Consider the following 72089-nt stretch of genomic DNA (forward strand, 5'->3'; position numbering starts at 1 on the left):
CGTGAAAACTGATGAGCCTGATCCGGTTTCGTCACGCTTTGCTGAACTGGAAAAGCAAATAAAAGAAATTGCCGGAATCCTCAAAAGGACTTCGGCTCCCAAGTACCAAAATGGACAATCACTTAAGTGCTGGAAATGTGGCGGCGAGGGTCACTTACGAAGAAACTGTGAAGCTCGCCAAGAAACCAGAGGGAAGAGCACCTTTCCCTCCGAGGTCCAGGAAAACTAAGCCATGGCAATCTCGCGGGGCGGAGGTCGCCAAATTGGAATGAGCCCCATCTTAAAGTTTTCCAGATTTCATCGACGAGTGGCGGCAGTAATGGACTGTTTGTTTACGCATACGTGAACGGGTTTCCCTGCGAACTGATTATTGACACTGGAGCCAATGTTACAATCATTAGAACAGATGTGGCTCGTCAATTTGGACTCAACATTCTATGGACGCCGCCCTGCGTTACCCTCCAAACTGTGACAGGTGACAAGATCGAGATTGAAGGTAAAGTAAACTTAGAAATTGTGTTTGGAAATGCCACTTACCATCATACGGCATTCGTTGCTGCTATCACAGACCCCTTCATTCTCGGATTGGACTTTTTAAAGAAGTATGACTTCAACCTCGACTTCAAGACAAAGGAGCTGCACTCGATGAGAGAAGACATAGCCGCTTTCCCCGCAGAAAGTGATGTAAAATCCGCTCATCAAATAATAGCCCAAACAGATTTATCGATTCCCTCAAGGTCAGAATCATTAATACCTGGCTCCATTGAAGAAAGCAATAGTTTTCGATTTGGACTCATTGAATACCCCAACTTAAGCAATAGCACAAAAGGAGTGCTGGTAGCATCTACGCTGGTGGACCTTTCTAAAGATGTAATTCCTGAGGCGAGTCGTCAACGTGAGTGAAAGGCCAAGGGATATCCGGAAAGGTGAAGTGCTGGCAACTTGTACTCCAGTAAACTGCATCATTAGAAGAATCAATTCCCACGAGACTGTGTCTTCTGAGTCCTTGACATCGAAGTTAATTGGGAGTGCACCCTTATCGAAAGATCAAAGAACTGCTGCGGAACAATTGGTGGATGACTTCAAGCATCTGTTTTCATCTACATCGGAGGATGTTGGCCGTACGAATTTAACGCAGCATAGGATCTACACTGGAGAACACCCCCCTATTAAATAGCATCCAAGACGACTACCGTTCGCCAAGAAGGAAGAGGTTGAGACCCTCCTGAAAGAGATGAAGGAGAATGATGTAATCGAACCCTCATCCAGTCCTTGGGCCTCTCCCATCGTCTTGGTCCGAAAGAAAGATGGCTCCACCAGATTTTGTGTGGATTACCGACGGCTGAATGAAATCACCAAGAAAGACAGCTACCCTCTTCCACGGATAGACGAAACCTTGGACACTCTTTCCGGACACAAGTGGTTTTCGACCCTGGACTTGAAGAGCGGCTACTGGCAGGTTGAAATACACCCTGATGACCGAGAGAAGACAGCGTTTACAACTGGACAAGGATTGTGGCAGTTTAAAGTGATGCCATTCGGCCTCTGCAATGCACCAGCTACGTTCGAGCGTCTTATGGAGACAGTGTTAAGAGGACTTTCCTACGAATCCTGTCTGGTCTATTTAGACGATATCATCATCGTGGGACGCGGTTTCGAAGAACATCTGGCAAATCTTAGGAAGGTGCTGCAAAAGCTTAAGGAAGCCAATCTGAAGTTAAGCCCGTCCAAATGTAATTTGTTCCGCCGGGAAGTGAACTACCTTGGTCACATCATCTCTTCTGAAGGTGTACAAACCGATCCAGAAAAGGTATCTGCGGTCAAGAGTTGGAGCCGTCCCGAAAACATCCATCAGCTGCGAAGTTTCCTGGGGCTCTGCACGTACTACAGGAAGTTTGTGAAGGGTTTTTCCAACATTGCACGACCTTTGCATAAGCTGACGGAGAGCAAGCAAAAGTTTGAATGGTCCAAAGAATGCGAAGATGCATTTCTACGACTGAAGGAGGCTTTAACATCAACGCCTATCCTCGCCTATCCTCAGCCTGAAAAATCATTCATCCTAGACACTGATGCGAGCCACGAGGGCATCGGAGCTGTTTTATCCCAAGAAATTGACGGAAATGAACATGTCATCGCTTACTGGAGCAAATGCTTATCAAAGTCGGAGCGAAATTACTGCGTCACCAGAAAGGAGTTACTGGCCATAGTGAAAGCTGTAGAACACTTCCATCATTACCTCTACGGCCGAAAATTTCTGCTTCGGACAGATCATGCCTCATTAACTTGGCTTTTGAACTTCAAAAATCCGGAAGGTCAGATAGCCAGATGGATACAGCGGCTCCAGGAATATGACATGGAGATCAAGCATCGAAAAGGGTTATCTCACGGTAATGCTGACGCTTTATCAAGGAGACCCTGTCCTGAGAACTGCCACTATTGTTCCCGAATCGAGAAACAGTATGGAACGACTAGCCCTACCGCCTATCAGGTGACAGTGACTCCAATATCATCAGAACCTGATCCATGGAGTGACGACCAAGTTCGAAAAGATCAACTTGAAGACCCCGACATAAAACCAATTTTGGAGTTCATGGAAAGTGACATTCGGCGACCTAGCTGGCAGGACGTTTCCATCTTCAGTCCTGCAACAAAAAGATACTGGGCTTTATGAAACTCGCTCCATTTACGGAACGGCGTGCTACACCGAAAATGGGAATCTGACGACGGCAAAACATCTAGGTGGCAGTTACTACTTTCCCGATCAAGGATTTCAGATGTTCTGAAAGAAATACATAGTAGTGCGACTGGAGGACATTTTGGTGTCTTGAAAACCCTCAATAAAGTTCGGGAGCGCTTCTTCTGGAGTAAGGCGAAGGATGACGTGGAGAAGTGGTGCCATTCTTGTGACGCCTGTGCTGCTCGTAAAGGACCGAAGAAGAGAAGCAGAGGGAAGCTACATCTGTACAACGTTGAAGCTCCTTTCGAACGAATTGGGATCGACATCCTGGGTCCTCTACCAAAAACTGCTGATGGGAACAAATACATTCTTGTTTCCATCGACTACTTCACCAAATGGCCGGAAGCATATCCCATTCCAGATCAAGAGGCTACCACTGTAGCAGAGACTCTAGTCCAACATTGGATCTCGAGATATGGAACACCTTTGCAGATTCATTCCGATCAAGGGAGGAATTTCATCTCTGCTGTGTTTAAGGGCCTATGTCAAATTTTCGGAATTGAGAAAACTAGGACAACACCACTACACCCACAATCGGACGGCATGGTGGAGAGATTTAACCGCACAATCCTGAATAATCTCTCACTTATGGCCTCCAGAAATCAACAGGATTGGGACAAGAAGCTACCTTTGTTCCTGCTGGCCTACCGCAGTGCTGTCTACGAGACTACCGGATTTGCTCCATCCCAGATGCTCTTCGGACGAGAGCTAAGGCTACCTTGTGATCTCGTCTTCGGTCGTCCTCCGGATGCGACTGCATCGCCTGAGGAGTACATCCAGGATCTCCAGGCCCGGTTGGAAGACGTTCATAGCTTCGCACGAGAGCGAATCAACATCGCGGCGGAGAAGATGAAGACCCGATACGACACAAGGTCTACTGGACATGAATTCAACGAAGGCGACAAGGTTTGGTTATGGAATCCCATCCGACGGAAAGGTCTTTCACCCAAATTGCAGTCGCATTGGGATGGACCCTACAAAGTCCTCAACCGACTGAATGACGTCGTAGTGAGGATCCAAAAATCACCTAATGCAAAACCTATGGTTGTACATTATGATCGGTTAGCCCCATACTATGGCCATAGTTCATGAGTATTACGTACACAACCATGGTTGATAACATAAAAATTGTAGATAATTTTTGCTTTTAATGTTTAGTAATATTTCTTGTTATTATTGTGTTTTCTGTATCTGTTAGTTATTAATTAATGTGTATATTTGTAAACTTGTGATAGAAGTTTGGCACCCTTTCTGGGGATTGTACTGCCCGGGACGTGCAGTCCTTAGGAAGGGGGCAATGTTACAAATCCTGTAAATAGTAATTATTGTAGTAACGTAACCTGTAAATAGTTTCCCGTAATGAATATACAACCCCTTTTCATTCCGCTAAAGTATACGACCCCCTATTTCCTTTTCTTTTCATTGATAAAATTTGATAACGGTCTACACATTTCTGGAAGCAGAAAGAATGTTGTAGAAACTTCTTTTCGGTGTGTATATAAGCCGTTAGCGATGATAGAAAGGGAGTTTTCGATTGAGAATTTGTGCTGTGAGTGGATTAGCTCTGTTTATTGCGAGGCATTTCGCTGTGTTGTTTTCGTATTTGGAAGTAAATACGTGTGTAAACGTTGAGTTTACGGTGTTGAGTGATATTTGCTTAATTGCTGATGATTATTTTAGCAGTTGTTAACGATTTCTCCTGTACATAGTGTAAATAAATTTCCTGTGTTTTTATCAAGAACTGTGTCATCCTTTCGAGAAAGTGGAAGTCGCACCGAATCCGTTGCAATACTTATTTTTTGATCAATAATTTATTTTCAAAATTTAAAAATATTGCCTACTTTTTTTAAAAATTCAAAAAATTGAGGAAAATTTCAATTTTTTAAAATCTCTAAGGCTTTTTTATTTTTGCACTAATTTAAAAAACGTTTTTTGCTAACCGATCACTATAATCATCTCTGAAAATCTGTGCATTCATTTGCTTATGAGTTTATTAGAAAATTTTCTGTGATTAATTATGTAAAAAAATCAAAGTTTTTTTTTTTTTTTTAAATTTGGTTTTTAAAGGGTTTAACATGCTCTATACATTTGAGTAATTTATAAAATGCTTATTTAATGCATAGTTTTGTCAAATATGTTATCTCAATTGCAAAAAGTATTACTTTTAAGCTGTATCTTTAATAGAAAAAAATCTTTAGGGATTCTAATGACATGAAAACAGAAAAAAAAACCATCATCGAGAAAAAGTAACAAAGTTTTTCTCTTGCATAAGAACACATAGCGAGCATGGCCTAAAACTACGCGTAACTTTTTAAATATTTGAACTGAAGCAATGAAACTCTTCCGCTGTGTTCAGAATAGTTTTTAGTTTTGAAATAAGCGATAAATTTTTTTTTTGATCGTTTCATCATTTTTGAGGTACTGTAACCCCTTAAAAAGCCTGAATACATTAAAAGGCTCAGAAATTTGAGTTAACCTGAGAGCGATGTCTTAAGCATGTCTGTTACTGGTGCCGTTACCCTATGTCATGAAATATATTCAGAATTTAGATTTTAAAAGTTTTTTGAATAACTTACTTTTTTGCTTTCAAGAGGTTAGAATTTATTAATATATTTTTACTTCCTTTTATAAAAAAGGAAGTATTGTATTCGCGAAGAAGTTTCACTCGAAATTCGGCCTTAATTTCCATTTTGCTCACCCCCGAATGAATGATGAGTTTTTTTTCAACCCGATCACACGCGGATAAGTGCCTAAGAACGTATAAACATTCGAAATATCCGTTTTGACATTCCCCGAGTTAATTACAACGACTTTTTTCGTGACGTCCGTATGTACGTATGTATGTATGTGCGTATGTGGTATGTATGTCGCATAACTCAAGAACGGTATGTCCTAGAAAGTTGAAATTTGGTACGGAGACTTATAGTGGGGTCTAGTTGTGCACCTCCCCTTTTGGTTGCTTTCGGGTGTTTTTAAGAGGGTCTTTTGCCCTTTTTTGAAGGGAAATCATTGTTAATTTCGATGTAAACTCAAGTGGTGTTATAATTTGGCGGACACTTGGCGATATATCGTCAGTCTTTTGGTCGCCAAGTTTTGTCGCCAACTTGGCGACAAATTTGGCGATTTTTTTTTTTTTTTAATTTGGTTTTGATTTGGCCACTGTTGGTGATATTTAGAGAGTAAACTATTGAATCACATTAAAACTGCCAATAATGGGAAAATGACATTAAATTGGAGTAAAAGAAAGTCAGGTGATGCACACATCAGCTCGTTTTTTAAATAAAATTTGTGACTGTATTCTCGTGGTAACTGTGTGGTGAATAAATATCTTCACTGATTTATGTTGTAGTATGTTAAGGAAATCTAATACAATCTTTGAAGTAAGACTTGATGTCAATGTCTATAAGAAACAAAATAATTACTTAGCTTTGAGAAGTAAGAACCCTGTTAGGAACAGGTATATAAAATATATTCGGTGCGTGTTTTCTTGATATCGAGCTTTGCTTTACTTGAACTGCTGCCAAGACACCAAATTGGGCCTCCCTGGTTCCGATAATAAATTAATTTGAAATTCCACCTTAGTGTCCAGAGTACGTGAAGTTGAAATGCCGCGAAGACACTAAATCTTGGTGCATGCAATTATACTTGAATAGCGAGCTTTCAATATGAAACATGTATAAGAAAGTTTACGGATAGCCACAGCACACAAACTTTATGAGTGTTATGTTCATATTTGAAGATATTAATGTATTGGAAAGGGTTAAAAGGCGGGCTACAAGGCTAATAAATGGACTTTCTCACTTAGACTATGATTCCAGGCTTAGAAGGCTAAAAATGTGCAGCCTTGAGCAAAGAAGAGACCGAGGGGACATGATTCAGTTGTTTAAATTTATTAAAATGAAAGATGTTACGGGGCTGAAGTTTAGCACTGAAAACAGGACAAGGGGACATTGTTTTAAGCTATTTAAATCTCAGGCTAACATGGATGTTAGGAAAAATTATTATTTTAGCAGGGTAGTCGAACCTTGAAACAGCTTACCGGAAGAGGTGGTAATGAGCAAGGGAGTAGAAAGTTTTAAGAGGGCCATTGATCTTCACTGGGGATTGTAAATTGCCCAGTCTAGCTGGGCCCAGAGCCTGTTGCTGGTCGTCACTTTTATATTTGTATTTGTAATGGCAAAGTCAAAGATCAAATGTTAGCAAAACTCATTGAAACTGAGCCTATCTGAAGTATATTTCATTAATTATGTGAGTAGTAGGAAGGAGAATGAAAAGTTTTTGCCCCGAACTTCATCAACTCTACGATTATAAAATGGATTACGTGTATGCTTCTTTCTATTTTTTTTTTTTTTTTTTTAATCAAAAGAAAACTAGCTAGCAGTGCGATTCTAATCTTGATTTTTGAAGTCCCGCAATATCAAATAAGTATTACAAAAATGGAAAGCCAATAAACACTTGTACTTTTTTTCCTAAATTTTAAGGAGACTTTCAAAAGTATATGCTTTGATTTTGGTGTCCTTTAATTCTTTCTGTTCTAAATTTCTATGATATTCTGTGGTGGCTCTTATCGTCGGGAACTAAGCGATAAAAATAAGTTGAAACGTATGACAATTCTGCAGGAGCAATCAAAATCTGGAATTTTGCTATCTTCGTAAAAATTAAAAACGCAGATCGGTGAACTGTTCGTGACTAAGAAAAAGTAATTTAATTTAGTGTAACGGCACCAGTCACAGACATGCTTAAGACATCGCTCTCAGAATAACCCAATTTTCTGAGCCTTTGATATATTCAGACTTTTAAAACTACAGTAGACTCCCGATTATCCGTCTCGTGACTATCCGGACTCCGTACTATCCGACCTAGTAAAGAATGTTTAAAATCGGTCATTTGTAAAACTGATCATGGAAGTGCATAGAAAAAATAAAGAATACTAAAATGTTTTTCATTTTTTACCCCCTGCCTTCAACCTCCGTGCATTCTGATCCCCCAATAACTTTGGTAGCACATTAGTTAGAAGCTGTCTCGCGGTCTCTTTGCACACGACACTTATCTGTTAAATAAAACATTAAGTACTACTTCTGCTTTTGTTTTTTATATAAAATATGTAATTACATGTGTTTGAATTAAGTAGAGGGTGGAGTTGGAAGATGGAACTCCGTCCCCCATCCGGAGTTTTTGTTATTCGGACTGCCAATCCACCACATTAATCCGGATAAAAGGGAGTCTACTGTATTTTTCTCTCATGCAACTACAGCTCATCTAACGTTTGACTGCTTCTGGATCCTCTGACTTAGTATATTCTTTTTTTATATTTTCAATTTCAAAAAAAAAAATAAAAATAAAGTCTGACCCCCTAGTAACAGAAACCGAAAAATCAGATGGAGATCAGACACCGATCTGATGATACACAGTAACAGACTGGATGAAGAAAGAATGGGTAATATACAAAATTCCCTTTTTCTCTTCAAAATGTGCAAAAGTTCTTTATTTTAGAACTAAAGCCTTAATAAATTCAAATGAACACCAAATACCAGATGATCTCGTGGTGGCTGTTCATAAGCTTCCACTTCCGCCTTGTAAGTACCAAATGGTTCAAAACATTCACTCTGATAACACTAGATGGTTGAACCGTATTCATGGGCCCCATCAACATCAATTTTATACGCCTAAAGGGCTTATTGTTTAAATCCAAACATTTGAATGTCTGTAACTGGTGATCTTACCCAATGTCATGAATGCTTAGTAGATCTTATTGAGTACATCAAAAAAAAAAATAATAATAATAATAAAATAAAATAAATAATAATTTGAATTTTGACCCCTTGAATTCAAATTATGTTTTTCGCAATCACGAGTGTGTGTGTATGTAGGCGTGTGTTTATGTGTGTGGGGGAGGGCATGGGTATGTGTATGTGTGTGTAGGCATATGTGTTTGTGTCTGTATGCAGGTATGAGTGTGTGGTTAGTTGTGTGTATGAGTGTTTGTGTGTGGGGGGAATGTGTATGTGTGTGTAGGCATATGTGTTTGTGTCTGTGTGCAGGCATAAGTTTGTGGGTAGTTGTGTGTATATGTAGATGTCTGTATGTATGCGTGTGTGTGTGTCTATGTGTTTGAGTGTGTGTATGTGTTTGTGTATGTGTATGTATGTGTGTATGTGTTTGTGTGTGTGTGTGTACGTGGGTGTATGTATGCATGTAAGTGTAGGATATTGACGCAACCTCGAGACGGATCTCGCAAGAGGAGCAGCATCGTGAGGCGGCCGGTCGACGGTGGTGTTGCGGAGGGTGCTGGCGAAAAAATAAAATGATGGCACATCAAAACAGTCAAGTGAGAACAATAAGCAATCGTGATTGCTCAAAAACACACACACACGCACACAAACAATTCACAGCTCTGTGTATAGATCCAGATGATGCGGAAATTCTTATTAAACTTTTATCTATTCACTTTAAGCTTTTGCTTTTTAGATTTTGATAGCAGTGTATATTTCTGTAGTACCTTTTCACTATTTTGTATTAGTTAAGAAACATCCTATGTACTTTTCTCCACCTTACCCCAGCTTCGATGTGCCTTAGATTTTACCGCACGAAGGGTCTGCGTGGCTGGCCCCCGTATGGCAAATACTATTTACAGATTAATAGTCTAGTATCTAACTCTTAACAAATATATGTGCATATCAAGGGTGAATTGGTCCCGGAAAGCACCGGAATGCCCTTCCGGTATTGTCTTTCTGGTAGTAAAATAACTTTCTTTGAAATAAAATGTTTCAATCTAAATACTGCGTTGATTTTCCTTTTTACACTACGTATTATTTTTCTAATTATTATTGTTATTATTTCCCTTTTTATATAACATTCTTCCAACAATTTTCCCAGAATTCACTAGGTACATAGGCGTATTTAGGACTGAGTTCCCGGGGGGGGGGGGCAGGATTTTTTTTTTTTGAACAAGATTTTTAATTGCCCTCCCCCTCCGATGTTTTTGCCTGTTTTCTGTGATGTGTAAGGCCATTCTTTACTTTTTTATATGTCGTTTTCATTACTGTGTGTAATCATGCTGTCCTTTTTAAATTGACCTTAAAAGAGAGGGTCGCAGGAGGTCGCAGATATTATTAAAAGAGTGACGCAGTGCTCCATTTTAAGTGCGATATAGAATATCTCCAGTTTTAGGGGGGCCCGGGGGTTACTCCCCCGGAGGAAATTATCTAAAATGGATATAAAATTCTGCATTTTGAAGTCTTATAAGGGTTAATTGGAAATAATAGGCAAATATTTTTTTTTTTTAAGTATTACGCTTTAAAAGTGCTTTGTGATGCAAGTTAATACTTTAAAGAAATGGTGCACAGATTAAGAGAATAGGTATCAAGAGAGTAACATACTACCCATTTGAACAATTCTTAATTGATACACTTGATAAGAAATAAAATTGAAGCACTCTTTGCTTAGGAGTTTCAAATACTTGTCTAATGATTTTCAAGGTTTGGTTGGTTAGATTGGGGTTTTGGCTTAAGAGTCCTTGTAGGCTATACTGCGCCAATTCTTTTCAGGGATTTTAGAACCTATCAATAATTTGCACTTTCCAGTCTCTGAAATTGTGTAGTAGATTATACAGTTGTACAGTATTGTTCAAACTTTGTAAGAAACGGCTATTTTAAGTTTAAAAGAAAAAAAAAACTTTAATTTCCTATTCAAAAAAGAAAAAATCATGATTTTTTTTTGTTATAAGATTTTCAAAGATGAGTTGTTACTATATAAACTCCTCGCAAAATTGGGGGCATTGTCCCCTTTGTCCCCCCCTCCTATAAATCCATCCATGCTCTTCTGAACTATTCAAAAACGAAAAAAATAATGATTTTTTTTTTTAATTTTTGGAAAATGTGTTGTTGCTACATAAAGTCCGCCCAAAACTGGGGGGGGGGGGGGCATTGCCCCCCTCTGACCCCCCATAAATTCGCCCATGACTAGGTAAAACGAACAGCTAAAAATTCTTCCATCAAAGAAAAAATCATTCTTCAGCATCTTCGGCCGCTTTAGCTGTGCATATTCGTTGCTCAGAACTTCGTCTTTTTAGCCTTCTAAAGCTAGATTATATATATATATATATATATATATATATATATATATATATATTAGCTTGAGCTCGGGAATTTAAATCGAGATCAGCGCCATCGTCGATTCAGTGGTTTGAGCAGAATGTTTTCCTTAGGGGGAGAGGGTAAGGAGTTTACAACGTTCTTAACACAGCTGTACATTATAACACTACGACTGGCAATGTGGCCCAAAACCGAGGGTAACGAAGAGCTTAATCCCCCCAAACAAAAGTGTTTGGCTTTCCGGTACTGGAAAATTTACGAATTCACTCCTGGTGCATATATAATTAATTGCCATATTCTACCATAAAGCAAAATCTATACCAATACAGCTATTGGAACTAAAAGAGATTCTTCTTTACAAACGAATACCGTTACTGTTCATTTGCTACACTAAGTCGCAGAGAAAACTTACTTGTTGAACAACTTTATAGAGAAAACTAACTCGTCGAACAAATTCATAGAAAAAATTAACTCGTCGAACAACTTCATTAGAAAAACAAACTCGTTGAACAACTTCATGGAGAAAACTAACTAGTCGAACAACTTCGTAAGGAAAACTAAATCGTCGATCAACTTCATAGAGAATGCTAACTCATCGAACAACTTTATAGAGAAAAAAGTAACTCTTCGAACTTTGTTAGGAAATGGTTTTTGTAATACAGAAATCAAAACTAATACGTAACCATTTTTGAAAGTAAATATTTCTTTAATATATTTTTTATAATTTGTTTAATAGTGGTACCCGCACGGCTTTGCCCGTAATAGAAAAATTAAAAGGTCTTTTGGTTCGCCTGTATATTTACAAATAATGTATGGTGAATCTTCTCGCCAATTGGCTTGTACCCATGTTACGGTTCCACGTTATGATAATTTGTATCTCGCCAATGGGCTTGTGTCAATGTTACAATTCCACGTTATGATGATTTCGTAATTTACTCGTCCATCTTATGATAGTTTTGTTCTTAAAATTGGAATAGAAAAAGAACCACATCAATTTTTCAAAAAATTGCTTCGAGGTGCACATCCCCACGCTACAAACTAACTTTGTGCCAAATTTCATGAAAATCGGCCGAACGGTCTAGGCGTATGCGCGTCACAGACATCCTCCGGACGGACTTTCAGCTTTATTATTAGTAAAGATTATAAAGACTTGTAAAAAGTAAAGTTAAAAGACGAAAAAAAAAAGTATTGATGACTGGAAATTATTCTCATTTTGTTCGGTACGAAGCACTACCGCTCTACGAATAATGAAATCATTTCTTTATTCAACGAATTTTCCACAACACCTTGGCTTCTTCCTGTTTTCTGTTGATCACGCGTCAAGCTTCAAGGAACAGGAATCATGATTATCAGGCAGACATGCTAATTAGACACTGTATTTAACCAGCATGCTTTCCCCGTGTAAGATTCTTAAAGCGAACTCATGATTATGTCCGAAGTAATTTTACCCGCTAAAAAGCTGGGTAATCTATAAACCTCGAGTTCTTTCAAATTAATAGTCGCCAGCTGCGAAATGGAAAACATTTTTTTCTGTTTTGCCCACTTATTTTGAAAATTCCAGCCAAATCTGCTGGAGAATTGCTGTTGCTGCTCGCGACGTCATTTTAATGGTCGAATAAAATCCACCAGGTCATTGCGTTGAAATGTGCAAATTACGAAGAAGAATTCCTAAAGACTATGAAGAAACTGGATGCGCCATTTTTATTTGAAATACTCTTACTTCTTCTCGTTCTTTTATCTAATACAAGAAAAGAGTAATATATGTACATTGAACACATTTGAGACTGTTGAACTTTTTATACAAAATGTCATGCGTTTTTCAGTTATATGAAATTTTGTTCTAGCAAATTTTTTTAGCTTGAAGCTCGCAGATCACGACTTCGAGCAATATGATCTTGGACTACTCACAACTAGCAATGGTTATCATTTATACAAATGCCAGGCTCTAATGCTTCTGACTTTCCAATACTTCTGAACAATACAGTGCTGGCCGAATTATTAGACTATGACTGTTTTAAAAGCAAATTCTTTAATGATTATATATAGAATCATTAACGAACAGTGAAATAATTATCTAATATTTAGTATGCATTTCCTTATTCTTGATGAGCAATTTAAGTCTTTTTGGCATACTTTTTACAAGGTTTACACCATTTCTTAACACTTTTTAAAAAAGGAGGTAAAAATTGTTTATACTCACTACTGTATATACTCACATACACATACACACTAATTACATAAAACTATTTTTAAATATAACAGAACACACTAATAAAAAGTACTAGTGAACTGTTTAAGCTGATTGAGGTTATGTTCCTGGTAGGTAGATAAACAAAGAACATATACAAAGCAGACAGTGCTGCCACCTGAAAACATTAAATTATGCTAAAGTAACGTAATAATCAGTGTACAGTATGTACTGTATTTTAACAGTAAAATAAATAGTATTTTAGTACAAATAGTGTACAAAAAACAAAAAACAGCTTTTTAGTCTAATAATTTGGCCAGCACTGTACTATTAAAATTTTATGTGCCGAGCACGTGACTAATTGAACTGTTCACTGAGAATCCACAATTGCTTAGCCTATGTTACTAAAACTGAAATAGTTCTCTCAAATTTTAAAAGCATCTGTATCTTTGTGCTTACTCTCACAGCAGAGAAAAAAATGGAGACCTCATAACTTAAATGCACCCAGGTCTTAATTTCTAAGAAAAGAAGTGTGGAGTCCTGTGCTGCTGTGGACAGGTACCGGGCAGTAACTGCTTTTTTTGAGCAATCACAATTGCTTATTGCTTTCATTTGACTGTTTTGAAGTCCTATCATTTTATTTTCCCGCTAGCACCCTCTGCAGCATCACCGTCGACCGGCTCCTCACGATGCTGCTCCTATAGCGAAAACCGTCTCCGGGTTGCATCCATATGCTACACACACGCGCATACATTCACAACTACACGCACACACGCGCACATACAAATACATACACCTTCATACACACATACACACACTCATGACTGCACACAGACACAAACACACACTCAAACACATACATACACACACACGCATACATACAGACACCTACACATACACACACTCAAACACATACATACAGACACCCACACATACACACACTCAAACACATACATACAGACACCTACACATACACACACACATCTACACACAACTGCTCACACACTCATCACACTCATGCCTGCACACAGACACAAACACATATGCCTACACACACATACATATACCCCCCCCCCCCCCACACAAACACTCATACACACAATTACCCACACACTCATACCTGCACACAGACGCAAACACACATACACATACCCCCGCACATACTCTCGTGATTGCGAAAAATATAATTTGAATTCAAGAGGTCAAAATTCAAATTATTATTATCATTTTCTTCTTTTTTTTTTTTTTTTGCATTTTTGTCATCTATTTTACGTTGGCTTTATTGTGCAAGCTTGCTTATTTGGTTTCCGTTGGAAAAAAAAAAACCCGCATAAAAAGCGTTTCCAATTCCCTATTATTAGTATTGAATCCAAAATGCGTTCCTTCAACTACCTCGGAAGATCATTTCTACAGATACTGCCGTTTACCTTCCCATAGCAGTATGTAAAAATTTACTTGTAATTGAGAAGAAGTGTAGGAGCTGAGCTCTTATGAGCTCCCATGCAAATCAAGCTTTGCTCGTTTTCCTCGTACGTAACAACGAAATGTAAACCGACCATACAGTAGAGCCTCTATTAACCAGTTTCTGCTAACCGAGCCGATAATGAAGTCCATTTTTTTTAAATAGGTAAGCCTTGGCTGGGGAAGACAAAGTGTTTTACTTTTGTTTTTTAGGTGTTTTCTCTCTTTTTAAAAAAATAATGCAAATTTAATAAACTAATAAATTTTCAATTTGAAAATAAAAATATTTTATGGAAATTTGTTTTTTTAATGCATCTTTCAATATTTATCTTGACATTGTTTAAAAATTCAATTGACTTTTTAAAATTTACTACACAAGTTATTTTTCCAATTTTATTTCCTTAAACTGTAAAACATTATTTCTTTTATACATGTATGTTCATTTTCATCTTTCAAAAATATATTTTTTAAATTAATACATTTTAAAAACTTGCGATCATAACAAGATATTATTCAAAGTTTCTGTTAATCGAGATTTCCAACATCAGAAGCACTAGTGGCGGGGGGGGGGGACACCTGTTGGCCTGGGATCGAGCCTGAAGGGGGCCCAATATTTTTAAAATGAGGGGTGAAATATAGGGGCAATTAATATGGAGGGGAACCCGGAAAAGTCATTTGTGACGGGCCCCAATATTTCTGTGCATGCCTTTGACTAGTGGTCCCAATTATCTCGATAATTGAGGTTCTGCTGCAATTGTTCTTCCAAATAAAAATTTGTTGATCAACTTTGGGTCATTTGCACAAAGTGAATATCACTAGAACGTCGTCATCTGGCTCCAGTCACGACACTATCGGTCGATCCTCCTCGTACCAGTGCGTAACTAAACCGTCTGGTACGACCGGTGTGTGCGTAAAGTGGGGGGAGTTGAGCTGTAATGATTGCTGCTCTGCATACGTCGCTATTTTGGATCTGATGATCGGAATTCATCGTGTCATTTAGTGGAAAATGGGCAAGACGTCGCCATTAAAAATTCACCATTAGGGCGAGTTAAATGAGATCGGTAAAAGTAAATAACATAGGTGATGTGACGAATAGCGGAATAGTTTTGCGCGCTGGAGCTATTTCGTCTTTTAAAAAAGAGAAGGTTTTTCGTTCGATATGGCGTGTAGCTGAAGAATGCCGATAATTACAGTTTTCGTGAACGAGGAAAAGCATTTATTATTTACGGTCGTTCGCAGAATATTCTATAATTGTGGTTTTGAAGGGAAATGATGCATTTTTGCTCTCGTATTTTTCAAATAATTTCACATTCAAAAAAATAAATGAATAAATAAAACTAGAATATCGGTTCCGCAGAAAAATGTAAAACTAACGTGAAGCTAGCGCAGATGAATTTGAGAGGTTTTGCTCTATGATTGGATTCTTGATTATGCTTAAATATGCAAAAATGTATGGCAGTCGATGTTATTCAGGAGTAATGAATGATGTCACACATTTTCACCATACTTGACTCGCTCCCCTTGTCACAAAGTGTCACTCTTCACCTTTCCCCTCCTCTCCCCTTGTCACAGGCCAAGCTTTAAAAAAAAACATATTATCAAAAAAAGTGGGTAAAGTCACATTTTTTGTTCACCTCCCTCCCCCTTGTCAAAAACTGTCATAATGGGGTCGTTTCCAATATTTTAAAAGTATTTTTTTTTCTGAAAGAACATGCTTAAAAAACATAGTATATGACCATTTCTTAAATAATTTGTTTAAGTTTAATATTTTTAAAAAATTACTTAAATCATTGCGCTTTCATTGTTTACATTTCTAGCCGATGACATCACAAATGATGAAATGCCATTCTGTGTTGCCATTCACGGAGCAAAATATTTAATTCGCATCTTTACTCATTTGTATTGCCAACTATATGGTTGATAGCAAGCATAGAGCGCAATTGTAATTCGCTTCTTGATTATCATAGCGTGGAAACGCGGTACAAAATGCGCCAAAGAGCATCGTTTGTGACGTCATCAAGACCACGCCTTGTTTGCAAAATCGGACATTTTAAAAAATTAAATAAAAAATAACTGTTGGGAAAATGAAAGAATTTTCTGGGTCCATGTTATTTTTTTTTTTTTTTTTTTTGCTTATTCTATCAATTTCAGTGACTAGAAGTATTGCTTTTGACTAAAGAAAACAACCCCATTTCAAGCACCATCTTTCCCTCAAAGCGTAACATCATTTGTGGACATTCCCTTATGCCAGGGTTCTCAAAGTGGGTGCACAGCGCCCTGGGGAACCGAAAGGAAAGTCCAGGGGTGCCGCAAAGGGTCCATGGCATCAATATATACATATGTGCAATAGATATAGACTGGGACGCTGTGAGAAAATTATAGTTCTTCAAAAAGTGCCGTGAGAAGGAAAAGTTTGAGAACCCTTGTCCTACCCCTTTGTGCTGTAATAGAACTTAAAGGCCACATTCAACCACAATTTCATTCTCGTTAGAGCTTTAAAGTCAACCTTTAAGCTTAATAGGGTGTAAATTTTCAATATGAACGTAATGCTGATGATGAAGATAAAACGCAGTAACTGCAATTTTTTTTTTTTTTTGCATTTTTCATCTTTTGTACTTTAGCTTTATTGTACTAGCTTGCTTATTTGATTTCCGCTAAAAATAAAGCACGCACACACACACAAAAAAAAAATAATTAATTTGAATTTTGACCTCTTGAACTCAAATTATGTTTGTCGCAATCACGAGTGTGTGTGTATGTGTAAGTATGTAGGCGTGTGTGTTTGTGTGTGTGGGGGGGTATGTGTATGTATGTGTGCAGCATGTGCGTGTGTGTGGTTAGTTGTGTGTATATGTGTCTGTGTGGGGTATGTGTATGTGTGAGTAGTTGTGTGTATATGTGTTTGTGTGTGGGGGTATGTGTAGGTGTGTGTATGCGTTTGTGTGTCTGTATGTATGCGTGTGTGTATATGTTTGTGTGTGTAGGTATATGTGTGTGTAGGTGTATGTGTAAGTGTAGGCAAGTAAGTGACGTAACCTGGAGACGGTTTTCGGTAGAGGAGCAGCATCGTGAGGCGGTCGGTCGACAGTGGTGCTGCAGAGGGTGCTGGTGTTAAAATAAAATGATAGGACCTCAAAACTGTCAAGTGAGAACAGTAAGCAATCGTGATTGCTCAAAAAAAAAAAAAAAAAAACCTTCAAATTCCAACATTTTCCTGTTGTTTGTAATGGAATCCAAAACGCGTTTCTTGAAATATCTCAAAAATTCATTCCTGTGAATATCTCAAAAACTCGTTTGTTCAGATAATACGCTTTACCTTCTCCCGGCGGAATGAGACTGTTATGTCCTTCCAAGAAAAATTTGTAATTCTTTTGTCAATTGAACATACAGTGCTCGTTAAACATGAAAATGCGTGTATGGTAACGAGTAACAGTAGCGAGATTACAATCTAGGAAATCCTTGCCGATTTTTTGTTAAGTTTTTTTAATTTAATTTCCTTTTTCTTAGAAAGCAATTTCTCATAAAAAATCTCATAAAAACCCTCATTCCCTGAAATTTTTTTCCCACTTCAATAAAGCAAACGATGTTCAAGCCTAAATAAAACAACGTGCTTTAATTATGTAAAAAAAAAATATTTGAATCCCATAAATGATTCTAAAATAGCAGCCATTTCAAAATGAGGGTTTTTTTTTTCTTCTTTGGAAATAGCCAGTTTAGTACTGTACTTTGAGAAAATGCAACTGGAGTTTTTTTTTTTTTTTTTTTTTGAAAATTCCTTTTGGGATTTTTATACGTTCCTTAATTGTAACTACATTAAATTAAAAACCTTCGATGGTCATGTGACACGTCTCAATTAATCGAAAAAAAATGGATCCTTCGTCATCAACGTCGCCAACGTCTGTTTTAAAATCCAAAATAGCGAATTTTTGTTGTTGCTCTATACTTATCGACAGATGAGAATTTCCGAAAAACATCATTGCCTTTACTTAAAATAATAAGCGTTCTCGTTTTACCGAACCGTATCTCATTGACTTTCATTTAATCCATCAATCAAAACTACGTTCACGTACCTGGATCTCAGAGAACTGACTTTTGAATGCGCTATTGCATCAGATAGATGAGTCAGTCGTCTATGTTGGTGTGTGAAGGACTCAGGAACAATCTACGAGACAATAGGGGAACCACTAGGTTTTGTCGTCGTGTACTGGTGTGATTTTAACACAAACTGCTCAAATACTTTGCTTTTCTTTCATGAAAAATAAGTCGGTTTAAATAGTGGAAGGGTTGAAATACTACTAATGATTCAAGACAGGATGGAGTTAAGGGTTCATCCACTGGAATGAGGGTTAAACTTTCAACCATCAAAATATCACCAACCAGGCAATTGCTTCGTACTAATGTAGAAGCAGTTTTCACACGTCATACCTTGACGGGCGATTTTCTAGTAGAAATAATAATAAATAAAAAAAAAAAAATTAATTTGAATTTTGACCTCTTAAATTCAAATTATGTTTTTCGCAATCACGAGTGTGGTGCTGCAGAGGGTGTGTGGGGGGTATGTGCGTTTGTGTGTAGGGGGTATGTGTATGTGTGTAGGGGTATGTGTATGTGTGTGTAGGCATGTGTGTTTATGTCTGTGTGCAAGTATGAGTGTGTGGTTAGTTGCGCGTATGAGTGTTTGTGTGTGGCAATGTGTGTGTGTGCAGGCATATGTGTTTGTGTCTGTGTGCAGGCATGAGTGTGATGAGTGTGTGGGTAATTGTATTTAGGTGTGTGTGTATGTGTAGGTGTCTGTATGTATGTGTATAGGTCTGTATGTATGCGTGTGTGTATGTATGTGTTTGAGTGTGTGTATGTATGGTGTTTGAGTGTGTGTATGTATGTGTTTGAGTGTGTGTGTATGTGTTTGAGTGTGTGTGTATGTGTTTGTGTGTGTATGTGTTTGTGTATGTGTGTAGGTGTATGCATTTGTGTGTGCGTGTGTGTGTGTAGTTGTGTATGTATGCGCGGGTGTGTAACATATGGGTGCAACCTAAAGTGAGGATGCAACCTCTGTGTGCTGGCATAAGTGTGTGGGTAGTTGTGTATATGAATGTGTGGGGGGGGGGGTATGTGTATATGTGTAGGCATATGTGTTTGAGTCTGCGTGCAGGCATGAATGTGTGGGTAGTTGTGTGTATGTGTGTGTAAGTGTATGTGGGTGTGTGCGTTTGTGTGTGTGTGTGTGTGTGCGTGTGTGTGTAGTTGTGTATGTATGTATGCGCGTGTGTGTAGGACATGGATGCCACCTGGAGACGGCTTTCGCTAGAGGAGCAGCATCGTGAGGAGCCGGTCGACGGTGATGCTGCAGAGGGTGCTGGCGGGAAAATAAAATGATAGCACATCAAAACAGTCGAGTGAGAACAATAAGCAATCGTGATTGCTCAAAAAAAAAAAATGTATTTTTTAGAAAAACTTTTTCCTTTGAGTACAAGATATTTTAAACAAAAATACACTCAGTTATCGAATTAAAATCGGATTCAAAAAGTAATAAGAACACTATATAAATTTGAATGATAAAAATTAGAGTTATATTGAGAGTTTGTTCATTAAACAGCTACATTTAGGTAATCCAAGCATAGTTTTAGTCAGTGGCGTAGCTAGACCCGACTTTCGGGGGGGGGGGGGTTACTTCTTTCATATATATATATATATATATATATGTATATAATATATATAAATATACATATATATATATGTATATATGTATAATCGCTTGGAATTTTTTCCTTTTCTTCTTTTTTTTTTCTTTCACTTCTCTCTTCTTTTTCTCTTTTTTTTTGAGACTAACTTTTCGGGGGGGGGGGGGGGTTTGTCCCCAAACCCCCCCCCCCTTAGCTACGCCCCTGGTTTTAGTGGCATTTTAGTGAACATTACACGGAGGTAATAAACCTGAATTTAGAAAGCTATACTGTTGTGTTCACGTATCCAGGTACTTGTCAAAAGAATGTAACTCCCTTTATGCTATTTATTGCAAAATCTGTTTCGATCGAGCTCTAAAACTTTTGACAGTGTTTCCCTACTGTTCAAGAAAGTTTCGTGCAGATAACTTTGTATATTCTATACTAATGGAATTATTTTGTTTCCTCTTTTATTTTTGTTTCGTACTGATTTATATTAAATTGCATAAGTCGTTCTGTTTTACAGGGTATCCGAATAGTCTTTGACACATTTTAAAAATTCATAGAAAAGCAACGAATTGTCATATGAATATGCGGTTCGTGCTACAATACTTTACAGGTTCAAGATTTTTTTTTATGACATCGTAAAAGAAAAAAAAAGAAAAAGAAATAGTAAGTAATCGCTGTATCGTCACTGTAAGAAAAACAAACGTCATGTGATCAATTTAATCATTTGTTAAACAGAAAGCAATACAGTAAACTCCCGATTATCGGCGGTCGGATTAATCGTAATTCGGATTATCCGCAGGTCTTTTCAGATTTTTAAGTTTATCTATTTAACGGTTATTAAATGTTTTTTAAAATTATGATTGTGTTATTGTTCGTTCTTAGCTTTTACATATGTATTTTTTTTACATTTAATGTCAGTAGTAGATGGAATGTAGCAAAGTTTTTAGCTATAACTTAAATGAATGTTAAAGTGTTGCTCATATTTTTTAGCTACAGTCAAGGACTTTTCAGACACTCTCTGAACCTGTATATTCCATGTGAGTCTATTTGTAGAAAGTTACCAGCAAAAATGAGAGAAAAATACATCGTTCCGCTTTAAATAAGTCGAGTTTATTAGATACAAAAGAATAATGTGTCTTTTTGGCTACATCAACATAGGTCCGCCGAGAGGCAAGGCGGACACATTGTCAGTTTGGTTGCTGGACCCCTTTCTCCTATAAAACTTATAAAACAAATACTACTACGATTCCTAGCTGGGCCTTTACACTGTAAAAAAATCCAAAACGTCACTGATTATTTCAGTAAAACGTTTCGGGATTTAACAGTTTTTTTTTTTTTCATTTCCCCTTAAAATCAAGTATATCTTTTCAAAAAAAGTTTCCTGAATTGCTACAAGTTTCCTGAATGCGGAATTTTCACTGCTGTGAAAAATGTTTTTAGCTACCAGTTTAAAGATTGACTTAGCGTGTTTAATAAGTATATCGGCTTTAGTTCGATTACGGCCCGTTCAGATTGACTAAGCCGCCAATAAGAGCGAATATGTTACTAGATAGCTGAATTCTTTGCAAGGAAAGAATTGCAGGCAAAAGAGATGCTTGGTTATTACTTGCAATTCTGCCTTAGCTTTAGTCATGGTTGCACTGAGACTTCTGAAGTTTTCTAAGTAAATCAGGAAGCTTTTAATCAATTACATAAAACCTATCTAATTTCCCTTGAAGGTTCCAGAGTAACTTTAACTGGGAAGATTTCCAAATTCTTCAGAAAGATTCAAGAATAATTTCAGGAAGATTACTGACTTTTAGCGGAAAGCGTTCCTGGTTTTTGTAAGATATGGTACTGGTAGAAAATTGGGCACACCTTTAATGGCCATTATTTTCCAGGAGCGGTTTTGAATCGTTTTTATAATGTAGCCGCCGAATAGGCTGACATGGTCTCTCATCGGTCCTGTCTCATCAATTCTAAAGATGTTCTAAGTTTAAAATTCAATGGCAAAATGAACACAAGAGATATATGTTTGGCATTGAATGGGTAGATTTTTATTGTTTACAATAAGCCTATTCAATAAATTACACAGTATAAATAAGCAAGAACTTTACAATAAAGTAGAAAGAGTAACAAACGAAATGGTGCTATGATTTAACAAAGACAGGTGTAATTCCGATTTCTACATATGTCACAAAATGCTCGAAATTAAAAGGAACTCGATGAAATAAACAAAGATTTTTTTACATGAATTGTATGCTCTTAAAATAATAACCTTAAGTAATATTTTGAATGGAAAGTCCTTCATTTTAATATAACATGTTTATAATTTTATTACATTTCTTTTCAAATTCAAAAAAAGTTTGAACCAATCTTGAATTCTTCATTACTTAATAGTGAGTTATTAGTAAAATTAAAATTTCAAGAACAAAACCACCAATAACAACGGAAAAACAAAATATAAAAGCTGTAAAATAAGGAATTAAAAATTTAGTAATTAGGAACATTCTAAATTCTTTGTCTTGTGCATTAAAGATTTTTTTTTATTCAATTGTTTTGTTGGGACACAATATCCGAGGGTACAAATTTTGAAAACATTTGACTCCCAACATTCTGTACTTATTTGTTGAATTCACTTTTTTTTTCTTTTGGAGACATGGAGATAATTTAGAAATAAAAATAATATTTTCTGTAAATTTGCAGTACTTTCATAAAAAGAAATAATAGGTTTCGTAGAAATTACACTTATGACTAAATGTGACACTTAATATTGCTGCCAATAATAGTTATGTAAGATCAAGAATATCGGCTAGTGTTAGTTTAAAAAAAAGTAAGAACGTATATAGCAAACATGCTTATTTTTTGCACGCCAAAACTAATAAAATATAGCAACAGCTTGGCGATTCTTGGCTGCAATATTAAGAATGAATTTTATGCCGTATAAGATAATTTTGGCTTTAGAAACTGAATAACAGTAAAGAGATCGTTTAAATTGTCGGCGTTCTTAACGAATTCTTAATTGTTTCCCATCAGTTTCTTAATTAAGAAGTGTATACTTTCATATGTGATCGTTAAATGCATAGCCAAGTCTTAGGAGTCTGGAATATTTTATCTATTTTGAGAAAGTTGAGTTTTTTTTAAGCCTTTTTTAAAATTGAATTAATTAAATTAAAAGTAACAATAAATAAAGAATACATTTTCCGTGGAATATATATTATGTGTAAAATATTTTTTTACGTTAATTTAATTTCAACAATCGAGCACCAAACATTTTTTCTATAAAGCATGACTGTGCAGCATATGAAAATGCTTTGTCATCATGTGTAACAATCTTACCGTACTGAATCGACAATAATAACTAATTCATTGAAAACATCATAACTTATATTGCGTATTACCAATCATTTATACAATCAGTGAAATTTTCAAATAAAGCAATAAAATTATTACACGTTAAATATCATAATTTATTTTACATTTTAAAGTTTGTGATTAAATGTCAATTTATAAACCACAATCACAGTTGCTAATTTTAACAAGTTGTTTGTGATTAGAGAAAAACATGTGCTCTTTAAGAAAATAATTTTTCATTTCAAAAAATTAATTTTTGTTAATAATTGACTAGAATCGACTCATCATTTCTTTCTGCTTGTTAACAGAAATTTTGAAGTAATTTCGATACACATAATATGCAAATTTCAGCTCGCTTTGTGAAGGGCTTGCTATGTGGGATAGTGCCAATTTATAAACAACAGTGTAACAGTGATCGTTAATTTCTTTGGCTCCAAATATTTCAATACATTTCTGAAACAATTTTCATTATTTTGATTTTGGTTCTGAATGTAAAATTTCGTTAAAACTTGAAACTGTGAATTTTTTAAAACGGTACTTAAAACATTCACATTTTGGTAAAACAGATTACATATGATTACGTTTTTTATTCAATATGAATTTTTCCTAAAATAATATTTATCTATTTTGTTGCTCAAACGGCAGAAGATTTTTGGAACATTATTATTAATGTTCAAAAAGGAGTCTTAAATATTCACAGCGAAGTGCTGCATATTTTCCTTTTAAAAGTTGCAGACAATGGTTAAGTTGGGGAAAAAAAAAAAAAAAAACTTTAAGTTTGTCATTTTCAAAACAGATTTCATATTTCTAATATTCGTGTACAAATAATGTATGCACATTAAGATTTTCATATACGTGTATGATCTTAAAAACTCAACGCAATTTTTTTTTAATCTGAAATTAATTTAATGTGACCTAGCATAATATTGAATATGTTATTAGCTGTAGGATATGATTTGCATAATCACTTTTGCAAAAATATTCCTTAAAGTGTATAATTACGTTGATATTTTATGTGGTTTCATTTAAACTGCTATTTCAATGGTCAACTCAATTGTAGAAATCCATTCAAAGCAATCATCCTTTTTGTAAGTATAAATAAAATTTAATTCTTCCAACTATCGCAACTCCATTCTGCAGGCACTTTGAAAACGGGATTTTATTTGGTAAAAAACTGTATTTTTTTACACTGAAATGTGTATTTGTTGAAAATATACAATACTTAATTTGGCAAATGATATCACGAAAATACATACACATTTCTCTTTTTGGCATCACTCTGGTTCAATAACCGCTCCTAAACTTTAAAATATTAAAGAGTTTTTGTTAACGACTTCCCAAAGAGATTTGACACATGAGCTGCTTGAATTTTTTTACGAAGCATTAAAATAGTCCTTATTGGAGCCACTTATTGTTATTTCACAATCGTGGTGCAATTTAAAATATTTCAGAGCCAGAAAAATCAACGTCTCATAAGCAATTTACATTTCAATACGGTAGTGTGATAAGTTTTTTTTACAATAGATACACGGAATATACATCATGGCAAACAACTAGAATAAATTTAACATACGTATTTCAGTATAAGGGCATCATAATAAATTTAAACATGTAACATTTTTCAAACATCGTTGGTTCTCTCTTCACAAAATCCCATAACTATATTTCATTCATAAACTTCCATAAAGCTCAGCCAAGTGCATTGACGCTGCATCTACCTTCAGGATTCATTATATTTGTATAAAATTTTTCATTCGTTTGCCAATGAAAGTTTTTTTCTTTAAATTCAAAAGAAATTAAAAAAAAAGATTTTGATTTTATTTTTGTTGCAAATTAATTTTACTCTTAAAAGAGTAAATATTTTCAATAGTAAATAATTCGCAACTCCAGAGCTCGAATACGCTACCTTGCGGTGATTAAAAATACTAAAGAAAAAGGTAAAACATTCCATTCCACGTGCTTTCTTTTGGGTAAATTACAGATTTCAGACTGTTTATGATGTAATGTAATTTTAGAAGAATAGAAAAGAAAGCTTCCCACAAACACTATGAAAAATTACTGTCATTCACTAAGCGTCAAAGCAAGTTATAAGTTACGGCATTTGTTTGTTTTACCTTTTTCATCCGCCATTAGACAGTGGCTGCAGCGCCCCCTCTAGTTAATTGGAGTTGCGAACATTAATTTCAAAGTGTAGGATTTATTAAACTTTGAACTGAAATTAAAAGTAAACATCCAAGAATATAGACTTAAAGTTTTTGTTTCTTATTATTTTAAATCATGGCATCATTAAATGGCGTTTTCTTTCTATCTAGAAGGATAAGCGTCATGTAGTGAGGCCAGTTACAAATCTGTGAGAAGCAATTTGTAGAAATTTCTATAATTTCAAATTTTTTCCTTACAAACATCACCAAATGGCACTTTCGCTTCTAGCTAGAAGGATAAGCGTCATGTAGTGAGTTCAGTTACAAATCTGTGAGAAGCAATTTGTAGAAATTTCTATAAATTCAAATTTTGTTCTTACCAAAACATCTAATGCAACTATTAGAAAAACGATTTGGAATTAATATTTTAAAAAGGAGTTTGCCTAAATATCCAGAATATTTAAATAAAATAAATTTGAAGCTCTTCTGTATAAAATACAAATACATAGCTTTATTTTGTATCGATACAGAAATATAGTTAAAAATATATAGATTGAGAGTTTTTTTAATTTCTAAAAATGTTATCTACTAAATCATTGTATACGTATTTTGTTCTTAAGTCATCATTAACAAGTCATAATACTGTAGCTAGTAATACTGTTTAAATATTTGATTTTTATACAAATTTTTTTCTGAATTCAAATAGGAAAAATTACGAAGCAATAAATGCTCTTTTAAATAGTCTTTATTCGTATGCCAAATTGTATAAAAATTTAATTCACAAAAAATGTTATAAAAATTGGCTCATTGACAAAATTTCGTGACGAAATTGATGAAAAATTAAAGTTGAACTGAAGATAATGAATATATACTACTATCATCGTTTAAGTCTTGAAGGACCTTAAGACATATGTTTCAGAAGTTTAAAATTTATTCTATAAGTTATCGAATACAAAATATTTTAAAATAATGTTTTTTCTGTTTTTGAGACATTAGGATTTTAAAATTATCAAAACAATTAACTGTTGTTTAAATATTACACTATAATTCTATTTTGAAAAAAAAAATTGTAAATGTAGTACCTGGGTTGAGAACATTGCATCCAAACTATCATTCTTATAATTTTGTTCAAGATTGTTTTCTAATTGAAGATTAAGCGCAGGTAATTTCATTAATTATCATAATATTTCGGAGTTAAATAAAATGAAATTGTGAAAAATAGCTGTACCTTTGCATTGCTTAGGACCATATAGACACATATGCCCCATACATTTACACAAAATCTACTGAACCATTTTCCACAAAACTTGAAAAACATCACAAGCAACACGCTTCGTTTCATAAACGTTTGAAAATGGTTGTTAATGTTTGATGGAACAAGCATTTTAAAAGTTTTGTAAAGCGTTTAAACGTTGAAGCAACCATTTTAAAACGTTTGTGAAACGTTTAAACGTGGGATGTGTTTCCTGGGATTCTATTTACGTAGCCATTTCATAGTTTTATGAATAAAAAAATCCTATACACTGTCGCAAAGTTTATTGTCCTTAAAGAGTAAACGATGAAGAAAAATTTAGCTAAAATATATTATTAATATTTTTATTTTAATACCTCAAACATCACAATAAACTTACAGTGAAGAACATACAGTGTTGAATAGCACTGTATACTCTTCAACATCTTTCAGTTATTGAAAAATTGTAGCAATATTTTCTGATTTGATTTTCATTTTAATTCAAATGCTATATCTTTCGTAAAGAAATAAGTACGTAAATCTACTTTATATTTCTACATTCACAAAATAGTGCGTAATTAACATTTCTTCAAAACTTATTTACAAAGTTTTTGGTCCCATGTCTTTGCATTTCGCATAATATCGCCTTATCGTGCATTTGGTATTGTTACCTAATATATAAATGATATACTAGATAGAAGCATATAGTTGTCTACAATACATATCTAAAAACACTTATTTTTTACAACAGAATTTTGCTTGTCAGTTCAAAGTAAAATTGTGATATTAACAGAGGTTGTGTTACATTTTTTTAAAAACATTCTATACAATATCTAAGAAAAAAAATCAATTAAATATACATGACAAGTTATATAGTACAAAACAATAACAACTTTAACAAAATAAAAATTAAAATCTATAAAACCAAAAAAATATAACATCAAAGATAACAAGAAATTTAAAAACTACTTTTCACAGGAAGATCATAAATGTTCTAATGTCATATATATTAGAAAAATATTTTTGTAAGCAGTTTTTTTATACCTTACTATGATTAAATACAAAGTTCCTTTTCTGAAAGGTTCGTTAAAAAACTTCAGTTGTGTCAATGTGAACAGTATTTCAAAGACATTCCACTTGATTGGACATTTTTTTCCAAAATTACTTTGGAAAAATTCGGTAGATTTTGAATGTTTATTATAATTATTTTTTAATGATTGCTGAATACAATTTTCAGTACGAGTACAAATTTTTGTACGTGCACAAAGCAAAATTAAAATTTTGGTTTCACACCTTTTTCATTCCCTTTTTACATTTAAAATTATGTCGTAAAGAGAAATATAAGTTTCATTCAAATCTCAAGTTTTATTAACATAAATAATTCAAAGCAGTTTTAAAACATAGGTTTTAGCAGTTTTCGTAGCTATATTTCTCCCCGTTGGGTGCCCCGATGGGCGAACGTGGGAGGTCTCTGTGACCTCCAAAAAATGTCCTTATTCGGAAATTTTCGTTTGACATTTCGGCAAATTTGGACACATTATTGCAATATTGCAATTTTTAAATGCCCAAATGCCCTTTTCATTACATACATGCCCGTATTTTATCATTCGACAAAAGGAGTTCCTTTTGGCAAATTGAGAATTTCCTTCCTCCTAATAGTTTAAGTGCGGGGGTATCCCTGTTAACATATCACTTTGATTCACTTGGATGTAATAACCACCTGAAATGCTTTTTAGCGAGCCAGGTTTTTGATATATTACATCTTCCCATTAAAGAAGAAAAACCATTAACTTAAAATAACTTCGACATTTTGCAGAATGCAACGTTTTGCCTAATTTTCTGCTTAACTCATCTCTGGAATGTACGACTTCACGTTAGAGGAAAAAAAATTACAACATTGAAAATGCTAAAAGTTGTAATAGATCCCATTGCTTTGAGGTAGGTATGTTTTTGATTGCACTCATCAAGCATTTCAAGAACGCTAGCTATATATCATTTCTGAAGAAAAGAAACGCACTTATTCAAATAATGATTGAATTGCTACTCTGCTCAAAATACTGAGTATTTATACGGATTTCACTTAAGTAATACATATTCTTTTCCTTGTTAATAGTTGTTTATCGTTCATGAAAAATTCCATAGTTTACATAAAATTTTATGAAAAATATCCATTTTACTTTTAATAACTTGCATTTCAAAATAATTTGCTGATTTTTTTGAGCAATCACGATTGCTTATTGTTCTCATTTGACTGTTTTGGATTCCTATCATTTTATTTTCCCACCAGCACCCTCTGCAGCACCACCGCCGCGTCGACCGGCCTCACGATGCTGCTCCTCTTGCGAAAACCGTCTCCAGGTTGCCTCCATATCCTACACACACGCATACACACACACGCTTGCACATACATACACACATTAATGCCTGCGCAGAGACACAAACACACACATATGCGCCTACACAAACACACACATATGCGCATTCATACACACACACACGCTCGCGATTGCGAAAAACATAATTTGAATTCAAGGGGTCAAAAATTCAAATTAATATATATATATATATATATATATATATATATATATATATATATATATATATATATATATATACATATATATATATATATATACATATATATATATATATACATATATATATATATATATATATATATATATATATATATATATATATATATATATATATATATATATATATATATATATATATATAAATATATATATATATATATATATATATATATATATATATATATATATGTTTTAAACTGATGAAGAAATTTTTGAAAGCAATTTTTGATGAAAAAACTTGTGTAAATGTAATATTTACGTTTTTCCCCTTATATATTTTCCACGAAGGCAAGACGAAGATAAATACATTTTCCCACATATTGAAGGAAAACAACCTTCAAAAATGTTTTCCAATGTTTTAATAAGCGAAAATGTTTTCAATGAAAAGGAAGATGTAATTTTTCAATAAATGTTCGAAACCTTCACTTCGTGTAGAAGAACTAAAAACATTTTACAGCAAAGAATTGCATTTTTTCCATGAATTTAAATTTCATTATGACTTATTGTAAAAGTATTGCACAGTTACTCAACAGACGAATGTGTAAAGGCTTAATTTGAATTTTAAAAATGCAGTGCTCCATTAAATGTAAAGTCCTTAAATGTCAGGTATTCATAAAAATGTCTAGACAAAAAGGTTCTCTTTTGTTAACACTTTGTTTAGCACCTGTAATAAAGGTTCTTAAGACACTAAAAAGGACGTGAGTCATTTTTTTGCTCGTTATTGGGCATGTAAAGTTGATTTATGGGAAAAAACGACAAATGCATTTATAAAACACAATTGAGTCATTATTGACATTGTTTTTAACTTAGTAAAAGCATACACAAAGGTATGACTAAGAGAAAAAAATCCAATTCTCTTCAAGAACAAGAATAAATATTATTGTTTTTCTTTTCATAATGAGTTCGATTTTCTGATGAAAAAGCCTCTTCCGTGATAGCCGGAAAAAAGAACCGGGGGGGGGGGGGGGAAATTCACAATAAATCAAGACTTTGAAATTAAACGCCAGTGTAACTGTAACCCTGATCTAGATATCAATATCAACGACAGTAAGGCAAATAGAGTAATATCTTAACCAATAAATATTGAAATAACAGCTATAGCAGCTGTGCTGACTAAATTAAACAGGAATAAAAAAAAATCTTCAGTTATTTCCGATACAAAAACCAATTAAGTTCGTCTGTTTGAACAGATGACATGTGCCACGAAGTATGAAAAAAGATGTAAAAAAACGTGTAGAACAGTTAAGTGATAGAAAAATGGAGCGCAGCAGTTTTGTTTTGATAGCTGTTGTTATTTCTGAAGCTGAGGTTAAAGAACTGATTCCAATATATGATCGCTTTATGAATGATTCATTTCTGACGATTACTTCTTATGCTATATTTCTGCTACATTATGTAACTTGGTCTTCATTTTTTTTTCTTACTCTCAGTTATTTAATTACAAAAATGAAATACGAGCTGCACATTGGACTATACCAAACTTAACGTTGAATAATAGGCTCTCCATAAATGATATCAAACTTTTCTTGCAATTATTTGAGCCCTCCGCCCCTTTGTTACCAAGTGTCACACTTCATCCTATCCCCCTCCCCCTCTTACTACATGACACACAACATTACATAAGCATTTTGCTACAAAAATCGCTTTTTTTTTCACGTGGGACACGTGTTACTATTGGCCGAATGAATTCAAATTTTGCACACGTTTCTTTTTATTATAATGTCACAAAACTAGGGGGCGTCGCATGTTGAATTCCTAAATATTTTTTTTTTCACCGCGGCGTAATAATCTGGTCATATATCATCTAGCACTAGATCTAGCCCTGATTCCTCTAGCAAAGCATTCGCCAAGTTGATAATCTACTGTGAGAAAACCTAAGGCATTGATATCAGAGTTGTTCCAAACGCGAAAAGAAGAGTAGTGCATCTTAACCACTGCATTCCAAACAGTATTTAGCTTTCGAAATTTTGCACCATTAGTATAAAAACAAGAAGAGCTTATCAGTTTTTTTGTCTTGAGTCCTTAGGGTGTTCAAGGGGTTTGCCCTGATCTGTATATTGCGAGAACTGAGATTACTTAGATATGTGCATAACTGCAAAACTCACTAAACTCGATGGCGCAAAAGCTCATGAGCAGGGCCGCCGAGATCCAAGGCGGGCCCCTTATCAGTTTGGTCACCGAGCCCCCCCCCCTCTCCCTCCATAAAAGTGTCAAATTTCTACAACTTCGATTCCGAGCCTCTAAGCTGACATGTCCTCTCGTCGGCCCTGCCAATGGGGGTCAAAGTCTACTTTGGCCAATTCAGTTTTCATGACCAAGGGCTCTGGATTGCAAATGCAAATGTTTCGGTTAGGTGGTCAACCAAACGTGGAACCCCCAGGGGTTTAGTTCTCAAGCACGCTTGTTACCCATTTTACTGACCTACTAAAGGAATAAAAGGCTGTCGCCCGTGACCAACCCGGGAATCAAACCCACCCGTGTATAAATACTTGATAGGAAAGAAAAAAAAAAGAAAAAAAAATCCAGTGTCAAATTCAGAAGATTCATCAAATCGTTGCCAAGTATCTTTTCTACTTTAGTCTAAATAACTGCAGTCAGTTTCAATTTTCTTAAGCCTCACCTCCTAACTGTACACTCTTGAAACATCTCAAATCGACTTCTTTCCAGACGCGTGCAAATGTAAGCACAAAATCAATTTTTCAACTTTTTTTTTTTTTGAGCAATCACGATTGCTTATTGTTCTCACTTGACTGTTTTGATGTGCTATCATTTTATTTTCCCGCCAGCACCCTCTGCCAGCACCACCGTCGCGCGTCGATCGGCCTCACGATGCTGCTCCTCTTGCGAAAACAGTCTCCAGGTTGCGTCCATATCCTGCATACACACGCATACATACATGCACCTACACGCACACACACATGTACATACACCTAGTACATACACATACATACAGACACATACCAACACACAACTACCCACACACTCATGCCTGCACACAGACACAAACACACATGCCTACACACACAAACGCACATACACACAACTAGCCACACACTCATGGCTGCACACAGACACAAACACATGCCTACACACACATACAGATACCCTCCCCCCACACACAAACACACATACTCCCCCCCATCCCCACAGACACAAACATACACGCCTACATACACACACTCATGATTGCGAAAAACATAATTTAAATTCAAGATGTCAAAATTCAAATTAACTTTTTTTTTCTTGAACCCCTAAAGAATTCAATGGGTTCTTCTCTGATCTGTCTAGCTCCGGTGTAAAAAAGTCCATTGTCAAAAATCAAAAGATTCATCAAATCGTCTCCAAGAATTTTACCTACTTAAGTCTTAAAAGTTGTCGTCATTTTCAGTTTTTCCAAGCATCGCTTCATCATTGCACACTTCTGAGACCTCTCAACTCGGCTCTTTTTCAGAAGCATGCAAATGTGATCGAGTATCTATCTGAACGAGGAAGTAATTTCAAGATCCCTCCTTTATTACGCTGGCGTGCTGATAATATAAATAAGTGAGCAGTCGCATACCTTTCCCATGGCAGTCGCACATATCTGTGCAAATGCAAACACTCGTCCGTGGAGAGTTTTTGCAGCTGTTATTTCGAAAAATCTCTGCTTTTCAGTGGACGATCGACACTTCCTGGAAAGAAAGAAAGAAAGCGATTCTCCACCGTGTGTGTTTTATTCCGTCTCGAGTGTGAAAGGAAGGTTCGACAGGAAACAATAATAAAAAAAGAATGTGTCGAGTTTAATGACCACGTAGAAGTTATCGCTTTTGTTTTGCTCTCTCTGTCGAGTCCACAGTTATTTTGTTCTTTTTCGTGTTTAGTGGAGGAGTGGGGGGAATAAATGGCATTGCGTTTTCACTGAGTGTCTCTAAAGAAACATCAAAAATTATAAAGTAATATTGTTTTCATTCTTTAGAGTTTTCAATGAGCATGTTGTTTAATGTGAAGTCAATTTTGAAACTCTGAACATTAAAGGGAATTATTTTCAACTAGTGGTACCCGCACGGCTTTGCCCGTAATAGAAAATTAAAAAGGTTTTTTGGTTCGAATGTATATTTACATATAATGTATGGTGAATTTTCTCGCCAATTGGCTTGGTTACGGTTTCACGTAATGATAATTTCGTTTTTTTCTCGTCCATCTTATGTGAATTTTGTTCTTAAAATTGGAATAGAAAAAGAACCACATCGAATTTTCGAAAAATCTCTTCGAGGTGCACACCCCCATGCTACAAACTAACTTTGGGCCAAATTTCATGAAAATCGGCCGAACGGTCTAGGCGCTATGCGCGTCACAGAGATCTTGGCAGACAGAGATCTGGACAGACAGAGATCCTGACAGACTTTCAGCTTCATTATTAGTAAAGATAAAGATACCATTCCGTCACCGCGAAATCTTTTAGGTTTTAAGAATAAATGTTTCCGAAGAATTTTACTAAAAATCAAATGGCGAATTTTAAAAATCTAAAAGACTAACAATAGCTGTGAATGATCCGATCTTATTTCTTTTTCAAATGATTTGATTTTAATTACTGTTCGGTTAAAGTTGTCATTCTTGAACATTTTACATGTTATTTGAAATAAATTCAATGAAATAACTTGAACTCAATCTGTTCATTAAATTTCTGCAGTTCTGTATAATTGGTATCGGTGAGACTTTTGACGGATGTTTTTTGATACACTACAATACTAATTTTTTGAAACATATTCAAGCTGTATGTTTTCTGTGTAATTATTTTCAAGTCAAAACAATGAAATTCAAAATCGTTCATCATCTTCTTTTTAAAGCATAATTTAGAGTTTGAAAAGCATGTGTTCACAAATAACAGCAAAATATAACTAATTCAAAGAATTCTATCTTCTTTTCTTTTCACATTCAGACTTAGTGATAGTTATTTATCTGTGGTTGTTCCTGCATTTTTTTTACAAAGGATATCTAGGAAAATCGTACAGAAGGTCTTACTAGTGATTTTGATTCATATTCTCCCTCTTTAATGATGTACAGTCGAGTCCCGACTTACGCGAGGGATGCGTTCCAAGATCCTTCGCGTAAGTCGAAATTTCGCGTTGTGGAAAAGGGTATGTGTAAAAACTTTTATAAACGTATCCAATTATTTTAGACACTTGTAAACACCCCCTCAACTGTTAAAAACCATTTCGTAACTAAGCATTATTGTTTCTTACATAAAGAAGTGAAGGTATACTTATATTTAAAAAAAAACGTTTTATTCAACGTTAAATACTGCTACCACGCACAAAATCAATGATCAATGGGAAAGAAAGACAATTAACCAATATACGGTGCGTACAGTGTATAGTAAGAAAAGCTAATGCACTATAGTTGTACTGTACAGTAGATCCAGTAATGATATTTCTAACTTAAAAAAGTGAAGATGATAATGATTTATGCTGCGTAATCAAACCGTTAAACTAATATATTTTTAAACCGTTGCTTTAATGTTCAGAGATGCGAAAGGAATGAAGGTCTTTTTTCACGAAAAAATTATTGTATCCAATTACAAAGACAATACTTACACACCACGATTCCCCACCGAAAAATTTCACGTTGCGGGTGAGGAATACGCGTTAGGCCTAAAGCTCTTTGCTGGAGACATTTCGCGTAAGTCGGATCGCGTTGTAGCGGGAGTCAACTGTATAGAGTTATTGGGAGAAATCGGTAAGTAATGAATCTTAATTCTATTGTTCACAGTACGTTTGCGCGGAACTGCATGGAAACGGGGTTTAAATTTTGTCTTAAATTTTAATCAGTTCCTATAAGACTAAGTTTGGGAAGTTGAGGCCTTTTCATCGAACTGTTTGCCGACGGTTTTGCATTATTATTATTATTATTATTATTGTAAAGATATTCCTAAATGTTTTTGTCAGCCATAAAAAGCTGACGAATTCGTGATGCGCCTTTTCAAAGTTGAACAATCTTTTTGACACAATTCTAGTTTCCTATAGTTTGATCTTTGCTAAAAGCAAAAAGAGAAAAAAAATTGAGTTAAGAAAAGGGATAAGTACTTGATGAATTTATTCTAAAAGATGAATCGAAAACTGAAAACAAGAAAGTATCAGAACTTCATCTTTTGAGCGGATAAATTGCATTGATTTATTACCGATAAAAGTTAATAAACAGCAATAAAACGTCCTCATAATTTACGATTTATCGGCCTTGACAAATGGCCCGAAACCCAGAAACCCATTCTTCCGACATATCAGTAAAGTCGCCATTTTCCCAGAATCGTGTCCCAAGCCTTCTTTTTTCGAGTGTTTTTCAACCAGGTGCAAACAATCCAGAACATTTTCCCGCGAATGCGCAACGCTAGTGCGCAGTTAGATCCTCTTCCATTAATGTTCCTGTATTTACAGAACTCAAACGCAATCTATCGAGTGCTAAAACGCACGATCATTGTCTGGTGGTGGGGGACATCATTAGCTGATTCGAAGAACATAATGGAAAGAAATTACTTTATAATGAACTTGATACCCACTACGCACAAATTAAATGCTTTGTGGAAAACCACACACACAGACGCACACACACATATATATATATATATATACATCTATATATTCGTGTGTGAAACTAAATTTTGAATTAAGAATTGGGTTATTTTACAAATTGCAAAAATATATTTTTCTGAAAGAACATGGTCGAAAACATGCGGAAAGTTACTTTTTTCTTAATTCTCACTTACTTTTTCTCTTATAAAAATAATCTAAGAAGACGTACAGTCGCTGTTTTCATTCCTTTTCGTTGTTGACGTCACAGGTTACCATAAATTTCAGGACATTGCCAAACTTCGCCAAATGAATATTTTATTTGACTAACAATTCTTGTTCCGGTATAATTGCTTGTAGTGAAAAATCACCAAAAGGCGATGTCTTGCCAGAAAAGACAACCACACGCTCCAATTCAAATGGTTGTCTTCACTTGTGACGTCACACGATGAAACATTTTGTTTTGGAAATGTCCTTTTAAAAAAATAATAATTAAAAATTAAAGTTGGGAAAATAAAAGTATTTTCTGACTCCAGTCAGTATCGAATCTTTGATTTTTCCGAGCAAAAACTTGAAGCTACCGCCCTTATCCTTCTTCCTTTAAGCTTTTACATCGAGGTTGCGTTCGACGAACTTCACCGGTCTACCGGTGAGTAACCAGTTACCAACCGCAGCGTTCTATGATCAACCGGTTACCATTCTAAGCTGTTGATTGGTTGATTGGAGCACGTGATCATTAGCTGTCACGTGATTAACTAACCGGTGGCTCCCGGTCGAGCTCGTCGAACGCAACCCGAGTGTCAACGAGAAAAAACGCAGCAACAGGGTATATTTTCTGATCGCAGAAGTTGCCGCTTGGAGCAAGGGCTTTCTCCCTCCTCTTAGATCCTACATTGCAGAAGTACATTCTAAAGACACTTTTGAATCTTTTTGATCGTGTGTTTTATGGATAGGTTAATTTACAATCCAGGAATGTATTTGAATTAATGTTCACATAGTTACATAAAATAATTGAAAGAAATTCGAAACGTGTTTCTTTGTATGTGATCCATGACTTATAGATTATTATTATATCCATTTTCAATTTCTTTTCTAAATAACTACGTATGCACTATTTTCTCGGAAACTCATAATTGGCAACATTTTCAGCACAACATTGAATAATTAATAAAGCATAGTTTAATAATAAGAATAGACCGAGCTATGGCAACCCTTTTGCTGCTCATAAACCAAACCATGTGACTGGTGGATATCCTAGCAACAGCGGGCGTTGATCGTAGCAGACGATCAACGCCCGATCAACGCCCGTGAGAAATAAAATAAATAGAATTGATGGAACACGGAAGAATGATCTTCTATGGAGTCCGATTTGTAAATTTGTTATTCTAAGTTGTAAATATTTTGTTAATATAGTGAGTTTTTCCTTTAGATAGTATTGTGCATTTTTTTTAGTCAATTTCAATAACTCTCTAAGCAATTAAAGATGCAAGTGCTCCAAAAGAAAGAAAAGAAGCAAACGGTAAGATTTTTACCTATAATTTCAATTAAAGATATCGGTTAGTACGTTTTTGCGTTAACGTCATTACGTTTACGCCAACGCTGGCATAGCAGTTCCAAATGAAATAAAAGTTACTGAAAACTGTGATCAAAAACTAATTACTAATGTCAAAATAATAAATAACTAAAAGAAAAACAGTTCAATCTCTGCACCTGGTAAAAAATTATAATGAAAACACATTACATCTTAAAGTACATGTCGAGTGCCAAACTATAGATTATGTTGCCATCTAGCAACCATGCTGCAAAAGTTTTCGCCAAGCCTCCCACCAGTCACATGATGTATCCATGAACCAATTTTTTCATCAGCAAGTCTGGGAAAGCTCGGTCTACCCTTATTATTAGTTTATGGAATAAAGCGTTTCCAAAGAATTCCGCCCTTCTAAGCAAAAAAGGTGTATCTCAAAATCGACTATTTGGCTCAGCATTTTTCTCGAATAATTATTTCATATTCCTTTAAAAGTTAATTTTTGGTCCTTTCAAAGAATTTTTCCATTGTGTATTCTTATTTAACTAAATCTATTGAGCTAATTGCTGTGATCTAACTAAGTCTAAAAAAAAACTTCTCAAAAGAAAAGAAATTTTTAACAAAAATTTTGAGATACGTCTATCTTGCTTCAGAGGATACATACGGTAAAGAAAATGTACTTATAGTTAGAAAGTATATGTTCTGTACACGCATCTATTTTTCAGAGCTTTTTTTAAGTTTTGACATTTAAAATATAGTAATATTAACCTAGTAATATTTGGCCATGTTTTGGCATCTTGAAACGATTAAAACATCTTTTAAAAGAGTTGGAGTGTGTGTCCAAAATGTGAGTATATGTGCAATATACTGGACATGCATTAAACAGGAACGATTAACAAATGTTGCTTTTCTAAAACTATGAAGCTTTGACATAAATATTTATAATTGCGACTTGAAATGTTGCAAAGCTGGGTCTTCTAATTTTTAATATTGCGAAATTAGTTTTTTTTTTTTTTTTTGGCAACTATTGAAATCTAATCTAAAAACAGAAAAATATCTTTTAAATGCTTGCTTTAGATACTTAATAAGGTAAAGATGAAAGAAAATATATAACAAAAATACAAAAAAGTTAGAATTTTGTAGTGAAAATAAACAATTCTGTAAAGTAAATGAAATATTTCGTTTTAGTTTTTGAATAATATTTAAAGTAATCAATGAAAAAGATGTTGCTTTCTGATGAATTATGATCTACTGTCTGACCACGGATTGTATGGAAAAGCAAATATCCGTTTCACAGGCGAAAATGGATGCATCAATTAGTTTTTAGGGATGCCAGCTTTTTCAAATGTATGTTAGCCTTTAAATTAAGCACTCTCTTATTCAAATGAGTGGAACTCGCGCATCAAATTTTTACTTTTCCCCCCTCATTCAAATAGACTCGTCTTAACTGGACGTTTGCCAATTCCATACAATCCGTGGTTAGACAGTACTTATTGTTTCCAAACTGAACTCATGACAGAAATTTGACTAGAAAATTCACACGAAAGCATTTGAAACAATGGAATAAATAATACCTCACTTCTTTGCACTTATGGAATATTGCGGAATGGCCATTCATGTAGACAGGGGACGGACTGTTGGTACCTGAAGAAGGACATGACGATTTTCACTGGGATGGTGCTTGTTGATATGTCTTGTCAAGCCGGCAGAACTATAGAAGGTGTTGGGACAGTATTTGCAAGGGATACCTTTCAGTTCATCATGCTTGAAAGTGTGCTGTTCCATTTCAGACTTCGTCTGGAAAAGCAACCCGCAAATGGTGCACGTGAAGCCACATCTGTCCTTTTCGTTTTCTGGGGGTGGGGTGATATTCAGGCGAGCAAGGGCCGTGCGTTTTTCGGGTGCACCTTTAGAGAATACACTCTGAATGAGTTCGCTTTCCAGTTGGCCGTTAGCGTTGGTCGTTAGGTGAGACAGCAAGTGTTTCCTGAAGTAGAAGTACTGGCTGAATTTCTTACTACAAAGATGACATTCGAAGCTTTTGTCTTCGTTTTGAGAGTTGAAACGGTTGACGGTGGACATTTCAGGCGGAGGAGTGTCTCTGATGCTTTCTGTGTCACTCGGGTCGGTGCTGAAGCTGTCTCTCGTCTTGTTCATGGGACGAATAAGGCTGTCAGTTGACAACACCTTGTGTTCCTTTTTGGATCCGGTAATAAGCTTCGGTGGATTGGGTGCTGTGGAATTTTTCGTGCCTGGAGGCGGACGAGGTTTATGCCACCTCCTGTGAGAGGCAAGGTTTGCTGGACAATTAAACACTTTGTCGCATTCTGGACACCTGTACTCGATGTGGATAATTTTCGGACAACGATGCTGTGCTAGTCCGAAGGCATCGTCATACAGTTCTTTGCAGAGTTGGCACACATAATCACCGATCTTGTTCTCGATCTTGGCTAGCTCTGCCCTGGCCTCTTCCGTGATGACCACCACGTTCAGGCTGGAGTCGATGTCGCCTTTCCGGATGGCGGATGAGTGGTTGGACATGACTTCGTCGTCGTCGTCGTCGGTGCTCCTGATGAAGGTCCCGGACACGGGCGAGCTCTTGTCTTCGTCAAAATTCAACTTGCGGACCACTTTGGATCGCTTGGCAGCTTTAGATTTGGCCTCTGAGGCGTTGGCGTCGGCAGATCGCTTCTTTGGGGGTTGGCAAGAATTGGTTTTTGGCGTTGTTGGTTTTTCTTGGCTTCTAGAAGTGACTGTTGCCGTCGGAGCAGAATGGGGATGAATGGTGGGGAATTTTGATTTCAGTGGAGGGGGAGGAGTCGAAGGTAGATGAGTGCCATTTTGACGAGGAAAGTATACGATGGGGTTTCGAAGAGGATGGAATGTATGATTGTTGATTCGATCCGTCGTCGGCGAAAAGAGGATCTTCTCTTTTGTCAAAGCTAATGGAACCTCCTGAAAAGAAACAAAATACTGACATGAATCATAGTGCTTTTCTCTAAAGATTACAACTTTATGTGCAATAAAAAAAACGAAGTTTTGAATGTAATCGCCTTTAAAGTAATTAAAACTTTACAAATATTCCCATCATTCAATTTAAAAACTGGTTAATGAAGTATTTAGTATATACTACCTCATGTTGAATTCACTGATAAGTTAAGAAGTGCTGGAAAATTGATGTTTAGTAGCAGAGTGATAATTTTCATGATCTGAACTGAATTTATTATGCACTGTCAAAGATAAAAGCATTAGGTACATGAAATAAAATATTCCTCTTTATGTACCATCAATACCAATTGCATCGTAATAAATATATTGTAAAAAATGCAAGTGACTCAATGTGAATCTCAAACTGAGATAGCATTTCATAAATATTGGAGTTTTTTTTTGGTCTGAAACCAATTTTTCATGATATAGGTACTTTGCGTTTCAACAATATTTCACTGGCTTTTAAACATACTAATGAACCTAAATATGTTTCACATTTACCCCACGTTTCACAGTGTATGTAAAAACAATCATTTTACCTATATGAAGCTTTCTCTTTCTTTTTTCGATACAACTTTTTTTACAACGCTTAAGAAAGGAAGTGTTTCTACTGTGTTAATTCGAAAAGAATAGTAGAGTACAAAAAGTTATTTACTTTAAATGGAATAATTAATATATTTTACTAGAAAAACACTCCACAATTGGTTCGGGTACAGAAATTCATTACACGTAAAAATAATGGTTTACCCCCAGTTTCGTGGACATGTTAAATATTCTCCTCCGTTAAAAAAAATCAAAAGGCATGATTGAAACTGAAAAACAGGAGAGATGGAAATTTCTTGTTGGCAAAACTGGGAGGAAACAAATGAAATACATCCTTAAAATAAACATATATATTTTTTTCTTTCATTGAAATCCAGACAGAGACAGTTATTTTCTCAAATTTAAACTGGTAATCACTTTCACACAACTTCTTAACTACGGTAAAATCTCATAAGCAAAACCTCGAAATATCCGCTTAAACGAAATAAATAATCAGTCCCGATTTAACTACCGTTAAATTACTTGAATTCTCTGTCAACAAAATCCCCGTAACAAAAATGAAATTTACGGACCCTTTAAGTTTGCTGTATCGGGATCAAAGTGTATTTCTCTTTGATATGTGTTTCTAAAGTAATTTATACGCTCACAAATAAATAAACAAATGAATGAGTAAAAATATGCTTTAAACAATCAGTGTATTCTTTTAGGGTAGCTTTGAATCATTCATCGCGTAGGTAGGGTTCATCACGTGTGTATGAGTGGGTTAACTGTGCTAACTTCAAAACTTTTTATACATGTGACTTCAAAGAAAAAGTCGCAAAGAGCTAAATGCTGCACTTTTCTGGCAAAATTATTTTTTCACTTTCTCGCTTTTTATTTTACACTAGTGGTACCCGCACGGCTTTGCCGTAATGGAAAAATTAAAAGGTCTTTTGGTTCGCCTGTATATTTACAAACAATGTATGGTGAATTTTCTCGCCAATTGGCTTGTACCCATGTTACGGTTCCACGTTATGATAATTTCGTAATTTACTCGTCCATCTTATGATAATTTTGTTCTTAAAATTGAAATAGAAAAAGAACCACATCGAATTTTCGAAAAATCGCTTCGAGGTGCACACCCCCATGCTACAAACTAACTTTGTGCCAAATTTCATGAAAATCGACCGAACGGTCTAGGAGCGATGCGCGTCACAGAGATCCTGACAGACAGAGAGACTTTCAGCTTTATTATTAGTAAAGAAAACAAGTTGGCAACACTGTAAACAGCTAATTATATAATCTGAGAATGCTGAAGTTTCTATTTGAATTCTACTTTTGAGTGTTAATCTGCAGTTTCTGCATTTTTCCGCTCAACGCTATACCATTCTTTGTTATATAATAAGTTATGGAAATCTGATGCTAAAAATTAAAAATATGGAGTTCTAAACATCCAGAAATGCTATTTTTTTTTGTTCAAATCAGTAAGATGGGTGCGTAAAATAAGGCCTTGTGGGTAGGCCAATAATGCCAACCCCAAATTTTTACTTTCGTCGGAATTGCACGTTTTGAGGTGTGTAAGTAGAATCCATTTTGACCATTTTTGGAAAATTTCTGTCTGTGTGGAATTGGCTTTTTGTGGTGGCTCTAGCGTAAAAACTAAGATATGAAATAAAAAGAAATTTAATACACATATGTACTCCATATGAACTGGCGCCCATTAGTTTTTGACGCCAATCCCTCCAAGGGAAGTGAAGCAATCGAACGTTTTCTTTGTTATACACAGGACTGTTATATCTTAGTAACTGATGGAAGGATTTACAAAAATTGGTCAATAGATAGACATCAGGGGGAACAAGCGCAGATTCTATTTTGGCAGCAATATCTCAAAAGCGGGTGGAGCAATCAAACATTTTATCTCGTTTTTTGCACTGCTATATTTTAAACTAGTGATACCCGCACGGCTTTGCCCGTAATAGAAAAATCAAAAGGTCTTTTGGTTCGCCTGCATATTTACAAATAATGTATGGTGATTTTTCTCGCCAATTGGCTTGTACCCAGTTACGGTTCCACGTTATGATAATTTCGTATCTCGCCAATTGGCTTCTGCCCATGTTACGGTTCCACGTTATAATAATTTCGTAATTTACTCGTCCATCTTATGATTTTTTTTTCTTAAAATTGGAATAGAAAAAGAACCACATCGAATTTTCGAAAAATCGCTTCGAGGTGCACACCCCCATGCTACATACTAACTTTGTGCCAAATTTCATGAAAATCGGCCGAACGGTTTAGGCGCTATGCGCGTCACAGACATCCTACAGACATCCAGACATCCTCCGGACAGAGAGACTTTCAGCTTTATTATTAGTAAAGATAAAACAAAGATGCAGTCAAAAACTTGTCCATAAATAGACAACAGCTGATAATCTGCCAAAATATCTTAGAAGGTTGGTGCATTCTTTCCCGCTAATTGTGACAGTTATGAAGCGTAACGTTTTACTTACTATCCACAAATTTCATTCAGAAAGTTTTAAAATATCCCATTTATATTAAGAGAATAATCGTAGCACATAAGAAGCAGTGCTACGATTTAAGTGAAATTTGGAATAAAAGTGAGCCTACAGAGAAACAGGTGCTGATTCAGTTTTGGCGCCAAACGCTCCAGGGGCGGAGGGGGTTGATTTTTCTCATCGTTTGCGCGAGTTGTAACCAACAATGTGAAAGATAACCTCATTTGAATGTTTTCACTTACGATTGTCTCAAGAAAGCTTTTCGCGAGACTTAACTTTTGGCAAACGATCGCAAAAATTCTTTTTCAACAATGGGGTTGTTTCCTTCAGTCAAAAGTAGTACTTTTCGTCACTGAAATTGATAGAATAAGCAAAAAAATAAAATAAATAAATAAAATAACATGGACCCAAAAAATACTTTTATTTTCCCAACAGTTATTTTTTAATTAATTTTTTAACTGTCCGATTTTTTTTAAACAAAGTGTGGTCTTGATGACGTCACAAATGATGCTCTTTGGCGCATCTTTCTATCGCTTTTCCAGTTATGATAATAAAGAAGCGAATTAAAATTGCGCTCTACGCTTGCTATCCACCATATCGTTGCCAATACACGTGAGTAAAGATGCGAATTAAATATTTTGTTCTGTGAATGGCAACACTGAATGGCATTTCAACATTTGTGATGTCATCGGCAGAAGAATAAATAATGAAAGCGCACCGATTTAAGTAATTTTTTAAAAAAATATTAAACTTAAACAAATAATTTAAAAATGATCAGATCCTATGTTTTTAAGCATGCTCCTTCACACACACACAAAAAAAAAAAAAAAAAAAAAAAAAAATACTTTTAAAATTTTGGAAACAGCCCCATTTTTTTGCTTTCAATTTCAACAACGCTTTTAAAATGATTTTCAATTTTTGCTCTTAATGTATATATCAGCGTTTGAAGGAATTTGTTTCAAGCCTTTGTGCCGAGAGTATATACTTGATCAAACGCGGCTTAGTAAGGCAAACATTGTAAGAAAATTTCCTAAACAGGCTGTAGAATTAAAAAGAGCCCCTTCTTTTTTAGTGCAAGGAGATAGAACAATGAAGGAAAAGCAACCTTCCCCGCTGTTCGAACACGTTGAAAAGTTTCATTTCCTTCCATATGAGATTTCGAAAACGGTTGCGCTAAATCTTGGGGAAACAAAATGCCGTAAAATAAACGAAACTTCAAAAACACAAAGTGTTGTGAAATACCATAGAGATGTAGGAAATTGTACGGGAAATTGTATTTCTGCCCTTAATTTTTGGCAGTATTATTCCCTATTATTTATCACGGCGTCACGTGTTTCAAAACATAATCGATTCATTAATGAAACCTTATAGGATTGAGAAAATTCCTCGCGACATTCTTAGCCTAATTTTTAAGGTATGGGTCATTAAATTACATATTCAAACTGACATTTGCTATGTTTTTATCCGAATTTTCAAGAAAAACCGATGCGCCTTTTGCCATTTTCTTCCAAGCACTTTTTGAAAGTTCGTGTTCAACCGAGACCTAAGAAATAATTTTCTTACAAAAACTATTCGCAACTTCAATAAGCTCTAGGGGGCGCTGCAGTCCCTGTCTAATGGCGGATGAAAAAGGTAAAACAAACACACGCCGTAACTTATAACTTGCTTTGACGCTTAGTGAATGACAGTAATTTTTCATCGTGTTTGTGGGAAGTTTTTTTCCTATTCTTCTGAAATTACATTACGTCATTAACTGTCTGAAGCCTGTAATTTACCCCAAAGGAAACACGTAGAATGGAATGTTTTACCTTTTTCTTTAGTACTGTTAATCACCGCAAGGTAGCGTATTCGAGCTCTGGAGTTGCGAATAATTTTCTTACAAAAACTATTCGTTCGATTGAACTACATGCCGAGCCACTGAATAATTGCAACTTTTACTGAAAAAAACTATGACAAGTTATGGGCTACGCAAATGATTCGTTTTATTTATAACTAGTGGTACCCGCACGGTTTTGTCCGTAATAGAAAAATTAAAAGGTCTTTTGGTTCGCCTGTATATTTACAAATGTATGGTGAATTTTCCCGCCAATTGGCTTGTTCCCATGTTACGGTTCCACGTTAGGATAATTTCGTATCTCGCCAATTGGCTTGTGCCCTTGTAAGGGTTCCAGGTTATGATAATTTCGTAAATTACTCGTCCATCTTATAATATTTTTGTTCTTAAAATTGTAATAAAAAAAGAACCACATCGAATTTTCGAAAAATCGCTTTGAGGTGCACACCCCCATGCAGGGGCGCCGACTTGCAAAAATTATTGAGGGGGCTAGACATCACCGGGGGCTTAGGGGGTTATGTACTTCCACGGAGGTTCCCCCCCCCCCTCCCCAATAAAGGTCAGATTTTTGTTCCTTGAAAATGCCAATTTACATATTTTCTGGTGTGTATAATTTAAACAAACAAATGTGACATGGCGTTTTCAAAGTAAAACAATCTAAAAATTGATCATGTCACTTGTCTTAGTAAGAGATTTTTTTGTTCATTTTTACGGGGAGTCGTGCAGTGCCGTAGCTAGGCATTGAAAAAGGTAGGGCACTTGACTTGCATAGAAGGGCACTCCCAGAGACGCGGACTAAAAAAAATATATTGTGTGTGTGGGGGGGGGGGTCATACCAAAGGGTCTTGCAGCGGGAAATTTTCTAAAATTGAGATGAAAAATAGTGAGTTTTAAAGCATTTCAAAGTTATATAATGAACATTAGAACCCCGAAAACTCGACAAGCCTGAAACATTTTTTGGCTTTGAAAAAAGGAAAAAATAAATACAAACATGCACAGTATTTTTTGTAAAAAGGTAATTTAATTTACACATGTTTTTTAAGACCAGTTTTTTTTTTCATTAGTGATATCGGCTAACATACTCATATGTAAACGCAAGTCTCTCAATGTCTAGGTCATTTTTGAAAAGCAGTTGATTTTTCAAAATTTGTTTTACCTCTGTTTAACAAAAGCAAGCACTCTTGTTCAACTGCAATAACCTGTGGGAGTTCAGTTGATGTAAACCGTCCAATAATGCAAGATTGCGCCATTTCGCAAACCTCATCAATGTATTGCCTTGTAGTGCGTTGGGAATTCCTATTCCTATTCAGAGTCACAACTGACTACAACTGTATTTATGTCGAGGACTGCATACTAAGTGTCTTGCCTCCATTATTTTATATACCGATAGATGGCAGCACCATCACCGGATTGAACAGTTAATGAGAATTTAGAACTAGTCCAGGAGCTAATAGCTACCTGGTGCTAGCACCCCCAGAGGTATTGTTTCACTTGGAGGACATTGAGACCACGAGCATATTTAACGTCGCCCAGTCCCCTTTAATGACGACAGTGGATCTTCGACCATCGAGGTTCGAACTCATGACCCTCCAGCCCCGAATCCGACACTCTACCGATCAGCCCTGGCCCCTGGTCCAAGCTGAAAAAGGAACCGGACGCCAAAGACGGTCAAGTGAGGACAATAAGCAATCGTGATTGCTCTTGGCCCCTTTGGGATTTTAAAAGTGTGCGGTGAGCTGGCTTCGTTGTTTTCATACTTCTTTGGTACACGTCGATTCTGAGGAAACGAAGGATGTTGAATTTGTTCATTTTGTGAAGGTTTTTCTTTTAAACACAATACTCAAAAGTATTCAAAACTATCACGCCTCTCATTTAATATACAAATCAAACCGTCGTATATTTTTTCCAGATCAGCAATACTTAGATGAGCGCGTCGCATCGCTGCCCACCAGCAACTGACTTGACCCGTAAGTTCGCGCACTGGGACAAATTCTAAGTGTGCTTGCAGCACCGTAACACTATCATTAGTCACACCACTCGTTTTCAGTTAACCTGCTTACTACCGCAATAATTATTTGTTTTAACTTGTTACTGAATGTATTTTACAAGAAAAGCTATCTTCAAAGAAAGAAAATAAAAGTTTAATTTATGAGTTTAGAAAGCATAATATAACTAATAATTTTCTTGATTTATTGGGGGGGCTCTGCCCCCTCAAAAATATTTTTGAGGGGGCTTGGGCCCCCTCAGGCCCCATGGAGTCGGCGCCACTGCCCCCATGCTACAAACTAACTTTGTGCCAAATTTCATGAAAATCGGCCGAACGGTCTAGGCGCTATGATCGTCACAGACATCCTCCGGACAGAGAGATTTTCAGCTTTATTATTAGTAAAGATGCTTCGCAAAGGTGCGTGTTGTTACATTCGATATGAAGCATTTTACTTCTCCAAAATATACTTCAATCTTACTTAAAATTTTCATCGGTCAGCCAGCTTAAAATTGTAATAATGATCAGGATAGTAATAATACAATAATAACTCTACTAATACTACTACTACTGCAATAATAATACTGTAAAAGCACTTTTTTCGCGAGGTTTTAGTTTTCGCGAACCCGTCATAATCGCGAAAATTTAAGACTCGTGAAATATTTTTTCGCGGCAAATTTTTCACGTTCATATAAAATTCGCGTAATTTTCAACTAAAAAAATCATTGATAGTATCTTAATTTTCACGAAAATAAGTACATTTACAGTAATATTAATAATAATGTTTACTAATAATAAAGCTGAAAGTCTCTCTGTCTGTCAGGATCTCTGTGACGCGCATAGCGCCTAGACCGTTCGGTCGATTTTCATGAAATTTGGCCCAAAGTTAGTTTGTAGCATGGGGGTGTGCACCTCGAAGCGATTTTTCGAAAATTCGATGTAGTTCTTTTTCTAATACAATTTTAAGAACAAAATTATCATAAGATGGACGAGTAAATTACGAAATTATCATAACGTGGAACCGTAACATGGGCACAAACCAATTGGTGAGATACGAAATTATAACGTAGAACCGTTACATGGTTACGAGCTAATTGGCGAGAAAATTCACCATACATTATTTGTAAATATACAGGCGAACCAAAAGACCTTTTAATTTTTCTATTAAGGGCAAAGCCGTGCGGGTACCACTAGTGAGTAAATAAAGTAGCAAAGTACTAATAAATAAAGTAAGATGTGATAACAATTACCAAACTGCGTTTTGGACAGACCAAATTTTTCAATAGTGTTAGTAACGAACTAGTCAAACATAGTTTTGTCTAAACTTTTACGTAGTAATAATCTGCCCTTGAAACCATAACGAAAGTGTACACACAATCGTTATTTCTGCGTTGAAGACTGACGTAGGAAAGCTGGGAAACAAGCATAAAGTCAAATTACCGTTTCATGGAAATAATGGTTATCACCGATTTTTCAATCTAAAAAGTAGCAAAATCATTATTTGTTTCACATTGGGGTAACGACACTAGTAACAGACATGCTTAACACATCGCTCTCAGGTTAACTCAATTTTCTGACCCTTTAAATGTAATTAGATTTTTAAAACTATTTTTCTCCCACGCAACCACATCCCATCTAACGTTTGGCTGCTTCTGGATCTTCTGAATTAGTTAATTCTATTTTTTTTTTTTTTTTTTTTTTTTTTTTTGCTCAATGCGGGTCGTTTCCAAAATTTTAAAAGTATTTTTTTCTGAAAGAGCATGCTTAAAAACATAGGATATGATCATTTTTTAAATAATTTGTTTAAGTTTAATATTAAAAAAAATTACTTAAATCGGCGCGCTTTCAATGTTTATGCTTCTGTCCGATGACATCACAAATGATGAAATGCCATTCTGTGTTGCCTTTCACAGAGCAAAATATTTAATTCGCATCTTTACTCAAGTGTATTGGCAACGATAGGGTTGATAGCAAGCGTAGAGCGCAATATTTGATTCTGTTCTTGATTATCATAACGTAGAAACGCGGTAGACAGATGCACCAAAGTACATCATTTGTGACGTCATCATGACAACGCGTTGTTTCAAAAATCGGACATTTTAAAAAATTAATTAAAAGATAACTGTTGGAAAGATAAAAATATTTTCTGTGTCCGTGTTTTTTTTTTTTTTTTCTTTTTTTTTTTTTTACTTATTCCATAAATTTCAGTGACAAAAAGTAGTAATTTTGACTGGAGGAAACAACCTCATTTGGAAAAAAGGTCCGACCCCAGAAACAGACACTGAAAAATCTGATGATACCCAATAACAGATAGGATGAAGAAAGGATAAGTGTTAGACAAAATTCCCTTTTTTTCTTCAAAATGTGCAAACGTTCTTTATTTTTAGGACTAAAGCCTCATTAAATTCAAATGAACAAGGAACATTAGCTGACCACGTGGTGACTGTTCATAACCTTCCCCCACTGCCTTGTAAATACCACCTGGCTTATAAAATTCACTCTGATACCACTAGATGATTTCACCGTATTCATGGGCCACAGCAACAACAGTTTAACCCGCCTAAAATTCTTATTATTTAACTAGCTGTACCCGACGCGCGTTGCTACGCCAAGAAAAAAATACATCATTATACTGATTTTCATGACAATCGGTTGAACGGGACAGAAGTTGCTACTCTGCAGTGCCACCTGGTGGCGAGTGGCTTCAATGAGCATAGTATGCACCTTCTCCTTAGAAAAATACATATATATAACAATTTTCATAATAATCGGTCCAGGTATCTAGTGAAGCCGTGACTATACTCAAATTTTGTACTCACGCAGTTTGCAAGATCAATCAATCGCTAAAAATATCAAATAGAAAAAGTTTTAAATCCCCCCGTTGCATGAAAAGCCATAAAACAATAAAGGAAGAATTTATTTGTTCAAACTCAAGAAAAATGGCAACAGCTAACTTCTTATCAATGAGATCTTTCACGCGAATAAGTTCTGCAGCCGATAATTTTATTCGTATTTATCCAATGGATTGTGACTTAAATTGGAATAAAAAAGGAACTATCGATCGCGGATTTTTTTCGAACTGGTCTATAAACATTCCCAGTACCAAAAATAACAAACGGTGAAAGTTTCAGCCAAATCTGCCGGGTAGTTTTTGAATTCATGGATGACATACAGACAAACATTCATTTATATATATATAGATTCCAAACGTATGACTATGTTACAGGATCCTTATGTGTTACTGATGCCACTACCTCATATGGCGTACTTTTAAAATTTCAAAGCAGCTTGGAAATGACTTTTTGCACAACATGCAACCTCAAAATTTTCAACAATTTTAAAATCAACCGGTAAAAGAGATTTCAGCGCTCTTGTGTGAAAATGTTAAATAATAACAGCTCCTTTACTTAAAAAAAAAGAAAGAATATTAATTTGAATTCTAAAATTTTGCATTCAAATTATGTTTTTCGCAATCACGAGTTGCAACAGGACCCCACTCATTGAAGATATTGTCTAGAAACGGCTCCTGTCCCCCCAAGCCTGCCCCTCCTCTCGGGCGGTTACGTGTACATAGTTGTGTATGTGTAGGCTTGTGTGTGTGCGTAGACCTGTGTGTATGTGTGTGAGTGTGTATGAGCGTGTGTGTGTCTAGGACATGGATACCACCGACCAGGAGCAGAGGCTACTGGGAGGAGTCGTGCCTGCAGAGGACGGTGGGGTTGAAAAAGGAACCACAACATCACGGACGGTCAAATACAAACAGTTAGAAATCGTGATTGCTCAAAAAAAAAAAAAAAAAAAAAAAAAAAAAAAAAAAAAAAAAAAAAAACACACACACACACACACACACACAAACCAAAAAAAAAAAAAAAAAACGAAGGGGGAAAAAAAATGGGAAAAACTGCTTAAATACACATAACTGAAATTCGTAATAAGAATGAAATCACTATTAAGTAATTAGTAAAAATTTACCTTCCGAACTTTTATAGATAGAAACGTGGATGAAATGTTGTTTGTCGCAAACGTTGATTTTTTTACGACGCTATTGAATCGCATTTTTGTTAAGGAAATTAATATGATCTACTAACAATTACAAAGAGTCTATAATGATGTGCTAATTTATACGAAGAAACTTGTTTACGTTTACACATCGTTTTCATTTATGTTCATATTAAAAAGAAAGCTATGTTTCAAATTGTGCGATGTTTTGGCCTACAGATGATTGCTTTTCATATCAAGCCATTTGTGGGCCTAAAATGACTTCAGAAGCGGCAAAAGCAATTGCACACCGTAGAAATAATTAGGGGAAAATATTGCAGTTATTATACAAAAAATAAAACTTGTTTTTCCTTGCCCTAACTGCAGCATATAGAGAAACAACGTAATGAGGCACAGTTTGAAACAAAAATTGAGTGTACGTTCTGTACATTCATATGGAAACCTTTCTTTAGCCCATAGTAATAAATCGAAAGACCTCTTTAGACTCTCAGAGCGAGCGTAAATATGTAATTCCCCTTTTGTAAGTGAAGTAAGTAAATTGTTAACTAGACTTTTTCTATACTTGGGCAAATCTAATCTGGCAGCGTCTTAATACTCTGATTAGGATCTACGTAGCTTGCATAATACGATCAGGTTACATTTGCCTCAAATATAGGTTTTGTTTGCTCAGAAATCCGCTATTTCACTAGTCAGACAAAAAGCCTTTGCCTTCATTTCTCCGATACTTTTCTTATATAATTTATCGTGAAACTCGCGCCCTTTTCTTCATTTATCCTGAAATTTATGTCCTTATCCTCATTTATTGTACAGAAACTTCCTTTTAAGCATTTACTTTTTGAAGTACATGTCTATTTCTTACATACATGTTTATTCCTTACACACCTGTTATAAACTATGTATGAATCGGTTATAAGGTCACTCCGTTTATAAGGTCAGTTTCTTGAAGTCCCGAAGGGTAACCTTATATCGAGGTCCGACTGTATTATCTTGCTCAACGTGTGAGACGCGTACATGATTTTGTGCCTTGTTACCAATAATCCAATGCATTTATGATGAAATGATTTGATATAAATGAGATATTTTAAAACTTTCTGAATAAAATTTGTGGATAATAACTAAAACGTTGCGCTTCATAATTTCGGTCTCCTTATCTTAAGAAAGATATTAATATATTGGAAAGGGTTCAAAGGCGGCTACAAGGCTAATAAATGAACTTTCTCATTTAGACTATGATTCCAGGCTTAGGAGGTTAAAAATGTACAGTCTTAAGCAAAGAAGAGACCGAGGGGAGATGATTCAGTTGTGCTTAAATTTATTAAAATGAAAGATGTTGCGTCGCTGAAGTTTAGCACTGAAAACAGGACAAGGGGTCATTGTTTTAAGCTATTTAAATCTCAGGCTAACATGGATATTAGGAAAAATTATTATTTTAGCAGGGTAGTGGAACCTTGGAACAGCTTACCGGAAGAGGTGGTAATGAGCAAGAGAGTAAATAGTTTTAAGAGGGCCATTGATCTTCATTGGGGATTGTAAATTGACTAGGACCAGTCTAGCTGGGCCCAGAGCCTGTTGCTGGTCGTCACTTTTGTATTTGTATTGACAGCAATCCTAATATTCACTGAAAGTTCAACTGTTTTAAAAATACAGTGAACAATTGTCAACCGATTTATGTCATACGTCTCAAGCAAAAATATGACATTTAAACTTTGTTTTATTTCACATTTTCTTTTTATTTTTGAAGCTCATAAAGAGTTTAAGTTTATTTTGTCGATGTTTTTATTATAACTATTTATTTAGCACCAATATTTTTTAAAAACATTATAGAGGTTTTCGTTATTAAGTTATCATTTTGACTCTTTAACCTCTAAGAGTTGAGAAGGATTAAAGTTATTGTCTACTGTTTATTTTTTGACTTTTGGTCACTAAAACTTTTTAAACCTTTCTAAAATAATTTATCAAAATTATTATAAACAAAAGTTTAATTGTGATTGTTTTTCAGCAAATATATAAAGACTTTTGAATGCAGAAAAATAAAATTTAAAAAAAATGCTGAAAATTAAAATTATTTAAAAAATTTTAGTTTTATTCATGATTTTAATTGTCAAAGCTCTAACTTATTTATTTTTAAAAGGATGAAGTAAAGTGAAACTCTTAGAAAGGAAACTAAAATGCCAGTTTCCGAGTGTTATTCTTACGGTTTCATGGAGCATTTTTTTTAACACATATATTTTTCTACCAACGACATTGCCATTATGCCCAAATGTGCAAAGCATCACACAAACCTGTCTGTACACTCTCGGTCCCCCCCCCCCTCGATTTTTCATGAAATTTTTTAATGCGTTGAATGTGTTCAATTTCCACTTAGTATTAAGTTTCGCAAAAAGAAGCTTATTTATTTGTCTATTTTATTACATTTATATTTAATTATTTTGATTTTTTTTAAGCTGCTCCAATGCATAAAATCAAGTTAGTGTAAAATAAGAAATAACAACGGCAAAAGCATAGTTTTTCCAATGACAAAAAAAAAAAAAAAAAAAAAAAAAAAGGATTATGGATAAAGGCGTTCCTTGTAACGCCGAAACACATTTCTTCAGTAATCCGCAATTTATGCTTTTTGACGTTGTTACTTTTTGTTTTACTTTCTAGTGCAAAGGTATTTACTATTTAAAAAGCGTGTTTGAACAAGTAGGATAGACTGACCAGTGAATGAACCCTTTGCGAAATTTCATTACCGAAAATTCTTAACGTCGTTAAAAACTGCAGTATTTGGCACACGACAGCAAAATCATTTAAATTGATATACTCATTTATTTTGGAAAAACGGGAAGAACTTTTACGTTTTAGCGTCTTTTTTTTTTTTTTTTTTTTTTTTTTTTTTTTTTTTTGTGGGATGAAATGAAAAGCGTGCAACCAACCTGGTGAATGAACACCAAGATCAGTTCACAAACTCATCATTTTCTGGTCATTTTCTTTTTGGAAATGCATAGGAAGAAGTTAGTCGTTGGAATTAGGGTTTAATTTCTATCAAAGAAAGTGCAGGAGCCCTATACTGCAGTGGGAATGTAAAACGCAGTATTTGCAGAAATGAGTTCTTGAGATATTTGAAGAAACGTGTTTTGGATTCCGTACTAACAATAGAGAAATGTTGGAGTTTAAAGTTTTTTCCGGGCTTTATTTTCAGTGGAAACCAAATACTGTCCAACCACGGGTTGCATGGAATTTTCAAATGTCCAGATAAGAAGAATCTGTGTGAATAAGGGGGAAAAGTAAAAATTTGATGCGCATTTTCCGCTTATTTGAATGAGACTCTGCTTCTGAAAAACTAACATGGGTAAAAAATAATAAATTCGTCCATTTCCGGCAGTGAAACGGATGTTTGTCTTTCCATACAATCCGTGGTCAAACAGTAAATAAGTTTGTACAGAAAGGCTTAAGTACAATAGATGACGAAAATGCAGAAATATATAAAATGAAAAAACTTGCAGATACTCCACTTTAACTTCCCACGTCAGTCCCCCCAAAACGCATTTTTACGCGTGAATAACCTAAACTTTGCTTAAAACGTTAAAATGCGCATAAATTTGAAAAGAAGCTAGCAGAGCTCCTATGCAAGTTACGCCCTGATGCCAATTTATCGAAGAAAAACTTTTGAAATCTTATTTTTACGAATTCCTTGAGAACTGTTCATGGACTGAGCAGGGTTCGTACTCAATTTCAGAAATTAAATGAAGGAGTTTTGGAGGAGTTTTGAAGGAGTAAAATGAGATATTGAAGGAGTAATTTTGAGCTATCCTTATAAATTTTGTCACTTTTTTTTCAACAGATTTGAATCCCTTCCCCTTCGTCACTCTTTTACCTTTCTCCTTCCCTTGTCACATATCTTATTTTTCATAAACATGTTGTTATAATAACTGTGATGTCACTTTTTGGCACCCTCTCTTTCCCTTGTCACAATTTCATAAGCCCGTCTCCCCTCAAGGCATGACATCCCTTGTGGATGACTCTTTTTACAAGCAATAATCATAATACTTGACAAAATAGCCAAGCACCATTTAAGCATGATTTAATACACTTATGAAATGTCTTAGTCATCTAATAATGTTTTCAAATTCAACTTTTATGACTTCTATAACCAAGTTGTATATCACATCTTTATGAAAAAAAAATACATCGCATTACTACATTAAAATCGCTAGTATACCTTCGCCCCTGTGACGGAAATAAGTTGTCGATAGAAGTATTTTAAATTACTGTCATAGAGGACGATTATGTAGTCTTGATCTAAAAAAGAAGGAGTTTTGAAGGAGTTAAAATCAAAATGAATTAGCTTGAAGGGCCCTTCAAAAAAATTTACTAAATGAAGGAGTATTGGAGGAGTTTTGAAGGAGCGTACGAACCCTGCTGAGGGAATCCTGATTCATTAGTCGGTCTACCCTACCAAATAACCATAAGATCATAAACCAAAAGATTTGTGATAAAAACACTCACCTGACACAAGGTGTTGTTGTATTCCACATAAGGAGGCGAGGGAGTGTCCTGGTCCGAATCCTTGGCGGGGACAGAAGTCCTCAGCGGCGGGGGTCCGGGCAGACAGAACAGGGGGTGTCGAAGGAGATCCGAATGGTCAAGCAACTCGTGGTCGGAACTCGTGTCACTCCGGTCTTCGTCCGAGTACCTCCGAACTCTCTGGGAGGATGAAGATGAAGGAAGGGTGGAGGATGGGGATGATAATGGAGGGGGTGATGTCTTGCTATATCGCTTGACCAAGAAGCCTCGAGGCATAATGCTCGAGGTGGTCTACTGCGGTCACTTTTAACCGTGCTTGTACCGCTTCTCCAAGAAGTAAAGGAGGATGTCCAAGTCTCTGCACCAGTTGCTGTTGTTCTTGCCGAAGTATTCCATGGCGCTTCTTCGAGTAAACTCAAAGTGCACATGCACTCATATCTTGTTAGAATGTCGCAAACTGGTTAGTTGGAAAAAGTTTTACGAGAGTCGAAACGATTGTTTTTGTTGTAAATTGTGGCACAGAAGAGAATTTCTTGAAACAGAGAGTAAGTTTTAAAAAAAACATTCAATTCAGTACTAAAAAATGTGTAGAACGTATTCAAAATAACTCAGGTTAAAAGCAAATGTCACACACGACTTAGTCCAGTTTATAAAGACGAGTAGTTATTTTGTAAAATATCAGGCTCTTGCATGAATTAGAACTCAGTTCATCAAAGAATACTTAATTTCTAATGCAAATAATCGAAATAAAATTATATAACAGTCAAATATTTTTATATACAAAAAAGACTAGATTTAGCGGTACATTAGACTAGAACCGTGACTAGAAAATAAATCGGATAGGGATGCTTTCAACGCAGTCACATCGTGTAATGTTCCATGGCACGTGATGTATTGATCTGCGACAATCTCAGCGCATCCTCTCAGACTAACGTTCACTTCGCGACTAACTGGGGATGATCGGAAAGCTCCGAGTTTTATTTCCGATTGCTCGCTTTCGACGAGGGGTTGCTTCTGACGAATGGGAAATGATCCCGAACGTCGCCAAACTAGCTGATCGTTGGCGAAAATTTATCGCGTTGAAGAACTCGGCCGATTTAAATTTTGACAATCAACTCGCTGTTTATCAGCCTTATCATTTATGTTCTTCGGATGGCAATTTCTCAATTCCTTTTTTTTCCTCACTTTTTCTTCTTCTTCTTCTTTTTTTTTTTACTAATGATCCATTTTTAAGTACATACATATTATGTATCAATATACTTTGAATGTGGACGTAAAACATCTTTAACGTTTCAAGCCAATTAAATACCCAACCAAATATAATGTTACCGAAATGCTATACAATGAGCGGTTTTAATTTTAGGAACAATGTCGTAATGATTATAACACGAGGGCAAGGTTATTCAAAAAAAAAAAAAACCTCATTTGAGTTTTTTAAATTATTTTATAATATTTTACCTGTAAAATATTATTTCATTAAGAAAGTCATAGCTATTAAACATATAAGTTTTATTGAAAAAGTCAGGACAATTTCTGTGTGGATTTCAAAGCAGTTGCTGATTGTTCTTGAAGCCATGATACAGTTGAGATAACATATTCATATTACATGACGCTTTCATTAATATCATGGTTTTCTTAAGAAACTACGATATGATTTCTTTCATTTTGCATTTTTTATAAGCTGAAAAAGAAAAAGCTATTATTTCGCAAATAGGTTCCTGGATCAAAATGACTCTTTTAGTGCGCCTACACATTTTTTGAAGTATGTTAGTTATTGATTCCATCAAAGAAAAATTAATGGACGAATCGCGATATTACATTCCCTTGAATTCAAAACCAGCGAGTTAAATGTATTCTGCCACTCTAGGACTCCAGTATGACTTCTTTAGCAAATAAAAATGCTATTATTCAAAATATGCTCTATGTGTGTTTTGTGTTCTGTTTAATTAACTATATTTAAAAAATGCTATGGAGAAGTCATTAAAAATAGTGAATAAAATAGTTAAGTATATTTATCCTTTGGGGGGGGCAAAGGCCTCCTGCCCCCCCCCCTAAATCCACTACTGAGTAGAACAGTAGTGAGCTAAATTAACTATGTCATAAATTGTTTGTAACTTGAGCAGCTGTTTGAACTTATTCATGCAAAGCAGTATCATTTATATTACTAATGTGTGTAGTTTTCTTATGGAAAATTATTCACTTCTAAAAAATTGCAAAATTTCTTTTTGTCTTAACTAATAAGGTTTTATTTTCAGCAGGACTCCTCCATGTTTTTTTTTTTTTTAACATTTTACTAACACTTTCTTCTTTCTCATGACGATTTTACATTAAAAAATGCCTTTCATTTAAACCAGATTTTAAAGGATACTACTAGTTCTTAAGAATTCAACAAAATGATAATAAAATGTTTTAACCAGTTTTATATCAATATTTAAAAAAAATAATAATTGAATTATTTGATACCAATAGGAATTCAAATAAAAGAGTACAGATTACATCTGTGACGAACTGTTATAAATAGCAATAATGAATTTATAAATTAACAGATACTGGGATAAATTTTATATATATAAAAGGTTTTCACATCAAAGTACAAAATCAGATTTTTTTTCCGGGCAAAAAAAAAAAAAAAAAATCTTTGCATAATTAAATAACTTGGCTTGAGTTACATGTTACTATAATCTCAATGAAGCTTTATTTTTTTAATGAATAATTTCATACTTTTAATATCTTAATTTTTATGCGCAAAATAGATAAATAATTAACTTGGCAACGCACTGTAACTCATGGCTATGACACAGTTAAAAGCAAAACGACGTGTTCTTAAAATAACTTTGATACAGTTACTGAGACATTTTGAAACTAACTAAACAATAGAAAATTTACATTAAAAATAAATAAAATAATTAGTATATTTAAATTTTGAAGACTTTGTTATCTTAAACTCAGAAAAATCAGTTTTAAAAACAGGGCAAACATTTTACTACTGCTAGCAATTTATTAGGTGCCGTTACATAGTTGAGCTTTACAATATTTGAAGGAACAATTTATGATGATTTTAGTGAATGTCCTTATTATCGCATTAAAATTAATAAACCATCAGACAGTTTCATGAAAAGTAAAAATTATTACAATTTCAACAAGAGTTTCAAAAAGTATCTGAAATTGCACAGCAGTATTGATGAAAACATTTAAAATACATAAATAATCTTTCAATGTATTTCGATATAGTAATTTTGAACTGTTAGAACATCTTAATGCACTACACCGCGGCATCTTCACATTAAAGATAGCGTTTGATGAAAAATACAAATAGCAAAGAGAAAATATCTAGTATTCCGCACAGTGAAATCACACAGGCAACGACACAAAATGACGGACTGAACCCACGTGAATGCCCGACTCCAATCGCAGTTGAAAGCGGCGCGCAGTGCATAAATTTCGAAAGTTGGTCCCGACTTAAGGTTTTTCTCAAATCGACATTTTTTAATGTTTAATTATCTCTGCGCATTGAGCATCAGCAAATCTTTGTGATTAAAACATAATATTTAGTGCCTCAAATGAAATATATCTTAAATTTTATAGCTGACCTTCATTGGACCCTGATGCCTGACTCTTATAAAAACTGGCTCTTAAGAGTATTTTTGATCACTAATCCATGTCCCATCTTTCAGAGCACTTTCTAGCAGTTTTCGAGACACTTTTTACAACACTTACGAAACACTCTATGCAATATAGATAACTGTAAAAATGCTTGGAACACGCAAAAAAGAGCGTTATTCATGTTTTTCCATGTCCACTTGAAAATTTCTAAAGGGACATGGGTCCCCATTGCTCTATAGCTCTTTTTGAGTCAGATCCCGCGTTTTCAGCATTTTCAAAGATAAAAAACCCGAGATAACTCTGAAATGTTCATTCTTTTGTCACGAAAATGTAAGTATTTTAATTCTTAAGAAAGCTCATTTTTCTATCGGCCATTCATCATGTCAAAGATGCCCACTTAGTAGGGGGGGGGGGCATGGCGCACTCCGCCAATAAATTTTATAGGGGGTGTTTTAAAGTTTTTTTTTTTTTTTTGGAGGAGGAGGAGGTTTTCGTGGTATTGGGGCAAGGATGGATCCAGAAAGTATTCAAGGACGAGGCGATTGATTTCATATACTTACCCTTTTACAAATTTCCAAACCTTCATCTCCTTACATTATGGAAGATCGTCTCAAATTATTATTATTATTATCATTATTATTATTTTGGTACTTTTATTTCAACAAAACTCTGGAAGAATGAATCCCATCCTTTCTAAACCTTAACGCCATCGGCGTTGCATAATTGCTTATTTTTAGACTTCAATTAAAAAAAATTTCCAGGGGAGAGTCAGTCCCCTCTAAATAATGAACTCTAAGATTGTCTAAAATTTGAGCTTTTGGAATTTCAAAAAAAATCCTGTACAAAGCTCCGATTCCTATCAATAAAGTATTACGAGTCTTTGTATTGGGGGAGGGGACAGGCCCGACGAGAGGCCATGTCACCCTAGTCAAAAAATTAAGGCCCGGGCCTTGAAGGAACCCGGCGACACTGCCGCAAAAAAAAGGAAAAGAAAAAGAAAGAAGAGAAGAAAGAAAGAAAAAAGAGAAAGGAAGAAAGAAAAAAGGGGGGGGGACTCCGAATAAGAGAAAACGTAAAGGTTAGGTAAGTAAAATTTACGCTTTTGGTATTAACTGTTGTGGCACTTAAAATAGAGTTAATTGCTTTCTACAAAGCGGATTTATTTTTTTTTTCACTTTTCTCCCCTTTTTTTTCTTTCTTTATTCCCTTTTCTTTTCTTTTTCTCCCTTTTTTCTTCTTTTCACCTCTTTTCTTTTCTTTTTCTTCTTCTTTTTCTTTCCTTTGGGGGGCGGAAGACGGCCCGGCAACATAACTGACAAGGGGCCCGCCTTGGCTCTCTGCGGCCCTGGGGGGGGGAGGTGCGCCTTTGCTCCTGGAGAGATGAGCACCCCCTGATTATGTGCAATTATTTTACAGTTATGTTGTGCTGTATGAAGAGAAAAGACCGCTTCCGATTTCGAGAATTTAAAAGCCTCCGACACCGACTCCTTTGCACCGAAATCATTTCTCTCTCTCTCTCAGCTCCGACTCCCCAGTCCTGATTTACAGAAAGCAAATTTTCTCCTTTGTTCTATTCATTTGCACGAAGAAGAAATTTTTCGCATATATTTCCCCTTTATTCCAGGAATTTTTAAACTTTGGCTTTTAATTACGTTCTACCAGAAAATAAGGAACCATTATGTGTCATAATTTATGAAGTATCAACTTTATAAAAAAAAAAATGTTTGACTTGAAAAATAATGATTTGCATGCGTTACGGGCGTGTCGGTACTGTCACGCCCTCTCCCGTACAAATCCTTATTTTTTAAATACAACAAAACTTGTTAGAAATTAGAAAAGTGTATGCTTCATCATATTATGATACACTAGTGGCACCCGCACGGCTTTGCCCGTAGTAGAAAATTAAAAGGTCATTTGTTTCGCCTGTATATTAAAAAATAATGGATGGGGAAGTTCTCGCCAATTGGCTATGTTAAAGGGATCGCCCATTTTACGGTTCCACGTTATGATAATTTCGTAATTTACTATTCCACGTTGTGATAATTTGCTCGGAAAAAATTGTCTTAAAATTGGTATAGAAAAAGATCAAATTGAATTTTCGAAAAATCGCTTCGAGGTGCACACCCCCATGCTAAAAACTAACTTTGTGCCAAATTTCATGAAAACCGGCCGAACGGTCCAGGCGCTATGCGCGTCACAGAGATCCTGACAGACAGAGATCCGGACAGAAATCCTGACAGACAGAGAGACTTACTGCTTCATTATTAGTAGAGATATTCCTAAAATATATCATGATTATACATGATTATATACATATTTATCCCAATTGAAAGACAAAGGTGAAAAGTCCAGGAATAAAGTGTTAAAATATGCGTAAAATTGTCATCCGCACAAATGGATTGGAACAAGTGCTATATAAAACCGAAGACCGAAACCTTATTCTTGCCAAATGAGCGAATATCAGCCAAAAGTGCTTCCAGAAACGCATCCTTTGCTGGTCTGCGCTCCGTTGGTGAACTAAAATAGCCGACTCCTCCTCTTTTGCGTCAGATTTGCGCGGTAGAATAAACTTGCGGCATTTGTGGAAAGCATGACTTGTTCGCAACCTCATTGGTCAGCGTAATGATGACACTAGCCGAGGTGTATTTGGAAACAAAGAGCATCAAATTTTTGTCTTTATGACTTTTCATACCCAATCACATAATAAGTTAAATTAAAGTCTCACAATCAAACGGTTGAGCGACCAGAATAACTCTGACGTATTTGCAGATGAAACGTGAGCTTGAAACATCTTTCTGTTTTGCAATTACAACAATTCCCTTGCTTTTCTAGGTATATTTATGTCAATCATCGACGAAAATATCTATGTTTTATAACTACATTGAGCAATCATATTTCTCTCCATTTGTTTCTTTTATCTCATTTCATTTTCCTAGCCCTAAAGCTTCATTTACCAATTTTTAATGTTAAATAGGATCAGCTAATAAAGATGAGCTATAGTTCGAGGAGGAATTAGTAGCGTATCATTGGCTAAGCAAAAGCTTGGGTAAAGACCTCAAGTCACGTGACTCAGCAACGACGAATGATTTGCACGGTTTGCTTGAAACTAACGAAAGGAACCTGATATCTTCCAATGCTTTTCTTTAAAATCTATCACGTGATTTGGGATCTTTCCTTCACGAATGAGTCTTCACTCTCTCCACTTTATCTGGATCGTTGGAGCAATCCTAACCTGACAGCATTGTGAAGGCTACGCAGATTCTAATCATAGCATTATGACGCTGACTGGTTAGGTTTGCCCCACCTATAAGTTATCATGGACAGCATTTCGAAAAATTTCTAACGCACGAAATCTTCAGGCACTTTTTGAACATTGAAACTTGTCCTATTTTTTGCAACACTTGGAAGCACACTTTTTGGAAGTTTTCAAAACAGCTCTGAGAACACTTTCAGAGCAGTTCAGCACACTTTTTTAACACATTTAGGGACGCGTTTCAGAGCATTTCTTGAACGCTGACACATGACCGTTCTGTTAGAACACTTTGAAGCTCACTTTTTGAACAGATTTCAAAAAAAAAAAAAAAATCTGAGAACACTTTTTAGAACACTTATTTGGTTTAGCACAATTTTTAACACTTTTGGGATCACATTTGAGAACATCCTTTCACAGACACATTAGCCTTTTTTTAAATGTTAAGCTGTGAGCTTTTATAAGTGCTCAGCTTATTAACTTTTAGTGGAAGCTCAACCAGGACGTGTGATAATTCCTGAAAAAAACATATTTATCTTGTGCAATATCAAGAAGAGCCAAACTTAAAAGTAACTTGCTTATCATGGCTATGATTTACAATCGAACCTCTATGTATCGAACTTCCACATATCAAAATTTTCTATATATCGAAATCCTAGCAAATTTCTATGTTCATTACATAGAAAAATTGTTTCTATACATCGAAAAAATCTCTATATATCGAAAATTTTTTTGAGTCATTCGTAGATTTTTTTTTTCACTTTAGACTGTTTATCTCATGAAAAATGAAGGTTAGGGGAGAAAATTATGTTCACACTAGAGGTTGCTACGAAACTCATAAGGAATCCGGGGTTGAGGGGTGTGCAGATAGGTCGTTGTTCCATTCTGGAGTTCTTAAATTCCCTCAAGTTCATTTCAAATCTTAGTTGTAACCAGTAACGTTGTAAATTCAGTTTCAAATTATCCATTTTATCTGTTATTATTCCTCGTTTTTTTAGCAGCTGCAAAAATCATTCAAGTTAAGAAGATTGATTTTTTACGTTTCTCTCGATCGCATTGTCAAAACGAAAATCCTCTAATGTTGCGGATCAAGTTGAATTGCAGAAGAATGAAGATGTATGAAGGCGCAAAAATGTAATTTCTGTTTTGTTTTTTTTAATTATTAACTTTCATTTAATCCGATGCTCGTATAAATTAAAGATAGGGTTTTATACACGAAAATAAGCTTTAATTTTTATGCTTTAGGAGATTTTAAGGATAAAATAAGATCGTTTCTATGTATCGAAATTTCTACATATTGAATTTTTTTCTGGAAATTTGCTACTTCGATATATGTAGGTCCGACTGTATACAATGACATGTTAAACGAAATAATGAGAATACGCTCTTTGCAATATTAAGTAGCTCATTATACTTTAAATGACTTCTGAAGCAAACATTCTAAGTCAAAGTATGATACGTTATTTTTAAACATATAGAGCTATGATATTCATGTCAAGAGCAAAAAACCGAAACTATCAGCAAAATAGGACAGACTCAACTGAGCTGCCGAAAAACAACCAAGTCTGACTTGGGTTGAAATTGAAAAAGAACAGAACGAGGCAGCCGGGAGTTGAAATGCTATTGGCAATTTGCAAATTTTGATGACGTGATCTTGCTGCAAGACGGAAAGAATGAATGAGAAAAAAGCTAATGCAAATTAAGGTTAAAAATACTTTTTGAAAAATAATTTACCTCTATTCGTAACATAAAATACTTCGTAATAAACTTTTAAGGACACTTTTTACAGCACTAATGGAACACTACTTTGATTATACCAGTAGCTTTTGCTGCTTATTTTATAACAATCACGGGGACAGCTGTCAACCACCGCCAGCTAACGGACAATCTTCGAACAGAAAAAGCCACTCGTTTTTGGTGGCATTCGCGACACCAGCCGACAGCTATTCAATCCAACAAATTTTCTACTAACATATATTGAGAATGGTAGTTGAAGAAAGCTGTTTTAAGTTATATTTGTACACGAAAGAAAACGATAGTTTCACACGTGTGTCATAAATATGCCCCCAATCTGTTCTCAAATGTGTTCTCAAGTTTAAATTCATCAAATATCCTGGACACATTTGGAACAGATTCGGAGAACATTTCAGTGCTCTTTCTTTACAACAGAGTACATTCGGGGCACCTTTTAGTGAATATTGGATCACCTTTTAGTGCATATTCTAGCAACTGGAGCACTTTATAAGACACAAAGTGTTTCAAATGTGTACTGGGAATTTGCAGCGTACTGGAACATCAACTGCTACTGAATTATACCTTTCTATAAATGTAAGAAAAATGGTTCGCAATGGAGCCGTTTTGCTTTTCTTTCTAAAGGAACCTCTAAAGAAGGGAATGAACACTAAAATTGTTTCATTCTTTCAAAAAAAAAAAAAGAAGAAATACATTTTATTCAAAAGTAATAAAACCTATGCATTACAATACAAAAATTATATACATTATAATAAAAAAATCAAGTATATTAACATTTATGTGCGTGTGTGTAAAAAGAAGAATCAATTTACAGACGTTCTTTTTTTTCACATAGCGTTGTTATTTTACCGCCATTTATTTTCTTTGTCCTTGCACTTAGCGTAGCTTATTGATGATTCCACACCGATACGGGTAGTTGCAAGCGGGGAGGAGGGGGCACAGAGTGTAATAACGCACTCACAAAGAACGCTCCTTGCTCCAAAGGACCACCTGTTCGCCTGGGTCATCGTCTCCCACCCCTTTATGCCCAGACATCTGTTGTCTCGCTGCGATTCTACCGCTGAATGTGTGTGCGTATGAGAGCATTCGATTTGTTACAGGGTAGAAAGGAATTACATTTTTGTTTTTCGTTTTCACGTCAGGAAAAAAATTAAAATTCGAAACGCTGTCATAACAGTGCATCATTGTATAATATGTTTGCACACCTGGTTTTTCGTGACCTATTTGTTTTTGCTTACCATAACGGAAAGAAAATTACTTTCAGTTAAGAGATAAAGTTTATTTTTTAAGTGTAATGAGGGAGACTTAGCGTCAAAAGTTATTAAAAATTCCTCTGCCGAATGTTTTTCCACTGGTGTTTACGAGGGAACGGTATGAACTTGTTTCTTCAGAAAGAAAAAAAAAGAAACCTGGTTCGTATATACGTCGAGGATGCTGAATCTAAAGGTGAGCGTCTTATTTCACAGTAAAAAAAATGTTTAAGGTTACCAGTATTAATGGGTGTAATGTTACACGAATGTGGGTGGTTTCCTTCAGTCAAAAGTACTACTTTTAGTCATTGAAATGGATAAAATGAACAAAAAAAAAACATGGAGACAGAAAAATACTTTCATTTTCCCAACAGTTTTTTTTTAATTAATTTTTTTTAATATCCGATTTTTCAAACAAGGCATGGTCTTGATGACGTCACAAATGATGCACTCTGCAGTATCTTTCTACTACGTTTCCATGTTACGATAATCAAGCAGCGAATTAAAATTGCGCTCTACGCTTGCTATCAACCATATCGTTGCCAATGCACATGAGTAAAGATGCGAATTAAATATTTTGCACTGAATGGCAACACTGAATGGCATTTCATCCTTTGTGATGTCATCGGCAGAAGCCGTAAACAATGAAAGCGCTCCGATTTAAGTAATTTTTTTAAAATATTAAACTTAAACAAATTTATCAAAAAATGGTCAGATTCTATGTTTTTAAGCATGCTCTTTCAGAAAAAAATACTTTTAAAATTTAGGAAACGACCCCATTCTGAAATGTGTAACATTATTGTCTTAAAACTCAAATTTTTGAAGGAACCTAGCACTGTGGGTTTAGTAGAATTCAAAGCGCAAGCGTAAAGATTAGAATCGGGTTCAGAGCAGGTAAATTCCTATTAGCGAAACGAAACTGTCGTTGGTGGCCGAGAGGTAAAAGTTTTTGCTCTGCGACCTGTCTAATATTCGTGTTCATGGGCTCGGATCCCACGCAGGTCATTTTCTCTCTTAGTGCAATAAAAATGTCTTGTTTGTAAATTAAAATAAATATAAATTAATTTGAGTTTTGACATCTTGAATTCAAATAATGTTTTTCGCAATCACGAGTGTGTGTATGTAGGCGTGTGTGTTTGTGTGTGGGGGTATGTGTGTTTGTATGTAGGGGGTGTGTGTATGTGTGTAGGCATGTGTGTTTGTGTCTGTGTGCTGGCATAAGTGTGTGGGTAGTTGTGTGTATGAATGTGTGTGCATGGGGGCGGGGTATGTGTATGTGTGTGTAGGCAACCAGATAAAGCTCAGCCGATTTTTCTTATTTCACTCGCTAACAAAATCTGCTCTAAATTTTAGCATAAAAGTGAAAGTAAATGAAACCAAAAAAAAAAAAAAATAATAATAATAATTTGAATTTTGTCATTTTAAATTCAAATTATGTTTTTCTCGATCACGAGTGTGTGTGTGTATGTAGGCGTGTGTGTTTATGTGCGTGTGGGGGGTATGTGTGTTTGTGTGTAGGGGGTATGTGTATGTGTGTGGGTAGTTGTGTGTATGAATGTGTGTGCATGGGGGCGGGGTATGTGTATGTGTGTGTAGGCAACCAGATAAAGCTCAGTCGATTTTTCTTATTTACTCGCTAACAAAATCTGCTCTAAATTTTAGCATAAAAGTGAAAGTAAATGAAACCAAAAAAAAAAAATAATAATAATAATTTGAATTTTGTCATTTTAAATTCAAATTATGTTTTTCTCGATCACGAGTGTGTGTGTGTATGTAGGCGTGTGTGTTTATGTGCGTGTGGGGGGTATGTGTGTTTGTGTGTAGGGGGTATGTGTATGTATGTAGGGGGTATGTGTATGTGTGTAGGCATGTGTGTTTGTGTCTGTGTGCAGGCATGAATGTGTGGGTAGTTGTGTGTATGTGTTTGTGTGTGTGTATGTGTTTGTGTGTGTGCAGGTGTATGTGTGTAGGTGTAGGTATGTGTGTGAGCGTATGTGCGTGTGTGTGTAGTTGTGCATGTATGCGCGTGTGTGTAGGACATGGATGCAACCTGGAGACGGCTTTTGCTATAGGAGCAGCATCGTGAGGAGCCGGTCGACGGTGATGGTGCAGAGGGTGGCGGTGAGAAAATAAAATGATAGGACATCAAAACAGTCAAATGAAAGCAATAAGCAATCATGATTGCTCAATAACACTGGTCGTTAAAAGGCATGAACTTGATCAATCGTTCAAGAAAGTCAGATGAAAACTTAATTTTTTTATTGTGAAACCTTTCAAGTAATTTCTCTGTAAGCATACTGGTGTAACCTTACGTAGAAATGTGTGAGACGTTACGTTGCAGTTACATTACGATGGTGTAAACTTCCACAAGCGATGTGTAACTTTACACCAGTTATATCAGTTAAGTTACTCCAAGACAGTGGAGGCAGCTGAGCTGCCACCGATTTTATGGAGTAAGGGAACACAACATTTTTTAGTGTTTTCACAGCTTACGCAACGGACTTTTCGCCAAGGACATTCGTATCAAAATCGGTCATCTGAACGAAAATGGAGGAATGGGAGAAAGGGGGATTATTATTATTATTATTATTATTATTATTTTTTTTGAGCAATCACGACTGCTTATTGCTTTCACTTGACCGTCCTTGGCGTTTGGTTCCTTTTTCAGCTTGGACCAGGGACACCAGCTCCACCACCCACCGGCTTCTGCAGGCGCGGCTCCGAGCACTGCCTCCTGGAATCCGTTTCTCCTGGTCGATGGCGTCCTTGTCCTACACACACGCGCGCTCATACACACACACACATACATACACACACATACACACACACGCTCATACACACACACGTTCATACACCACAAGCCTTTACACACATACACACACGCCTACGTGCATACACACAGGTCTACGCACACACACAAGCCTACACATGCACGCACGCGCCCCTACACATACACACACGCCTGCACACACACACACACACAACTATACACACGTAACCACCCAGGAGGAGGGATAGGCTTGGGGGGACAGGAGCTGTTTCTAGAAACAATAGCCCCCAATGAGTAGGGCTCTGTCGCAACTCATGATTGCGAAAAACATAATTTGAGTTCAAAATTTCAGAGTTCAAGTTAATTTTTTTTACGTATAAAGTTTATTAATAGAACGCACGTAAGCACAGAGAGTCTTGCTTTTAATTAAGTTTTGAAAGTGTGATCATTATTTATTTTTTCAACAAAAAATCAATAGATGGAAATGGTGAATTCCAGGAAAAAGCCGACATGGCACTTGAATTTTAAAACTTAACATTCTGTCACTTGCCAAATACCATTCTCTTCAGAAATAAATGAACTTCTTGAACCTTAACCTGTTTTTCCCAAATAGTTTGATGACTTCCAGAAAATCAAGGGCAAAGTCAAGTTTTCTCTTTGTATTTTTACACAGCAAAAAACCACTTTTTTGTTACATTCTGTAATTTCAATAAAGTTGTTATCAGCATATAATATTTAGGTTAACTTTTATCTTTTGAATGCCTAGTTAAACTTTTTGGTGAGTAATTTAAATTTTCTTTTTTTTTTTTTTTTCAACCATGAAATAGGTCCATTACTAAGGTGACAATTTGATGTCCTTCCGTTACAAAAATACTACATCTCAGTTAGTTCACCAAGAACCTATTGGGTATAGAAACGAATGTTTTTTTATGCAAAGCAGAATTATGCCCCTCGTCAAGGAGGCATAGTTATAATTTTAATGGCTATTTAATTTATATGGTTTTTAATGGTAACGGAAGGACAAAAAAAATACGGTAACGGAAGGATATTTAACTATAAGCTGATACAGGGTAAAATTTTAGAATGCTAGTATAAAACAAACTATTGTTTAAAGTTAGTTGTCACATTTAAAATATACATAAGTAATATTTGTACAAAAATTATGCGTGCTTTCATTTAAAAAATAAACTTTTATTTAATTTTTTAAAAGTATTTCGTGATTTTATTTCTTTTATTGTACGAGATGAAAATCATGAAAACTACACTTAAAAACTGATAAGCATGTCAAAATCATTTTGGTATGACATGTTTGTGATATGACAAGCCAATTCAAATTCAAGCAAAAACATATGCTGAATCAAAAACACCAAATCATAAAAATATGATAAAGGATTCATTAACGTTTGACAAGTTATGTTAGCTTGATGGAAGGGAAAGAAATGAACAAAGTATTTCTTATAGAAGATGAAGGAATAGAAATAACTTGTTTGAGAATGCATAATAATGTGGGAATGATCTTCGTGTTTGCTGAGAAAGAAGATAAATGTTCCGTGGATTATGATAAAATTATCGAGTTTTTAAAGCATTTAGAATTGTAGCAGTTGGCTGAGGCATTAGATATCATTGTTTCAGACTGCTGTATTAGCTGAATAAATGTTTGTAAGTTGAAATTTTCCAAGAATAATTGTTTTGGACTTCTTGTCCTTCCGTTACCCTTAACAGATACATAATTTATATGCTTAAAATAATTATTTTTTAAAACTAGAGGTGGGATTGTAATGACTGAACAAAGTGTACTGCATGTGCTCTAATTTTTTATAATTTTTTCCCTTTTCTAGTTTTACTGAGCTTTTGGGGAGAAAATTGATAGCGTAAAAATCATGTCGCAAAAATATCCTTCCGTTACCGTTTATTAACCCCTTCAGGCCTGGTGTCCGGTATACCGGACATACACGTTAAACAGCTGCTAATCATTTAATAATTGATTTAATTAGCTGATTTTTTTTTTGTAGTTGACTCTTTACATTCTATTTATTATAATCTGTGAAATAATTTTTCGTTTTGGGATTGACAACACTGACATATAAGGATTGAGAGATAGAGAGGGGCTCATTTTTCCAACCATGGATTTTTTTCCTGATTTTTTAAAAAACATATAATCTTTAATTAATCGTTTCAAATGCTTATATTATGTTTTATAATTGTTTGTAGAACATTTTATAATGAAGTTTGTTCGGTATTTTATCGTTTTTGTATATGAAATATTGATTTCAAAAATATGAGTCCGGAATATTGGACGTGCCATAACTCTTTTAGTTTTTCTCCTACAAACTCAAAATTTTGTCTATAAGATACCCTTTACTATAGTACACTGTATACCAAATATCAACATTTTTGGTCCAATATTTCATAATTCCGACCGAAGGGGTTAAATTTGATTTTAAAAAACAGTTACTTACAAAAAATTCTCGGCTTTGACTTTTTTAGCAATTTACTATGATGTGTATAAAAGGCTATGCAGCAGTTTTTGAAAAAATATGTATTTGGCTCACAGACAGAAATGCATCGATTTCTTGTAAAACTGTCCTTCCGTTACCGCTGGAATTCACAATATATAAAAACGGAAATTGTTCATCCTTATACCACCAATTATAAAGTGATATAATACAGGAATTTAGGCATTTAATCAGACATTTAACGGTAAAAATTGCTAATAATCTATGCACATGCAGACCTTCGGCGTTTAAAAAGTTAGTAGTAAATATTTTTGCCTCAGAATTTTTTTTTTTTTTTTTTTCAAGGAAACAATGTGTGAAAAACGAAGTGCTGCGCATTGTTTTTCTGTTTTGAGTTGTTAAACATTATTTGCATGAAATATCTGAACTTCCTAAGCACTTTAATTTCTAGATATATCATATTTTTGTCCTTCAACGACGGAAGAAAGTCAGTCGATTCGAAATAGTGGGGAAAGAAATGTTTTTGAACGAACTAAATAATTAAGTAAATACATAATTGAAAATAATATTTATAAGTTACCTTTGCAAAATGAAAACTCTTAATTATGTGAGGTTAAGTTATGATACATATTTTAATTCTTATGATAATTTTTAGACGTTAAGTTTTTTGATAAACATGCGATTTTCTTTCATGCAATTTGCTCGGATTGGCCAGTTGCGGTTTCATGGGGCTGGGTAATGGAGGTAATTACCCCTCGCAGGTTTCGTGAGTTTTTTTTCCTTTTTTTTCCACATTTTAATAACGCGTAAATATGCTTTTTGTGTTTTTTTTTTAATTTTTTCATTTGCAAATTTTTAAAAAGCATAAAAATATATTAAATATATCTTTAAAATATATGGCTAAGAACAAATATAAAGCATTAATTAATTAAAATTTTGAAAAGAGACGCTAACTTGCCCAAATATTAATTAAAATCTCATTTTTATGTTCAAAATGGCTTTTGTACCTTAAGACTTATCCTTTTGCCTCGAGTTTGGTACGGTTTAAAAACTCGTGAAAAATATCCAAAAAAGAATTTTTTCACAAAGCGTCGAAGCTCCAATCGTCTAAAAAAAAGTTTTATAATGAAACATATTATTCTTTC

At 35.2% G+C, this 72089-nt stretch overlaps 1 protein-coding gene across 1 annotated transcript; it reads right to left on the reverse strand.

Annotated features, from left to right (window-relative positions):
* Window positions 1-39131: 39131 nt before the first annotated feature.
* Window positions 39132-56310, reverse strand: LOC129222739 (insulinoma-associated protein 1a-like). The gene is made up of 2 exons (XM_054857270.1): window positions 55846-56310; window positions 39132-40472 (listed from the first exon to the last, which is right to left on the reverse strand). The coding sequence occupies exons 1-2, from the start codon at window positions 56137-56139 to the stop codon at window positions 39132-39134; spliced, it is 1635 nt and encodes a 544-aa protein (XP_054713245.1). The 5' UTR covers window positions 56140-56310.
* Window positions 56311-72089: the final 15779 nt, after the last annotated feature.

The sequence above is a fragment of the Uloborus diversus genome, chromosome 5 (genome assembly GCF_026930045.1).
Source record: "Uloborus diversus isolate 005 chromosome 5, Udiv.v.3.1, whole genome shotgun sequence".
NCBI classification, from domain to species: domain Eukaryota; kingdom Metazoa; phylum Arthropoda; class Arachnida; order Araneae; family Uloboridae; genus Uloborus; species Uloborus diversus.

What these genes read in the sequence shown, in the direction of transcription:
- LOC129222739 (XM_054857270.1), bottom strand. Translation starts at nt 56,139, where the DNA reads ATGCCTCGAGGCTTCTTGGTCAAGCGATATAGCAAGACATCACCCCCT. An exon ending in ACAACAACACCTTGTGTCAG is followed by an intron (nt 40,473 to 55,845) that starts GTGAGTGTTTTT and finishes GTTTCTTTTCAG; the next exon opens with GAGGTTCCATTAGCTTTGAC.